A 72,089-nucleotide genomic window follows, 5' to 3' on the forward strand; every position below is an offset into this window, starting at 1 on the left:
GGATTTAGACAGTTGCCATTTCAAATTCCAATGATGGCCTGTCTCCACCAACCTTTTCTTCTCTTGTGATTTGGTCTTAACTAGGAAAGCAGCCCCGGTGCTCAGTCCAAAGAGGTTATGAGGAAACACTGTGGGAAACATAAAGAAAAGGGATGTGCTATTTTTCTTAAAAACTTCTGTTCTTTGTTGAGTTTAGACCCTATTTCTTATCCCATTGGTGACAGTCATTAATAAATAACTAATAGGTAACGTATATGCAGAATATTCACTCTCTATTAGGCACCATGGTGTGCATTGCATGATGCATTTAACCCTTACAATATACTTATACACCTGCAGCTATTATGCAGCCAAGTTGCAGGGGGAGCAGTCATCCCCAGACACTCTCGACTGCCAAGGATCCAGGCAATACCTGGGCTCTTCACCCAGTTTTTCTAACTAGCAATCAGAAAAGCAAGTGTACATCAAGCTGGGATGACCAATGACTAACCAGCAGAAGGGCACCATGAGTATCAATCTTACTATGCTCCAATCATAACTGATCCAAAAAAGTAATAGTGGGCCTCCAGGCATCAGGGACCATGGATGTTTTTGTCATTTCATCATGCTACAAAAATGCCTTAATGTTCGTGGTGCTAGTGCTTGGCATCTCCCAGAAGCCTATAGTCATTCCAGAGTCCATGTGATGCCTGGAGCTCTTGGCTCCAGATTGGAATCAGTAAACATAGTTTTGTTCTTCAAAATACAAAACAGTTTATGTAGAGACCAAGCCAGCCATTCTCTGCCAGACTACCACTGGCCATTAGATTGACAGAAAATTGGGGGCTTTTGCTGGCAAAAGGGCAGCACTAAAAATCTACCTATGTTGTTATCATACACTACTAGGGTAGGACATAGCTATCCCAGCCCCAGAGATTTATGGAGGTGCTGTATTCCATTAAGCCAGGTAACTGGAATTCTAGTGAGATCATGTAAGGAGAGGGTTGTGTCCTTTGGGACAACTTAACCATGCATACAGTATTTTAAAAAAACAACAAAAACAAAAAACAAAAAACACCTGCTCGTACCCCTTTAAGTAACATATACAGAGCACAAGTATCCATATATATTTATGTGGAACTACTGAAGTTCCAAAACAGTATAAGCCTTTGAAAGGATTGGTGCCTGGTAGGGTCGGCATTTTCTATTCCTTATTCCATTTCAGTGCTGGGTCAGATGCCCTATGACCAACTTCCTCCCTTTTCTTCACATAGTTTCCAAAGTACTTTCATGTTCATTATTTCATCAGTCATTCACAGTGACCTTGAAGGGTTATCATTTGTGTTTCCCAGATGTGGAAATCAGGGTCAGACAGGGTAAGTAATTTGCCAAATATCCTACAGCCCACGATGGCAGAGATAGAACCACATGACTGTTCGGGCTCCAGCCAGCCCAGATTTCAACTTGCAGCTTGGTACCAATAGACATTTTGGGTGATGACCTAGGCTCTCTGCTCTAGGTGACTGGAAGAAGCAATGACCCTTTTAGACTTCGCTAGACTCCATATCTTCCCATATGCTGATCCCAACTGGTCTTTAACTCCAATTCATCTTAAATCTCAGCTCAGCCTTCTCTGACACCCTTATTTAAGTTAGGGGTTCCACTGATACATGTTCCCAAGGCATCTTGTTCTTCCTATTTTGTAATATCATAATTATAATAAACTTTTCAATTGTTATTTTCTTTGCTAAGCTTTAAGTTCCAGGAAGCAAGAACCATATTCAGCTAGAATAGTTCCTAGTACCTATTAGGCACTTATTTTTACATGAACAGTATGAAAGAACAAACCACTGCCTCTCATGGAGAAGTCTGGACAGAGCCAGAGTGTCAACCTATCAATCAGAAGAAGACTGACCAGAGGTAGCCAGAGAACAAGTAAAAAACATGTCCAAAAGATCAGCAGCTGGTAGACTGATGTAAGCTACTTATTGGCAGGTCTAAACTGGGGCTGGGAACCAGGAACAGGACCAGAAGCAAGGGGAAGGGGTTTGTTTCCAGCAGGGTGAGTCACTTAAAGCTCCCCTCTAGGGGCCAGAGGACCAGCATCCCAAAAACAGGGCCAGGAAAACAAAGTTCACAGTTCTCTTGAGGACTGTCTAGTTAAAACAGATGGCTCTGTACCTTGACAGAGGCTTTCCTTTTTTTGTATGTCCAGCCATCTCCTATAGTAGGTGACAGGGCGCTACAAAAAGATGCACTGGTGGGATATCATAGACAGGACGCTACAGAAAGATGCACTGGTGGGATATCATAGACAGGGCGCTACAGAAAGATGCACTGGTGGGATATCACAGTAGAAGGTACGTTTAAAAAACTTATCCTAATAGATAGAGAAAAGCCACACAAAAATCAGAAGACCACCTAAAATGCTAACAAACAAGAGGGGAATGAGAGCATAAATGACAACAGGGAATATCCAAGACAGAATTAATGAAAATGAAATGTATTACAAAGATACACTCTGTTGAGCTTGGTAACTAATAGGGCATACAATAGCAGCTCCTTTAGACTGGCTTCCTGTTTACTAAGTACTTTTAAGTCCTTTACCTCATTTGAGCCTCATAAGAAGTGTATGTGTTTGTTGGATAAGGAAACAGGCCTGACAGGTGACCTGCCCAAGTCACACAGCTCAAAGGGGCTAGGCAGGGCCTGGAGACCAGGGATACAGACCACCATTTCCAAGCCCCCTCCAGGCAGCATGGGGCCATTGTGTACCCTAGAGTTTTGGTCATAGGAGTGCGCTCACCTCACTGCCCCCCCAGGATCAGGCAGTCTTGGGCATTGTTTGTGTACTTATGTTTATGTAAATGCACATTTACAGCTGTGCATTTCCCAGCAGCGAGTTCTGAGGACTCCCCTCAGCTCTGAGAGTCTGATAACAGCCCCAGCCCCGCCACACTGAAGACCCCGCTTTCATGGCCGGCTCTGCTCCCTATGAGTCAGTCCTGTTTTCATCTTTACTGTTATTACTGATTACTAAAGAAATTCCAGGGTCCTTGTAAAATATCCAAATAAGAAATGTGAAGAAGGTAAAATTCTATATACTCTGCTATAACTTCACTTTTATTTGATAACATAATGCCAGACACTAACATTTATGGAGCCTCAATTAATTGCCAGACACTGGGTGAGGCACTCTTATGCACTGTATCTCGTGTAGGCCTCATGACAGTCTAGACAAGCACTGGTAGTAGCTCCCTCTTACAGATGAAGAAACTGAGGCTCCCAGACAGTAACTGACCCAAGTTCACAGAGCTGGTGGCACGACAAATTCTGGGCAGGTCCAGGATTCCAAAGCCCACACACCTACCTGAAACATGTATCAAGCATATCTTCCCAAGTCAGACATATTCAATTGTATTTGTTTCTTAAAGACAAGGCTATTGTCTTCTTCTCCCCAAAATGTTTCTTGACTTTAGTTAACTAGAGTGAAAGGGCCAATCCACAACTCATTAAAAAAGAAGTCACATTCTTCAAGTAAGCTTGAATAGGGTCTTTTCTATCTACTTGCTGAGCCAGATATCCTCATAGTTATGCCCCACTGTCTGCTGGGTCAGTAACAGCCTACTCACTTACTGAGTGGTCTTGGGCAAGTACCCTCTCTGTCTGCATCCCAGCTTCCTCATCTTTATGATAAGAAGCCTAGGTGGCCTCTAAGGGCCCTTCCAGTTGTGACCTACCATAACTCATTATCTCTCATGACTTCCTGGAATGTGGATGGGCTATTTTTATAAGATCATTTATTTCAAATGAAATTTAAATGTACATCATAATATTCAAAATGGTAGATTGGCCAAGGAAAGGAGATGGAGGGTATGCCTGCCATAATAAATTATCACAAACGTAGTGGTTTGAAGCAACAGAAATTTATTCTCTCTGTGCTGGAGACCAGACTTTGAAATCTGATGGCTGCTGGCGTTCTTGGCTTATGACTATATTGCTCCAATCTGTTTCCAGTCTCTGTGGTGACATTGCCTTCCCCTCATGCTCCGTGTGAAATTTACCTCTACCTCTTTCTTATAAGGACATCTGTGATTGTATACAGAGCTCACTCAGGTAACCTGGGACATGCTTGCCCATCTGTAGATCCTTAATCACATTCATAACAGCCCTTTTCCAAAAAGGTCATATTCACAGGTTCCAGGGATTAAGATCTGATCGCTTTGGGGTACAATGTTCAATCTACTACAGAGGGGCACTGAAAATTCTATTTCAGCTGCTTCATGATGACACACAAGGTGATCTCATAAGGGCATCATCAAGAGCAACAAGGGCCAAGCACAGGTAAATATTAACACGCTTTGGGTATTTGATAGAGGGAAGAGAGGGAAGCAGAAGGAAGGTCAAGAGAGGCTGATTGTAGTGAGATCATTGTGTAATGGAGAAGCAACACAGCACCGCACTGATGGGCTGAGGTGCTGTACCCCACAAACCAGGGCAAGGCCACCAAAGAGCCCCAGATAAGCCTATAAATGAGTAATTTTATGATGCTAACCATTCATTGTAAAATCAAACCTCTTGGTGTCAAACTCTCCTCTGACCTATCCTATTCCCTGCAATACATTTAACTATTTTCCTTCAGGAAAAAATAAGCCACATTTTTCATTCCCACTGGTCCTATACCTGTACTCCTTAAAGTAGCATGGGACCTCTCACTTCATCTTCTGTCTTAAAAAATCACTAACTTCAGGAAATGTTCTTAAAGTTAAGGTCCAAGTAATAGTTTAGTAAACCTAAAGATGTCTTCTTTCTTGAAAATTTCCTAGGCAATTTGAATTCAAGACCAGATTCTACCAGGTACCAGCTGGGTTCCTTTGGTTAAGTCATGCCCTACTCAACCACAAACCACTCAACCACTCAGAGGTTGGCCGTCCCCCCACCCCCCACTAAAGCCACTTGCTCTCTCCCGATTTAGAATAATTTTGAAAAATGTCTTATCTCCAGTTTTAAACCATGAGCTCCTAGATGGGAGGGGAAATGTCTTAAAGAAAATGATGGCTGATTTATTGAGCCTAGTGTTCCCTCTAGCACTCAGTAAAGTCCTTATAAATCATGGGAATTACTTCTGTTTTACAGATGAAGAAACTGAATGCTTACAGAAATTAGTTGACTATCTCAAAACTATACAACCAGAGAAGGAGAAGTCAGGATTTACACCCTGAGTCCAAACTTCATACTCTTTCCCTAAATTCATGCTTTGTCTCTTATCTCTAGCACCTAGTACTGTAATCTAGAACATGGGAGAGTCTGGAGAAAATAGCTGGTGGATAAGAATAAATTAAGGAGTAGAAAATGAAGAAAAAAACACTTGTTTATACTATGCATGCATTATGCCACCTTCAGAATGCTGGAAATCATGATGTTTGTACATGAGAAAGGGCAAGCAGGGGCAGAACAGGAAAGAGCAGTAATATACAAAATAAAGCTTTACAAACTACAGCTTTGCACTGCCCAAAGCAATTTTCATAGGTACTGTTGCACTTGATTCTCACAAAACACCTGGTATGAAGTATGAGGAAGTAGACTTTCACTGTAAGTAACAGAAATACAATCTGCAATGTTAAGTGACTTTGACTTCCAAGTGGTGGGGCCAGGATTCAAAGCCAAGTCATAGGACTTCTTTCCAGTGCTTTTCCCACTGGGCCTCACTGCTTCCTCTTCCCATGGATTTTCCTTGTATGCCCCAAAGCCCCTACCTATCACTTGCTCAAAGCTCTGAGACCTGCAGCCTTCCAGGAGCCTCCTACCATCACCACGAGTGTGCGCACAGAGACACACACATGCAAGATTGCCTTTTGCTATATTTATAATGCTGTAGGGGTGAAGAAATAAGGATGGGGAGCCTGGGGAAGGGACAGAGAATCTGTAAAGGGCATAGGACTCATGATTTGGTCATCACAGCTTTCCCAGAAGTTCTTGAGAACTTTTTCCAAAGGCTTCTATAAACAAACTGTATATGTGTATGTATTTCTGGGTATGAATAATGCTCATGACATAAGAGAAGTCATAGATCACCCAAAACAGGCATGGTGTCCTAGCAAAATCAGACTTGGGTGAACACCTAACTTCTCCTTCCCCTCACTTCATCTACAAAGGGAAACCATGCAATGGTTTTAAGAATGAAGGTGGTCACCAGCACAAAATATCTCACATAGATTCAAGCAAGTAATTATCATTCAACTTATTTAACTAACCTGCTTCTTAAATAAAATGGATGCACTTGCATACCCATTTTTTGGAAATGTACTGACTCTACTGCGTTCGTTCAGTAGCTCTGGCAAGTCCTAGGTTATGAGCTAATTAGAAGCCAACTGTAAGCTCCTCCAGGTCATAAACCACGAGGACAGGCATGTTTTCCTTATTTAAGACTCTATTCTCAGTGTAAGATACAATGTCTGCTACCTGTTCAACAGTTCTTGAGGAGCTGAGAAGGCTGAAAATAAACAATGCGTGGGACTGAGCAAAAATACCAGTAGAGGCAACTGAACTTTTCCTTATATGTATATAAAGGAGGCTTCAAATGAAGCTCTTTGAATGTGCATTCTGATTTGAAATTCATCTTCTGCTCCAACTGCAGAACACTTAAAAAATGATGTTGTCTTTGCTGGACACAAAGAAATCAAACTTACAGTTTTGTGTAATGAGTTTGTAATTCTTAAATTATCATGTACTGTATGTCAGATATATATAGTGGGCATCTGTTGTTTTGCCTATTCATTCTCTTTTCCCTCATCGTCTGGATGTGTCAGCCCAATTTTCTTTTGAGAACCCATTTGCTGTAGTCTCAGTCCGGGCAATTCAGGGAGGGCTGATTCCCATTCCCTGCTCCAGGCGTGGGCGTGTGACCCACTGACCAAGGAGAGGTCAGCAGAGCCCTGGCCACCATGACTCACCCACAGAGGATCACATGACAGACAGTCCCAAGATCTGAGTTAAACTACAGAATTCTCTCTTCCACCTTAGATTGCCAAAATAGTAAAATCTATGCCTGAAGATCTGAAGATGCCAGTGGCCATCTTGCTGCTCCAAGAGCTTGCTTGAGAATGAAGCCAGTCAGAGGAAAGCCAGCCAAGGCAAGGGGTGAGGCAGATTATTAAAGATAATCTGCATCCTCCCATGGTGGGTAAGTGAGTTAATAAATTTCCTCCTTTGTTTCTTAAGTCAGTTTCAATGAGTTCCTTTCTGAAAACCAAAGACTCCTAGTACAAATTAACACCTCAAAGAAAAATTGATAGGAGGAAAGTATAAAATTGGGATAATTCTATCCATTAATCAATTTCACTCTGTAGGGCAAAAGTACCATCATTCACTTTTCGAGCACTGACACTCCATTGAATACAGTCAATATTTATAACCATCTGCTGTGCTGGGCACTGGGCAAGGTCCTAACATGGACATGGTCTGGGCAACCGACTGCCTTTGAGAGCTGTCACACTGAAAAAATGTCAGTGCAGGAGGGATAGATGGGTTTTCCTTCAAAGAGCCAAGAAGTGGGCTCTCCCTTGCATCTGGCCTGAAGCAAGCAAGTGACTCTAAATGCTTTTATTAACAAGTGAATTAAAGGTCAGAGGTGAATTTCCCTTAGTCCTCAATTTCCTGTCTGTGTGCCAAAAGTAGGTGGGGGAGGGGTGGGGGACATGATTTGTTAAACACCAGATGAGGATCCATGGAGGCTGGGAGAGCAGCACCACAGGACCTGGCCAGCTGGGCATGGAGGCTTTAGCTGTGGAGAAATGATTCTGTATCCCTGTGATAGCAAGTTTAATATTGTCAAGGGCATTGGGTGAAGAAGTGATTAAAAGTGTGGGGTGGGTCAAGGATGGGGGATTCAGGGATTAGCATTTAAGCAGATGGCTGTAAGAGTGAGAAGCAGAAGGTCAGTTTTCATTAAACATAGGCAACTGAGAACAGAGAAGAAAAATGCCAACATTACCTTCTACTTTGCGGTTTTCTTCTACTATGATATGTCTGAAACAATCCCCGTCTGCTGGGCTTTCCTCTAAATGCTAGATGATCTGAAGGGGTCGAACCACCTTGGGATTGAACAAAGGCTCTGCCACTAGCTACCTGTATGCTACATAGTACATTACAAATTCTCTGAGCCACTCCTTCTTCTCCTTAAAATCAACATGGACCTCTAGGATGGGGTGAGGACTGGATGATGAGGTGGGCAGAAGCCTGAAATAAGCCTTATGCGTAGTAGGGACAAACACGTGTTAGTTTTCACTCTCTCTCTTTCCTGTCTCAACATCTTTCAGCAAACATTAAGACACACTATGGAGCCAGAGAGTGGAATGGACAGACATGATTGGAGGCAGGCAGCTGGAATTTGTATTTTACATTTGCTATTTACCATCCATGAGACTTTGACAGTCTTCCTCAAGTTCAGGGGGTTTTCTTACCTTTAAAATGAGCATAATTACTATTGCCTTGTGTATTGCACAGCATTGTTAAAAGAATAAAATGAATCAATAATTTTAAAATGCTCTCTAAATGAAGATGTGTCATATGTCCAGAAATGTAAATATGTGTGCATATATACGTATATATAGTTTTATGTGTATTAAATTGTACATGATATAAAAGACATACTAAAATATTCACAAACATTAAAAATAAAGCAATCTTCACGACATTGAATTTGGCAACGGATTGTCAGATCTGACACAAAAAGCATGAGCAACTAAAGAAACAATAAACTGGGCCTTGTCAAAATGAAAAGCATTTGTGTACAAAAAGCATTCTTTATCAAGAAAGTAAATAGACTGCCTACAGGGCAGAAACTATTTGCAAATCCTATATCTGATAAAAACCTAATATCTAGAATATTTAAAGAACTCAACAACAAAAAGACAAAAATATTTTAAGGGGCAATGGATTTGAATAGACACTTCACCCGAGAAGATACACAGATGGCCAATAAGCACATGAGAAGATGGTCAACATCATGAGTCATGAGGGAAATGGAAGTTCAAACCACAACAAGAGGGGTGCCTGGCTGGCTCAGCTGGTGGAGCTCGCAACTCTTGATCTCAGAGTCATGAGTCCAAGCCCCACTTTGGACATGGAGCATACTTAATTAAAAACAAAATCAAACAAACAAAAAACCACAACAAGGTATCTCTTCATACCCGCTAGGATGGCAATTTAAAAAAATGGAAAGTGACAAGTATTGGTAAGGATGTGGAGAAACTGGACCTCTAGTACATTGCTGTTGGAAACCTAAAATGACTCAGCTTCTGTGAAAAAGTTTAGCATTTGCTCAAAAAGTTAAACATAAAATTACCAGATGCCCCTCTTACACTCTAGACCAAACAGAATTGAAAACAGGTCCACAATTACACTCTTAGATCTATACCCAAAAGAAATGGGAAAGGTACATAGGTAAGTACAGATATGCACATGTTGATAGCAGCATTACGGACAATAACCACAAGGTGGAAACAGTCCAAATGTCCACCAAAGGATGGAAGGAGAAACAAATAGTGGGATATATATATGCAAATGGGATATTACTCAGCTATCAAAAGGAAATACTAATAAATGTTGCAGCATGAACAAGCCTTGAAAACATTATGCTGTAAAAAAGAAAGAAAAGAAAAAAAGAAAGAAAAAGTAAGACACAAAAGTTCACACATTATGTGATTCTATTCATGTAAAATATCCAGAATAAATAAATCCATGGAGAGAGAATGAATAGTGGTGGTTGCCAAAGTACTTTGGAGTAATGGAAATGTTTGGGAAGTAGATAGAGGTGGTGGTTGCTCAATATTGCTCAATTAAATGCCATTGAACTGTTCATTTTAAAATGGTTCCTTTTTGGGGTGCCTGGGTGGCTCCATTAGTTAAGCATCTGACTCTTGATTTCAGTGCAGGTCATGACCTCAGGGTTGTGAACTCTAGCCCTTCATCGGGCTCCTTGCTGAGTGTGGAACCTGCTTTAGATTCTCTCTCTCCCTCTGTCCCACCACCCACCCTGCAGCTCGCGTGCTCTCTCTCTCTCTCTCAATAAATAAATAAATAAATATGAAATGGTTCCTTTTTGTGTGTGAACTTCACCTAAATAAATTATTTTTCAATAGGTCGACAATTTCAATAATGTTAAAAGAAGGTTCATTAAAGAACAGCTATGTATCAAAATATGTTGGCTTTTTAAGAAAATATAGTAGTCATCCCATAACTTTTTAAATAAATTAGTAAATGCATCAATAAATCAATTAATAACATTATCTTAGAAAAACAGTCTATTGGAAGGAGCACAGAGAAGATTCCAAATAAACTCTCAAGCAACATAACAGAATCACTGCCAATGATATCACTGTTTTGTGTCAAACCATTACCAAGTGAAACTGAAAAAAATTAAAACCATCCATAAATTTGCCAAGATAGCATGTAATACTATGACATAATGGCAAGTTTTTCCAAAGTATGTTTTTTGTTTATTTTATTTTTTGTAATTCCTATCCCTGTCTCTACTGAAGAATGTTCTTTCTTCAAATTAAAACTAGCTAAAAACTATTTAAAGAACCTAAGTGACAACATTTGTCTCAGCTCTGAGGCTCAGTCAGCTGAAAAAATAAAGTCGAGAAAGTTATAATTAATTTTGTTGCTGCTAAACCAAAATGCAGACCATTCTAAGTTTGTTTACAATTCTGAAATGTGTTTACATTGACAGGATATTTTCTTTTATGCTATGTGTTTAAAACTTTCAAAGTTTATTTACATAAAAATATTACATTTTTGAAAACTGTTATCTGATCATTAATAAAATTTAGCTGATGTGAGTGTATATATCATTCAGGATCTAACCTGTTAAACAAAAACTAAGTGTCTAAAACAGAAGGAATTTAATAGAAGGAACTGGCCGCGCAGGTGGAGAATGAGAAGCTACATGAGACACCTGAGGTACTCCAGAGGTTAGCAATGGCAGGAAGTTGCTACGCCCCTTGATTGAAAGAACAAAGCAAGGTGCCCAAGAGCCAAGATCACCTGGCTGAAGCTGGAATCATGAACTCTGGGAACCAGGGACTCTGAAAGAGACAAAGCTTCAGCCTGAGATACAAGACACGCAGGGAGAAGAAATACCCACGCTTTTCCCTTCTTCCCACCCTCCAATCTCTCATCAGTACATCCCACTGTAGAAATGCAGCCAGAAACTAGCTGGTTGGACTAGGAACCTAGGAAACAGAGGCTTTCAAGGCCAGCCGTCCTGCAACATAAAGGCAAGCAGGGAGGTATGAGAAAATAATCCGAGGCCAAGAAGGTCAAGGACCAACACAGAAGGCAAAACTGAAACTAATTTGCATGTGATGGGTACAATATTACAGGAACTAGAGACATCCAATCATACACCTTCGGTCTCTGCCTAAGGATTTTACCATCTACTCAGGGGACATGGGCTGTCTGATGATTAACTTCTTAGAATTCACCCCTGTCTGTAATAAAAACCACACAAACAATAAGTAAAACACTTCATTTCACAAATAAGAAAAATGCACTTTGCATAGCACTTTCATATACATTATTTCCATTTTTCAGATGAGGAAATTAAAGCTATAAGAGTTGCCCTGAACCTGAGCGTGCCATGATCCTTGACTTCTCTCTCCATCAAAGCCCTTCACTCACACCATCATGGAATCTTACCAGTTATTCTATTGCTCAAATCCGTCCACTTTGTTCCACCCAATATCCTTTAACGCTGAGCTGATCAGTCTCTCACCTGGATTACTACTAATGCTACAGATAATTTCCCCGTGTTCACCCTGTTCCCTTCCAATCTGATTTTTACACAGTGGCAGTGACCTCTTAGGAAACACAAATATGACAGTGCTACTTTTGTACTCAAACCCCTTCAAAATCTTCCTATTACTCTCGATTTAAGGACCAAATACTTAATGTAACCTAAACCACCAGGCAAAGTCTGGCCTCTCCCAAGCCTTTCATCTCCATCCCATGCCCCCTCTCCCTAAGCTCCAGCCACACTCATGTGCTGGGTCAGTTCTTCCATTGTACATGCTCCCTCTAACTCCAGCAACTTCGCATAGGGTGGTCCTTCTGCCTAGAATATAATCCCCATCTTCCCCAGGGGCTCAATCCTAGTTATTCGGAGACAATAAATAGCTTTTTATTTCTGGGAAAAAATGACCTATTCCTTAGTTTATTCATTCAACAAATATTGATAATTGCCTCACACACATAAATTCTCTGCATACATGGTAATTCATTTCCCTGTCTCTAATACCTGCCCTATTTGGTTTTTCCTATACAAATTGAATGGTTTATTAATAATAGAAATAATAGCAATAATAAAGGACAAATGTAAATGCTACTATTTATTTAGAGTTCTAAAGCCTTTCTGTCAGCCTAGGCCATGGGAAGAACTGAGTCACTGGATTCTCAGATTCAAGTTGGCCACAAACATATTGTTGGTGATGCGGCTTTTGAAATCTTGAACACGGCAACAAGAAAATCTGAAACCCTTTGGCCAATGTTATTATTACAAATCCTCACCCTAATAATGAGCAGCATTTTTCCTACTTTCTCACTAAGGAATTTCAGGAGTCCTCCCTACTTGGGGCCCTAGTTGGCCTTCTTACTATATCAGCAACACTAGTTTTCTGCAAGAATTACTACTGCAACAAAGGGAATTCCACTCAGGCAAAAGCCTTCTGATCTTGAGGGCTTTTACGTGGAAGGATGAGTGTTCCTACTCTCTATTCTAGTTCTGTGAGAGGAGGAGGGATGTGGGCTGACATCCTTCAGACAACCCTCTACCCCCAGGGTTACCTCTTTCCTACTGGCACGGAAGAGGGGAGGGCATCCCTTCTAGCCCCTGAGTGAGAGAATAGATAGTAAAAAAAAAAAAAAAATGAGAGAGCCTTGAGTCATGCCTAATCACAGCCTTGGAAGTCAAACGGACTGGAGCTCAAATTCAGAGTCAGCCACTGACTAGCTGTGTCTTCTCCTACAGCTGTGCTGTCAAATATGGTAGAAACTAGCTACATGGATGATTTAAATTTAAATCAATGAAGACAACATAAAATCAAATCTTAGTTTCTTAGTTGTACAAGCTACATTTCCAGTGACCAAAAGTCTAGTGGCTATGTTACTGAACAGCACAGAAAATCTCCATCATCCAGAAAATTCTATTGGACTGCAATGATCTAGAGAAAGTCACACAGCCCCTCTCTCTGAGCCTCCATTTTCTTACCTGTCAAATGAGCTTATATATATCATCCATGTAAAGTACAGTGCTTGGCTGAGAGTGAGCCCTCAGTGTGTTCTCTCCCTTCCATTCCTCAAGGGGTATATGTCCTACTTGAGGGCAGCGATCTCATTTAATCGTTTTTGTATCACCAATGCCTTTCTAGCACAATATTCCACTCATAGGAGATGCTCGATAAATACTTGTTGAACTATACTACTTAACATTTCAAATCAAGCTCAAACCTAAATTTTCCCTACCATCACCTGAATGCACTAGGGATGGAGAAGAGAAGACATTATATGTAATAAACACACACACACACACACACACAGATACAGCACCCAATATTTAGTAAAAGAAGGAAGGAGGAAACCAAGGAAGTAAAGAAGGAAGACTAGTTAACAGCTGTTAACAGTCAATGCAATGTGAAGCACTTTCTTCACACTGCTTTATTTAAACCTCAGAAAAATCCTATGAAATGTCATTTTTTTTTAATTTTAAGTAGGCTCCACGCCCAATGTGGGGCTCAAACTCATGACCCTGAGATCAAGAATCACATGCTCTACCAACTGAGCCAGCCAGGAGCCTCTGAAATGTCATTTTGATCCCCATTTTACTGGTGAAAATAACTGAGGTTCAGACATTCAATGCCAAAATTCAAACCATATCATTCAAATTCAAAGTTCATGCTCTCAGCTATTATATACTACAACCTCCCAGGGATGAAGCATCCTATCTGTCCCTTGTCTGCTCCAGTAGATTCTTGTGGTGATGAAATGAGATAATGCTTTTTAAACACTCACTGTGAACTCTAAGTATCATGCAAAGTTATTATTTTGTACTAAATATTGTGAAGCTCTCCAACACTCAAGCCACAGTGCTTGCGTTAGAACAGAGGCAAGCCACAAGTCACCTAACCTCTCAATGCCTACCTCAAAATCAGAATAATAATGACAAGATGATAATACCATGAATGCCTCATAGAATTGTTGTGAGGATTACATAGACTAATATATTAAAAGTATTTAGAATCGATTCTGGCATATCTTTAGCTGCATATAAATGTTAACCATTAATATTATTACTATTACTATTACAAGGTGAAGACATAGGAATGGAAATATTTTAGAACTGAAAAATATCCTGAGTCTACATACTCCAACTTCTTTTTTTTTTAAGTCAAAATAAGTAAAAGGGATATTATCTATCATTCAATGAGACCTCCTATGGAGACAACCCAGCTGGAACCCTTCAGCATTTGGGGGTCAAAGTTCTAACCACTCCCCAGCCCTGTGTCTTATCTGCAGCCACCAGATGTATGAGCCAATGAAGAACCCCATGCAGCTCGGTCTGTCAGGTGGAGACCTTATAGGCAAAGAGGTTTTTATGGCCCAGAGAATGGAAACTGAAGGCTGACAACTGGGCCAACTTCTCCCAGCAATCACAAAGCAAGTTTTTATAAAGTGTGGACAATAGGCAGCAGTGACCGTTGGACAAAATTCCCCCTTCTATGGTTTCCTGGAAGCCCCAAAGCTACCTGGTAATAGTAAAAGAATAAGGATCAATATTAGAGTCCATTGTTCATGCTCATGGTGTTTATTACTTACTGGCTTCTATTGTCCCAAAATGACTTACTGCCCCTGGGTGTCAGAGAGCTTGTCTCACAAAATTAATAGTTTACCTAAAGCCCGCTTGGAGGGTGGAGGCAGGGGAACTTGATTCAATTTATTACCCAATGTCTGCCTGATGTCAGGGATGTTGAATCCTGTCCTGAAAAGTTAAGAGCCTCAAATATGAGAGACACTCACACTTAGAATAATGCATTTCAAGTGGGTGCTCTTTTTCTTTCATTTGAGTAAGGACAGAGGAGGACTCCCCAGTAAAATACTGAGAACCTGACACAAGAGGTTAGCAGCACTTGTACTGCAGGTAAGTTGTGGAAAATAAGTAATAGGAATTCCTAGAGTCCTAGGTCACTGAGAATCAACTTCATAAGCAGGAGGGGCTTGAAACGAAAATGGGGCCATTGAAACACACTGGACAGAAATTTTCCATTCCTGACAGAATCCATGGACAATGACTGGCGGTTGGTTACATGAGGAAGACAAGAGTAAGAAATTTTTTTAAAAGAGTTTCTAAGATTTTACTTAGCATTTGAGAAGATGGTGGTGTTATTTCTTGAGACACAGGCCAGCAGGAAGAATGTGTGTAAAGGAGAAGAGAAAAAAAAAACCAGCTTCTGTTGAGCACATCTACATACCAAGCATGAAACTAGACCCTTTCTATGCATTCTTTTATTGAATCGTTACAGAAATATATAAGGTAGGGATTATTATCCCCATTTTACAGATAAGAAACTTCAGAGGGTCCATGATTTGCCAGAACCAAATAGTGTGAGCCCAGCTGCTGGAGGCAGATAAACCTGGATTCAAATCTCAGTTTTATCACGTATCAAGTACATGACGTAGGTTATTTAATTCCTTCGTGTTATGCAGGAATCGCAAGATATGCTCTTTGAGGTTGCCATAAGGATATAGAGAGGGAAGACATGTAAAGTGCCTGCATGGCATGAGTTCTCAATAAATGTAGGTGCTATTTTTGTCATCATCATCCAAATTACACTGCTTTTATTAAATAAAAAATAGTATGGGACACTACATGCTACATAGTAAGCACTCAATAAATGATAGCTATTATCTTATTGTTCCATATTAAAATGGCCTTTGCACTCTCCTCTTCTGACTCAAAAACCCACAAGGGAGGCCCCTGTCCTGTCTCACCAGCAGGATTTCCTCCACAAAAAAACCCCTCTCAGCTCACTCAGGTGCAACATGATCTCCCTTCCCCTTGACTCTGGCAACCACTGGATTACCTCTCTCAACCTCCACCTCCCCCCAGGCTCAGGGCAGAATAATATCCCTGTCCTTCCTCTGAGGGATGTAAGGCGGCTTAAATAATTAACGGTTGTAAGGTGCTTTGAAAAGAGAGGGCAAAACACCATAAATCCCAAGAATTAATTCATAATATCAGTGGTGGGCTTGACAATTATATATGTCATATTTGTTCAGCTGTGAGAATGGTTTAGAACGTCAAAGTTTGGAGTGTGGTCCAAATCTCCCAAGACCAAGGATTTCCTGCAACTTTATATTGTCTATATTCTCTAAGGCTAAGATTGTAAAGTTCCAATCTCCTAAACACAGCACTAGGAATAGCTGCATTTTATTATTATTATTTTTTTTATCTCTCCACTCCTCGGGACTCACTTGCATTGAAGTTGGGGTTTTGGAAGGCAAATGGCAGAGTGAAGAGGACACAAGACTCAGAGTCAGCAGAGTGTCTCCAGAGCGGATCCATCACTCCCTACCTAGAAATGCTTTTGCTCCTTATTTCGAGTCTTCATCTCCTCCTTAGAAAAAGGCTGATGGTGGCATGAGTAACTCAGATTGTGATAATGGACTAATGAGCTAATGCATGCACAGACATTCACCAGGAGTTTATGGAGTATCTTATCTCGTGCCAGACTTCTACTAGACACCAGCAATCACAAAACGAAACTTCCTTGGCCTTAAGAGCCAAAAAAAACCCACGAAGGAACTGATGATTGCAACAGGATGGGCTAAGATCTTGCCCCTCCAGCTGTGGTCCATGGACCAGTGGCAGTAGTGCCATCACGAAGATTGTTTAAAATACAGAATCTAGGCCCCATCTCAGACCTACTAAATCAGAATCTGCATCTTCACAAGGTTCTGGGGCTATTTCTATGCTCCTTAAAGACAGATGCTCTGGGCTCAGGACAATGCTAAAATACGTGCTGGTGTTGTGGGGCTATGAACTGGACAAGATATAATGCAGCTGGTGTCTAGATGGGTGTGAGTACGAGGGCAGTGAAGGGAGGCCGGTGTAGACTGGTAAACCATCAATCCAAAGGGACGGCAAGATGCAAAAGCACAGAAGCCTGAACCAACATGCAGCCTTCAAGATGCCATAAGAAACTCAGTATTTCAGCCCTGGGCTTGGGACTTTCTCTTTTAATCAATAGTGTAATAGTTGTCCTTATTCAAATATGATAACCACCGAAAATCATCTAAGATCCTTTCAAGATGTTAATTTTAGTATGCCTGCTTGTACATAAAACTGCATTTGAACTTCGTCTTTAACTACAAGTGTTTCTGTCCTACAAACTGTGAATGCATTTACTGGCAGCAAGTATCCAACAGTAAGTGAACGGTCACATGAAAATCTATAATTGTGTAATCTATAATTTCAAATGTGTTTGATGTTGTTGAAAAAAAAAAGAGACAGACAGACAGGGACCCAGAGGAGAGAGAGAGGAAGGAAGGAAGAAAAACAGCAAAGGAGGAAAAAAAGGAAAAAAAAAAAAAAAAGAAAAGAAAAGGCACAATTCTTTTCAGATCAGCTTTTCCTACATTTTGTGTAAAAAACAAGTCAGTCAGGCTTAAGTATTCTTTATGACTGGTTTCTGCTCTTCATGGGCACTTCCATCATTTGGACTTAACTCTTTTACTCTCTTGGTCTTTTATTTACTTCAATTTTGTTATTTTCTGTATGTAGTTTTAGGGACGCTTTGCACAGGTTCAATATATTTGAATTTGTCCAAAACTCCTAAGTCTGGCTCACAAGGTCTTCATGATTGGACGCTTGCCTGCCTTGCTGGCCTCGCTCAATTCCCCATTCCCAACCTACAAATAAAAACATATTCCCTTCCTAGAGATTACCCAGCTCTGTCACACAGTCAGTCCTCTTTCCTCTGCCTAGAGGCCTTTATCCTCAGGAAAATCCTCACTCTTTAGTAGGAAGAGTTGCCATGGCTACCATTTACATGGGACTTATTACATGTTCTCAGCAATTTTCATTCACTCTACTTACTGGACAGTGCAACCTATTATCTCCCCACAAGTCCTTGTGTCAGGTTCTGTTTTCTAGAGAACCCCAACTGTACAATTAAAAATCGGCAAAACACTTTCACACGGATGATCTCATTTTAACCTCAAACTATCCAGGGCTGTATATATCAGTTACATTCAACCCTAATTTTAAGCACTGATCATTAAACAGCAAGTATTCCCTGAGCAGCTACTATTATCCCAAGCATTGTTCACTACAATTCATTACTCTACTTTCTGGCACTTTCGGAATACCCGGGCTTTAATCCTTAACTTTTCTATGCTCAGGCTTCTAGATTTGCTTGACCTTTGTAGTCATCTGACCCAGACTTTGGCCCAACACAGAGAGCTCAGCCAGAGCACTCCTGACCGCGAGCAACCTCTGCTCCCGCACTGCTCGTGGGGGAGGAATCCCTTCCTTGCAAGGGCATTCTTCAGAATATCCCTCCTCATGTTCACCTAAAATCTTCCTATGGTATCTCCACCCACCAGCTCTGGTTCTGCTCTCTGTTCCTTCACAGAGAGTCGGCTCTCACTTCCGTGTCCTTTTTACAGAATCAGAGCATGTACGTATTACATGAAACTCAACGCGCATCTTCTACAATTTCCTCAATTTCAGAGGTAAGAGGACGAAGCAACTTGTCGATGACAAACTGCGCGTGAATGAGATGCCCACACTTCAGCCTCCTCCGTTGGGGGCAATGCTCTGGCCTCAACAGCCTGTGGCCTCTCATTCATCCTGACAGACCCAGTCAATGTGAGAGCCACTGGTACACACACAAAGGGTGTGTGTCCTTCCTGTTGTTTCCACTCACAACTCTCAGCTTTGACAAGACTTTTAAATAAACAAAGATTTATGACTTTAATATGCTTTATTAAATACTCAGTTGTTTCTAATCAAAGTTATTAAATTATTAAATGATTTTGCTAGTTTCTATCAAAATCATGGTTCTTTTAATGGAAGACCAATTTATCATTCATTCAACAAATATATGTTCAGCATATAGCATGTGTCAGGCATTGATAGGTGCTGAGAGCCACAAAATTGAAAAACACATGGTTTCTGCTATAGAAAAGCTCACAGGAATCGAGCTGGGAAGATATGCACGCTAACTTAGAGGTTATGAGTATACTCCAGTGTCAGAAAGGCCTGAGAGAGAATTCCAGCTCTCCCACTTACTAATTACATAACTCTGGACAAGTTACTTACTGTCAGATCTCTATTACATCATTAGCAAAATGGGGTTATGTAATATACTATTAACTTCAGTGTATTCTAATAATGATTAATGACTCAATAAATTGTAGCCATCCTTATTTGGTCCATAATTACTGCTTAATAAGTTATAACCATTATTATAGTTACTATAATTAATAAAAATTCTGTTAATTTAGCAAATGTTTATTCTACTTCCTCTGAGAGGCCATCTATTACATTCGGTTAACATGGACATGAGCCATCCAGAAAGGAGAGACTTTCTGACCAGCTGCAGAGGATATGATGAACACACAACCTCCAGCTGCCAGCAACATCAGGGTCTGCATTAGCGGGAAGGAGCTGCTTTGCCTGTGGTCCCAGCCTTCCCCAGGGCAGCCCATGTCCAGAGACCAGGCAACATGGGGATATAAATTCCAGCCATGTCAGTGCAGGCCAAATTAACTCTCATAAGCAATACGCATTCCAGCCTTCTCTAGGCCCACCCAGCTAGACTTCTCCCTCTGACCCATCCTGCCTCCTCACAGGTGTTGATCTCTAAGAGACATTTCACACCCCAAACTCTATCTCTACACCTGCTTTCAGAACACCCAACCCACGACAGTATGATACATTCACCAAGAACATGAGCTCTGGAGCCACACGACCTGGGTCTGCATCCTGACTCCCGCCCTCTGGTCTCTCTTGAAGGATTCACTTAATGGTTATGTTGTCTTGGTTTATTTATCCATAAAATGGAATTTATATTAGCATCTACTTCATAGATGAGGATCAAATGAGTTTAATCCGTGGTACTTGCTTAGAAGAGTGTCTGGCACTGTTAACCACTTAGGAGATGCTACTTGTTACCATTTCCAACATTTCCATAGACGAGGCCCTGCCACAACCTGGGAGCAGAGAGAGAGAGAGATCAGGCATGGTGACCCTTGCCCACAAGATGTCTGTGTCTGCATGAGAAGGACCTGCTGTGGTTGTGGAGAGAACCCCATCCTTGAGACACAAAATCCCCCTGAAGCTGGGGTTAAATGTAAGGACAGCTAGTGGAGGCCTACATAAAGGAAGTGACACCCCTGTGACAATACAAAGAACAAGGGGGAAGTGTGAAATGAGATTCAGGTCTGGCCCTGATAACCAGCCTACCTTACCTCTGACCTAAACAGTGGTAAACACTAATAACGACACCCATTGCCATCTGACAGTACATAAAAGATTTTCGCTTCAATTCTCTTTCCATCATCCTCTTCACTTCCACTAAAAGGCAGAACTCTAAAACCCCAACCACTGCCTTCACTCCCAGGTCAGGTGAATCCCTGCCACCAAGCTTGCCCCACTAAAAGCAAAACAAGAAAGTGTTAAGTCAATTGGATTTCTGAGAGTTTTACTCAGGAAATACAAGAGTTATTTCACCTGAAGTAATCACAAGACTATGCACATCATGAATACTACAGTCAGGAATTCTCCCATTCACAATCTTTACCAGGAGGGACAGCTAAAAATGAATATATACAGTATTGGTCCCTCTGAGCTATTTTTTTTTCTCATAAATTTTATTTATAACACAAATAAAAAGACAAGGTTTGTTACTTGTGTTTATAACCTATTCAAATATGGAACAGGGTGATTTTTACATTTGATTACCATTTCGTTGGCTTATGTATTTTAATAAAACCAGCAGTGTGTGCATACTCTCTCAATATTCATGGGAAGTCATGGGAACTGTAAATTACATTAAACATTAACTTGCTTAGGACTGACGCTGTTACATAAAAACAAATGACATATTCAACTTTTTTTAGTAAGCCTCCATTTAAAGAACGAAGTGGGAAAGAAAAGCATAAGGAAGAAAATATGTTCATTTTATCCCCCCAATAACTTCCATGAAATAAAAGTGTCACTCGCATTTTACATATGAGAAATAATGAGGCTCACAGCTGCTGTCTGTAGGACAGATAAAAAATGACCGACAAAATCATGACCAACACAAAAACAAAACAAAACAAACAAACAAACAAAAAAATCAGGTGCTCTGGTATGATAGCCATGTTGCACAGAAAGAATTAAACCACGGGGCCCCAAAGACCCAATTTCAAATTTTAGGTCTGCCACCTACTGTTTGTGTGACCTTGGGCATGTTTCTGAACCTCTGTGTGCCTTAGTCACCTTAGCTGTAAAATGGTAGGTAAAGCAACAGCTGTCTCTCAGACTTACAGTGAGATACAGTGAGGTGCAGGAAGCAAGGGCCGTTCAATAGCTATTACTCTCCTTTCCCACTTCCTTCCCACATTCCTAGGTTCTCTCACTCTTCCTGTAGATGAAGCGTTTCTAGGGTCAAAATTTCAAATCCTGATTCCCACTCCCCGGTGAATGGATCACTACAGAAAAGAAGAGCTGAGTCGGGTCCCCCATCCAACCAGCCCAGTGTCCTAATGCTGCCTCCCCAACCCCTCTGATATCACCCAGAAACCCTCAAGTCCTTCACTACTAACAGCTTCCTTTAGAAAGAGATTCTAAGTCTGAATCAAAACCTGGGGTTCCTAGAACCATGGCAGTGGAGAGACTTCTTTATACATCCAGCATAGAACTTTCCCAAAATGAGTTCTACGGATGACTTGTTCCATAGTATACTGACTAGAGCAATATGTCTGGTTCCTTAGTATGTCTGTCTTGGGTGTCCCAGGGCCCATTTTCATATCAAGTGAACCAAAAAGACACGCAGTAAAGTCATGTCCTTAACTTCTTTTCCCCACTCTATTCAACTGCTGACTGTAACTCCCTTTTTGCAGATCTAATAACATTTTGTAGAACCAGAACTCTACAAACTACAGTTTCAGAGATGTGGCCTCAACAGTAATTACATGGGTGAGGTGATGGATTCAAATCTACAGTGACCCTTGCTAAAACCTTAAGTTCCAGAACACAGGGGGTGAGAGGGTATTGAGCATTATTTAGCCCAACACTTTCATGGCGATAACCCATGGGGACTGAGGAGCTCAGAGATGGCAAGTGACTTCCCCAAAATCAGCCAAGAAGCTGGTGGCAAATGTGAGACCTGAACTCAGTTCTCTGAGTCTCATGCCAATATCCCCACTGTAACCACAAGGCCTTTCTGGTTTTAGCCTAGGCCATAAGGTTGAAGTAAGAGGGTTTGTCTAGTGCATCCAGTCATTGATTCATTTGTCCATTCCTTTACAAATCCTCCAGCATGCAAGAAAATACACAAAGTACTAAAGACATAAAACTCCCTTCAAGGAGTTTACGGTCTAGTGTAAATTAAGATCTATAAATGAACAAATAGAGAGCACAATGTGGGTCTGCTCTCAGGTAGGTATGTACAACAAAACAGGAAAATATAGAGGTAAGAGATTCTAGAAGGAAAAGAAGCTTGTGCCATGTGATAAAGATCTGGGGAGGAGGATTAGAGAGAGCATCTTCAACAGAGAACAAGGCTGTATGAAGGCATGGAGACTTGGCACTGCATGGGGAGCTCGGAGGATTGCTAAGAGGCCTCACTTGGAGACAGCACACAGAGCAGGAGCTTATGGTGTTCCTGAAGCTTGGGATCTGTCGCTTCCCTTCCCACCCTGCTTATTCATTAGTTCATTCACTCTTCCGTTCATTTATTAATGCATTCACTGTGTGTTCTGGACATGCGCAGTACATCAGCAGATCCTTTCCAGCCACCGTGCCTCTGAACCTCTACTCGTCCCTCTTCAGACACACATACACACACACACACACACACACACACACATACACTCTCTCAGTAATTTTCTTGCTCTTGGTTTAATAAGCACAGTAAAGGACAGTAACTGTCCTGCATGTAAGAGAGACTCCATCAATTAAAGCTCCCCCTGGCCTGATAAAACTCTCCACTGGCTTTTAAAAGGACATGCCCTACTGACTTGGGGCAGTTCTCACACTTCATAACTCTCCACAGTGGTCACGGTGGTCTGTTCTTTTTTAGGACCTTCCCAGGGTAAGAGCTGCCTTTCAGAAGGTCGCTGCTTTTCTGCTCCATGAATATAAGTTCAATCTCCAACCAGAGTGCCCACTGGATAACTCCAGTATTCCATTCCTTTTCAGAATTGCAGAAATGCTTCTTATAGCTCAAGCCCAATTTTTCACAGATTACCTGCCTCTGAGATTTAGAGAAGTGCCATCTACCTTGAGACAATACAGTTTCACTTTCCTCACAAGAATTTCCTCTGGGGAGACACAGCATGAAGTGCCGGCGAAGGACAAAGCTTGGTAATCAGAGAGAACTGAATTTGGTTTGTGAACACACTATTTTACCTTTCTGACACTCTTTGCTGTATCAGTAAAATGGAGATCAGTAGAATCCACCTCATAGGTTATTACTAGCGTAAAATAAGAGAGCATGGCTAAAGCCTCTGATATACAAGGGGTATTTAGTGACTACTCTAGAACCAAAGAAAGTTTCAACCGAGCAGTCTGTGTTTCTTGACAAACTGTGAGGTCTCAAGTCTCCAACAGCAACCAAGGACAAAGTTCCCCCAAAAAGAGTTTAATGATTGGCTCCTTTGGCTATTTCCTTGAATTAGTGACTCATCAATACACCTGCAAGCTAGACATTACACTTCTTTGTGGATCAAATTACAAATGCTGTTAACCTGTGGGAAATTCCATATTTAATTCATAATTTATTAATGAAACCAGAATGGGTTGGGTTTTGTTTTGTTTTTGTGGTTATCCACTTGAAAGTTCCACTTCTCACAAACAGCCATGTGTCCCTGCACAGGTAACTCAATCTTCCTAACATAATAATTACATATACCATAGAAATAGCACAAAGAACAAATGAGATAAATGTACATATAACACTATATTTTTCAATATTATTTCCAGTAACTAAAATTGAAAGAAAATTAAAACTCTCCCTGCATCCCATCAGCTAGTGTTCGAGAAAAAATTAAAGACAAACAAAAGAAAAGAAAAAAACAAAAAACACAAAAAGTTAGCTGTAAAATAAAGACACATTCATTATGAATTTTATTCCTCCAACTACTGTAAACCGTGTAGGAATCGGAGCTGCAAAGCTACCCATTAAACTGTCTGCTCTTTCCTGTTTAAACAAGGCCCCTCTTGGGTCGCGGCTGCCTGAGCCTTCATGGGTCTGCATCCAGGAAGGAAGACGTTTCTACGGTAACCGCTGAGGCCTTCTCTGGAGGTTCTCTGGGAGAGGCCAGGGTCTGGTGCAAGTGACAAACCCCAGTTCCCTTGATAATGTACAGAAAGGTAGCAGCCATGATGTCCAGGCGTGAGCAGAATGAGAGCATTCAGGTGTGAAATCCCTTTCAATCGGTCTTTTGTCTCCCCAGGTTGGAGAATTCACTTTGTGTAGCTCTTTTGAGAAATGGCCGACCTAGGCTCAGTGGTGTATAAACAAGAAATATTCCAGAAGGAAAGATATTCTGGGGTTTGTGGGAAGGAGGATAGTTGGCATCCCATCATGATTTGGTTCAAGTTTTTAGAAGGCCTGAAAGTGTACGAGATCACAGAGAATAGCCCAGTCGGCTCATTTTATAAATGGGGAAGTAACTCCCAGGAAGGGGCTAGCGGGGTGAGCGGGGGTGCGCGGCAGGGAAGATGGGTCAAAATCATAGAATGAGGTGGTTGGTGTCAAAATATATCCTAAGCTCCTGGTAAATGAGGCCTGCATTGTATAACTGGGACCATCACAATCCAGTGTGGTAAGCAGCCACAAGGGGAGTTGGGCAAGAAGCAGTGGGGGTATGAAACAAAGAAGAAAGAGAGCTTGAGCTGAGGAAGAATAAGTAAAAGGTAGAAGATGCTATCACGTATTTAGCATTACAATGTCCATTATCTCCTTTAATCTTCACAAAATCCCTCTTATGTGGGTATCCTTACTGGTCTATTTTTTAAAAAGGAAGGGGGCGCCTGGGTGGCACAGCGGTTAAGCGTCTGCCTTCGGCTCAGGGCGTGATCCCGGCGTTATGGGATCGAGCCCCACATCAGGCTCCTCCGCTATGAGCCTGTCTTCCTCTCCCACTCCCCCTGCTTGTGTTCCCTCTCTCGCTGGCTGTCTCTATCTCTGTCAAATAAATAAATCTTTTAAAAATAATAATAAAATAAAATAAAAAGGAAGAACAGGTTTAGGTTAGTCACTTGCCCACACAGCTGGCAGATGGCAGAGTCAGAATTCAAACCCAGGTCAGTCTAATTCCTACACCCATGCTCTTTATTGACCATTGATATCCTGCCTGCTACAAATAAGTTCAAGAGTCTAGCATGACGATGAGTTGGGGATAGTGTTCTGGGAAGGGAAACAAACAGCACATGTGAAGGGGCAGAGGTCCCATGTAGAACGTCTCCAACCCCACTTTAAGCGGCACTGACAATCTCCCCTAGCCTTGTCTAGGTATAAGGAAGCTGCGGTATTGCTTCTGAATGCTCAGAACCTGTTCTTGGCCATAGTGGGACAATCAGAGACTTACCCAGTAATAAAATCCTGCACACAGCTGGTGGCCTGGATGCAGCCCCTGCATCTTCCATGGAAGTCGTAGTAGTAAAATCCAGAATGAACCATTCTCTCTTTTACAACTTACTTTTACAGCTCGTGGGTTTCTGGAGGCTTTAATCATTTGGATCCCCCTTCATTCCAGATACTCAGAGTATAAAGAATTTCCAGCTCAGCTTCTTTCCATGGGGACACATTAACCCTTGGTGCCTACAGCCAAAGTGGTTCCAGTTCAGTAAGAAGTTTTTCATGGAAAATCCAGGGTTGAGCTTGATGGAAAAACTGCCTGCTCATTAGGGACCTACCCAGTCCACACAGGAGGCTACACCAGTTCATGCCAAATAGAGTGAAAAATAAGGAAGGTTATCCAGATGTCAAGGCCAAACTGGCCACATTTAGGTAGGAACTATCCAGGTTATAATAGCCACAATTGACTGCCTCTCTGCAAGAAGCACTCGATATACAGAGTCTCATCTTCTTCATAATCCTCTTTGCCATTGTACAGATGAAGAAACTGAATCTCAGAAAAGTTCAGCTGCTTGCCTAAGGTCATATACAGAGTAAGTAGTCAAGGCAGGGCTCCTACTCAGAACTCTGATCCCCAAACTGCCCTTTCCACATCACCCCCAAATCATCAATCCAGCAATCAGTTGGAGTTATCAAAATTTTTGCCACCATTTTGTCCTAGGCTCCACAGAAGCCCACTGGTTAAAACAAAATGACCATGCTTCAGCAGGCAAGAACCTTTTATGCCACAGGTGCAATGCTAGGTTCAGAGAATTTAGAGATTGCTTCATTCTATAGGTTAGTCAGTCAGTGAAGACATTCGAGTGCCAACAATGTGAGAGATGCTGATGCTAAAGCGGTGAGCAAAAAGCAGAGATGACAGACGCTCACACTGCCATGGGTGCCATGAAGAAGCGGTACATGGAGCCATGAGCGGGTAAAATGGGGGTGTGGAGGGGACTGTCACTGTCATTAAAGTCAGAGAAAGAGTCCCTGAAGAAGTGATAACTAGGGAAGACTGGAGTCATAGCTGGGGAAGGGAGAGAGAAACTGGGGGAAACTGGTGCAAAAAAGAAGAGAAAGGGACAAGTAAGCAGGGAACAGACTCTAAGAGAATGGGATTCGGTGTTACAGTCAGGAAAGACACCATGCTTATGGAACTGGAAAGAAAGGGTAGCTCATCTGCCTGAGGGTGGGAGTAGTTGGAGAGCACTTTCAGGAGGCAGTGATGTCTAGGCTGAGAACTGAGGCACATGCCAGAATCCAACAGACGAAGGATTGTTTGACTAGTGCACATACAGGAGCCAGCACACAAAAAGATCCAGAGACAAGAGAACATGTGACATGCTTGGGGAATGGCAACTGCTTGTGTGTGTCATGAGACTAAGGGAACAAAGGAAGGGCCAGGATGGGGGTGGGGATGTGATAGGGATGGAACAATAGCGAATAACGATACTACTGAGGAACATCATTCTGATGGCAAACTCATGGGTCACAGCCAATTTGTTCCCGCGTGGATATCAACAAGGCAGACGCCAGCATCATGAAAAGAAAAATTGGAAAGAGAAAAAAGGAGTTGGAAAAGGAGCTAATGTTTATTGAGCACCTACTAGGTGCCAGACACTTTCAGGCAGAATTCCATTCTGTGGATAAAGCAACTGAGGCACCAGAAGATGAAGCAATCTGGCCAAGGTCACACACAAAAAAGGCAGTGAGCCAGCATTCATACTCCATTCTTTGGTGTTGACTTCTAGATCTGTCTTGTGACTCTATTTCCAAGGGCTTTCTAATCCTACCAGAATGTTGATGAAGTGGGTGATTAAGATTGGCAAACAATAATGGCATTAGTCAGGATTCTTATCTGTAAATGACAAGAATCTTAATTCAACTGGCTTAGGTAATTGATGGGTAGTAGGTATGTCAGAATTGAGGAAATGATTAAGGAAATGGTTAGCACTGGGGCATAAGAGGTGTAGGGAGGCCACGGCAGCCTCAGGAACAAGTAGACTCCCTAGGGCCCTCTGTCCCTCTTGTTTAGCTTTCTACCCACAGGCTTTATTCTCTCTTACCACCCACCCCTGTTCTTCCTCCATGCAGCAGGGGTTTGGTTATCCATAGTCATGGGGCCTCCACCACTACAGAGGGACCTGCACTCTGTTTCCATTTTTAAATCCAAGGAAAGATCTGTGATTGGCCCAGAGTGCGTAATTGTCCACGCATGAATCAACCAGCTACATCTAGGGTCACAAACATGGCTATTCAAGTTCATCCCTGTGCATTGAGAGGTTATTCTCCAAAACTCTTTGGGCTTTTTTGGTTTTTTGTTTTGTTTTTAAGATTTTATGTATTTATTTATTTGAGAGAGAGAGAGGGAGGGAGAGAAAGAGCAGGGGGAGAGGGAGAAGCAAGTTCCCCACTGAGCAAGGAGCCCGATGCGAGACTCAATCCCAGAACCCCAGGATCATGACCTGAGCTGAAGGTAGACGCTTAACCGACTGAGCCCCCCAGGCATCCCCCTCGAAAACTCTTTGTGAGTCAGGAAGCCACTCCAAAGTGTACCTACTAAATTAATAACAACATTTATCATTTATGGGAGACTTAAGACATGGCAGGCTCTGAGATGAGAAGGTACATTGTTCTATCTTGACCTCATTTGATTCCCACAACAACCAGGGGAAGTATTGACCTCTGATGGACATATAAGGAAACTGAGGCTAAGAGAGGCCCATTTATTTGCCCAAAGTCCCATAGCTAGTACGTGGTAGGGATAGGATTCAAATCCTGGAATGACTCCAAAGTCCTACACTTAACTCCCACACTTAACTACCCTCTACTGCCTGTGACTAGCACCTTGTGCTTTGGCCTCCTTGGAACTGAAGTGAGGTTGTCCTACCCCAGAAGGGCTGGGATCCACCTCTGCCACCGTCAGGTGATGTGGCCTTGGACAAGACCCCTCCCTAATCTCTGTGCCTCCGTTTTATTGTGTGCAAGATGAGAGTAATAATTTGTGCTTGCCTGCTTCTAGGATCACAAGATTAAGTGGGCCTGAAAGTAAAGTGCTTAGGAAAGACTTCCATTTTTTTTAAGGTTTTATTTATTTATTTGACAGAGATAGAGACAGCCAGCGAGAGAGGGAACACAAGCAGGGGGAGTGGGAGAGGAAGAAGCAGGCTCCTAGCAGAGGAGCCTGATGTGGGGCTCGATCCCATAACGCCGGGATCACACCCTGAGCCAAACGCAGACGCTTAACCGCTGTGCCACCCAGGTGCCCCAGGAAAGACTTCCATTTTAACAAAAGCAAGCTATTATTACCATTTTAAATCTCATCATTCCAGTATGCCATGATTTTGTAAGTTTTGCGTCATGGAAAGTAAAACCCACCCTTTGAAATAAGAGTATGTTTGTGAAGAGCCAATAGGCAGACCCAAACCTTTGGGGCTATATATTTTTTAGAACTCCAGATAGCCAGAATTTAACTCAGGAGACAGAAATAGAGTTAATTTATCCTGGATCCAAATGTTGGGCTCCCCTTGGTTTTTTCAAAACAGACATAAACAGTGCTCCTCTGGATTCATTCTGCACTGACACCACCTGGTTTATGCTTATTTTTTCATTTCACTGCTTCAGGGATATTGAATTATAATTGGTTTCTGCTGACCTTTCTCATGCTGGGAAGTACTGATTAACGAAGAAAATGAAAGTGTTCTGCCCTGCTGCAGTGTCTCAGATGGCAGTCCTTTAAGGAATCGTGGAATAATCTCCATCCTTAGGAAACAACAGCAAGGCTCTAACGGGAAGCCTCCAGAAGCCAACATTCTGCTGATGGCCCACCAGCTACAAATTTGCCTAAATGAGGAACTGTGGCATAATCCTTCTGCTCCTAAACCCACACATGTCCTCAGACACTAGACCAGGTGATGGTCTCCAGTCTGTGTCCTCTTCTCTACTCTTGTCATACCTCAGCACAGAGCTTGCCACCTCCGCTCCAGGACTGTTTAAACAGCCTCCTAACCAGTCGCTCACTGCCACACCAGTGCCAGAATGAGCCTCTTAAAGCACAGATCTGACCATGTCTACCCTGCTGAGCACCTTCCCGTGACTCCCTGTGAGCTAGATAACAAAGCCCAGATTACTGGTGTTCCCCATAATGTGACTTCTGTATATCCTTCTAGAATCCTCACATCACCACTCCGACACACCACACCATCAGAATCCATCCTACTCTGTCATCAGGCCAATGATACTACATTGCTATCTTTTATGGAGGGTCTATGGCATGTCTGATTCTGTCTGTATAACACTTTTTCACAAGTTCTCAGAAACCTGTAGATATTTTTATACCTTTATTATACCAAGATTCAGAAAGCTAAGGAAACTGCCCAGGATCACCCACCTGACAGAACAGAGACCCAAACCCAGGTTCACCTGACTCCCGAAAGCTTCCCACTCTGCCCTGTGGACATTCTAAAATATTGGCAGTTGTCTGATTGGACCATGCTCTTTCTACACCACCAGCATCCTTGCAATATCTCTTCCCTCTGCCTTCACTACCCTCCCCCTTTCTTTGCCAGCTGGCTGACTGCGACCTGTCCCCTAAGATTTGGCTCAAATATCACCCTGGGTGAGACTCTGAGATACCACAGAGAAAGACAGAGAACCAGACTGGGAGGCAGGAAACTAGCGAGTCCTCACTCTCTCACCTAAGCCTCCTTGTCTATAAAACAGGGGTAACAACCCACACCCTGCCTAACACCTGGAGTTTCGGGGAGGATCAAATGGGACTCTATATTTGAAACCACTTTGCAAACTATCAAGCCCCATATAAATACAAGTTATTATTAATTGTTTTATAAATTAAATAATTAAATCTGAGCTGTAATAATGAATCTAAGAAATTGCTGTTAATGACTATTAATCAAAATGCATGTTGATAGTAATTATGCTAAGTAAAATTCTCAATAATAATGATAATTAGCCCTGATACCAAGAAGTGGCCTGTGGGGTGTGGACTAGCATGAAACTGGAGAGTAAACATCACAAATGAGAGTTGGCAAAAGGACCCAGACACAGGTAAATGAACCAGACAAGCAGATTAGCCTTGTGCTCCCTGGCCAGGTTCTATGGTGCTGAGGTCAAAGGGACTGATAAACACCCAAACCATCTACTGTGCTATAAGCATTTGAGTTGCAAATGTATATCTATCTCCCTGTGGGAATACTTTCATATTAAGCTTCACCGTATCAAATTGCCCTTCGGTCCACAGCCATGCCATTCCCTAACACCGCTGACCCATCACATTGCCCATGCCTCCTGACAGACCCAAGACCCTTCATGTCCTGGTTCATGTAAATTATCTTCAGTGAAGTCTCCCTGAATTTTTCCTGGAAGACAGGGATCTCTCTCCTTTGTGCTGCTCTTCACCTTCTGTAGACCTCCACTCTGAAACTTAGGGTCCCAGTTCTACCACTTGCAAGCTGTGCTCCTTTAAGAAGTTGCTCAAAAGATGGGTGCTTGGGTGCTCAGTCGGTTAAGTGTCCAACTCTTGACTTCAGCTCAGGTCATGATCTCAGGGTCCTGGGATCAAGCACTGAGTTGGGCTCTGCTCTCGGTGTGGAGCCTGGTTGGGATTCTCACTCCCCCTCTGCCTCTCCCACTCATGCTCTCTCTCTCCATTGCTCTCTAAAATAAATAAATAAATAAAATCCTTTAAAAAAAAGAAGAAGTATCAGCAGTCATTTAAAACATGATTATGCAGGGCACCTGGGTGGCTCAGTCAGTTAAGTATCTAACTCTTGATTTCAGCTCTGGGCATGATCTCAGGGTTGTGAGACTGAGCCTTGTATCAGGCTCCATGCTGGACATGGGGCCTGCTTGGGATACTCTCTCCCTCCCTCTTCTTCTGTCCTTCCCCATCTTAAAAAAACAAAAAAATAAAAAAATAAAACCATGATTATGGTTCAATTACCTCATCTATTAAATGAGGACAACAGCAGCATGGACCATACAGAATTGTTTTCAGAATTAATTAAGACACTTAAAACTTTTAGAACAGAATTAGACATGTATCACTTGATTAACATTTTTTATTATTTTTATTATTATTATTATTATTTATCATTATTGTATTTGTCTCTGTATCTATTGCTCTGCCAGAGCTGAGCTCTGTAAGCTCCTTCTTTTTGGGTCCCTATCTCCTATACTTGCCACATCAGAGCTGCTCTTTTCATTGTTGTTAATGAAAATGGAAACAGATGGATCCTAAAGAAACTCTGTGGACAAGAGTCAAGGGAGTGGGGTAGAAAAATCAATGACCATGAAATCAGATTTGGTTTAAATCTTGGCTCTGCTGCTTGCTTAGACATGGGCTTTGTGCAAGTCACTTCCCCTTCCTAGGACTCCGTTTCCTCATCTAGAAAATGGAATCAATAACTCCTGGCCTACTTCCTCACAAGCTCCATGGTGGGGTTAGAATAAGGACACAGATGTGAAACTGCTTTGTAACTGAAAGACACTCATCAAATATAAGATACTTTTCCTATTATTGGAAACATCTGGAAGTTGTTTGGACTTACAAATTGATAGAATCAGTCAAGACCTACTTGGCTTACACAAAAAGTGGTTTATAGGCTTGGGTACTCTTTTTTTTTAAGATTTTATTTATTTATTTATTTATTTATTTATTTATTTATTTATTATTTATTTGACAGAGAGAGAGACAGCCAGCAAGAAAGGCAACACAAGCAGGGGGAGTGGGAGAGGAAGAAGCAGGCTCCCAGCAGGGAGCCTGATGTGGGGCTTGATCCCAGGGTCCTGGGATCACGCCCTGAGCCGAAGGCAGACGCTTAACAACTGAGCCACCCAGGCACCCCAAGGCTTGGGTACTTTTAAAAGCCCTTAACCCTATGCATATTGCAGGTCTTCTCCATATCCACTCCAATTTAAGAATTTTCAAGTTTCTTTCCCCAAAGTCTGAGTAACAATAGGAATTAAAAATATAGCTAAAGCGGAAACTTCACTGAAGATTTTCAGTTTCTATTTCCCTTAAGGGAGTTTCTAGAGCTCTGGCTAATAGCTAAGTTATTAAACACAGCTCAATTTACAGGGTTTCTTGAGGTATCAGGAAGCTCAACCTCAGGGGTTACTTTAGGATAACAGGGAGGTTAGATTAAGATAGCCAGTAAATTTGGGAAAGAGAGAGAACCACAGAGACGGCAAGAACACCGGACTAGAAGTCAGAAATCCTAAATTCTAATCTAGTTCTATAGCCTTCTTAGTTAGGACATCTTCCCTATCTGGGCTTTGGTTTTCTCAGTAAAATGTGGATAAATCTACCCCCTCCCCCGACATTTCATTACCCTTTACCATACAACAAATCACCTTAAACTTAGTGACTTAAAACATCAGGAGTTTGTTTCTCACAATTGTGTGCACTGGTTAGGCAGATGCGCCCAAGGTGCAAGGGCCCACTCATGGAGCAGCTGGTGGGTCGTTGGGACCTGGGCCCAGAGGACACAGCTAGGTCTCTGAGTCTCTCTCTTTGTACAGGGTCTTTCATATGAAAGGAGCTAGAAAGGTGGGCCTCTTCTCCTGGCATGGTGATGCACGACAGTGGAAGTGGAAATTGTATGGACTGTTAAGGCACAGCCTCATAGAGCGTCACTTCCTCCATATTATACTGGTCAAAGCAAGTTATACAGTCAGCCAAGAATCATGGGTTCAGAAAACAGATTCCACTATTTGAGGGGAGGAAGGCAAAGTCAAATTACAAAAAGTGACATGGCCACAGTGAGGCTTGATGTATTGGAGGCCATTTTTGTATCAGTCGAACACACATCTGTCCTGCCTCTGGGGTTATTTACAAGCAGATAAGCTGACATAATGACACACTTTATAAAGAGTGAAGTGTTATGTCATACAGATGGAGGAGAAGATAATTTTTGTCCTAATATTTGTATTTGTATTACTTAACTGGTCTCAAGATGATCTGGGTTAAGTTTTCAGATTTTGATTCTCTATTAGTTAAGAAAAGTGTGTAAGAGTATAAAGGAAAGAATCCCAGACAGGTGATAGAATGTCATCATTTTCCAACCTATAATGAATTAATGGGTACAGGTTTTAAGCATCAGTAGCTACTAACATTCCAAAAACCAAGACAACTAGATATTATGTGACCACTGAGGAGGAGTAACTCCATCACCTGTGAAGTTCTCTTGCTAAAATAAAAAAAAAATGGACTCTAAATCTGATCAAGCCTCTAGGTACAACTCTCTATTTTCAGGAATGACAAAAGAAAAAGGAATATGTTAAACCATAGCACACATATGCAATCAGCAAAATCCAGACTGGGAAACATTATAGGAAAATAATCTCCTTTTTCAATAAATAAATTACAAGGGGGGAAAAAAAAGAGGTTGAGAAGAAGCATACACATTAAGAGAAACCAGTAACAATGTGCAGGACTTATTCAGATTCAAATAAACTAAAAAATTACAATATTATGAGATAACTGGAAATTTGTAAACTGGATAATTGAGGAAATGAAGGGATTAAAGCTAATTTTAGGTATGAGCTGGTATTATGATTACATCTTTTTGGAAGACTCCTTAGCTTTTAGAGTACCTGTTAAACTATTTACCTGGGAAATGATATTATACTGAGATTTACCCTACAGAGTAGAGAAAAGTGGATAGGGGTACAAATGAAACAAGAATACCCATAAGTTTGTAACTGTTAAAGCTAAGTAATGAGTACATAGGCATCATTATACAACTCTGGCTACTTTAGTATATCTTTGAAATTCTCCATAATAAATATAGTTTTTTAGGAATTGCACAAGTAGTCAGACGGCACTGGGTTCAAGTAGCAGCTCCCAAGTCTCCGCTCCTGAACTGTACGTTCTTGAAAAATTCATTTCACTTCTCTGAGCTTCCATTTCCTTATCAATAAATAGGGATAATCTCCCCTCATTAGTTTCACATACGACATGAGAACCAAATGAGTTCACAAATGTGAGAGCATTTGATAAACCAGGAAGGGCTACCCACATGCAAGGACTGTTTTTGCCACCATCCCTATTGACCTTGAAAATAATTTGGATCTATTGGCCTCTGCTACCCCCCTTAGTAACAGTATCTTTTCACAGTCGGTCTACTTCCATGGGAAATTAAGTGCAATAGGTACAAGGAGCTCTACCGGCAGAGGCAATAAACTTGACAAAGGGTCTGAAGATTATTTTTTAAATCTCATCTTTTGCCTTTATCTTTAATCTAAGTGGGAAAAATTCTGCTTCTGGTCAGCGTGGAGCAAGAGAGAGTGGATTTACTCTCAAGCATATGACACATATATTTTTCATATGTAGTATATGTTTCATATATACATATATGAAATGCTGGTTTTCAAGAGATATAGGAAATAAACAAGCTGAGTTCCACAACTGCCCAGTTGACTGCCTTGAAAGAGATTTCAGACAAAACCAAAAGAATAAAAGACATCAAGACCGGAAAGGAAGAAGTAAAAATGACTTTATTCATTATTATTTATGACACCATCGTCTATATAGAAAATCCTATAGACTTTACAAAAAAAAAAAAAGGCTACTAGAAATGAGTGAGTTTAGCAAAGATGTAGGGTATAAGATCAGTAACACAAAGATCAATTGTATTTCTATATACTAGCAATGAAATATCAGAAATTAAAATTATAAAAATATATCACTTCCAAAAGCATCAAAAATATAAAATATTTAGAGATGAATCTGAAATAACTGTGAAATACTTACATACTGAAAACTGCAAAACACTGCTGAGAGATGTTAAAGAAGACCCAAATAAACAGAGATTACTGCCATCATTATGGTAAACAACTCAGTATGAAGATGTCAATTCTCCCCAAATGGATGGATAGACTCAGTGCTATCCAAATCAAAACCCCAGCAGAATTTTTTAAGTAAATTGACAAACTGATTTTAAAATTCATATGAAAATGTAAAGGGTCTCGATTAACCAAAACAAGTTTTAAAAAGCTGAACAAAGTTGGATGACATCCACTGTCTGATTTCAAGACTAATTATAAATTTACATTAATCAAAACAGTGGTATTGGCACAAAGACAGACACATAGATCAGTGGTACAAAATAGAATCCAAAGATATATGGACATAAACAATTATATGATTTTCAATAAAGGTGCAAAGGGTATTTGGCCAAGGAGGCTAGTCTTTTCAACAAATAGTGCTAGAATTAAATATGCATGTGCACACAAAACAAAACATTCTTGAACCCACTTTGTGCCATAAACAAGGATTAACTCTAAATGGACCACAGACTTAAATGTAAAATGTGAAACTATAAAATTTCTAGAAGGACGCATAGAAGACCTTTGTGACCTCGGGTCAGGGAAAGATTCCTTAGACCCAACACCGCAAACACATGATAAAAGAACAAAGCAGACTGCTAACCGTAGGGGTCGCTCTACCGGCCAAATAATCACCAGGTGGTCTTGGAGAAAATGCAGACTTTCAAGAAAATTCCTATGTAAAATCTTTATAGCTCTCTGAAGAAAACTAGATTCCTGTGAGTTTTCTGTTACTCTTCAGAAGCAGAAAGGCCATATCTGAAAAAACAGTTCCTTTATTTAGACCTTAATCCAGAACTTGGGTTTGTTGTTGTTGTTGTTGATTTGGTTAGTCTGGATTGGTTTGTTTTTGTTTGTTTGCTCTTAGCATTTACCACCAACAACCCTCCTCCTCCTTCCCCCTTAGAATTCTCTCTCTGCCTTTTGAGATCTGAGAAACTATTATTCAGACTTTGACAACTTCCTCTTACTTTCAATACCCCTGTTTCACCATTTTTATATAATCAGCTATGCAACCACAGACAAGGTACTGAGTCCCTTTACATCTTGGAAGAAAACAAAGTGATGGGGGACCTGATCCCGAAAGCCTTTTTCAGCTCTGATCCCCTTTTTCTCTGATTTCCAGGAAGAATGAGTCAGCAATAAAAGAGCATGAATTAGAACTAATGTTATAATCAACCAAGTATCTCTAGAATTCTGTCACACACGCACATACAAGATGCTTTTCCCTTTACTCCCAGATTGCAACGATGAAGAGGAGCGACCTCTGGTTATTGCCCAGATCAATAATTCACTTAAATACAAGGCACACTGGAGTGAAGCCACATCGAACTCTGACAGATCTGGGGCGTCTGTTAAATAGCCAATCACATGTGCACTTGGCTCATGCCTTTTGTCATTCATTAAACTAATATTTCATACGCACTTATTATGTCCCGGTGGTCTGCTGGGTAGGAAAGATGCAGTGTTCCCATTCTGACAAGGGAGACCCACAGAATGCTTCTCCCTGTAGTGCATTTATAGATGCGTCCCTTCTGCCTGGGATAGTCCTCCTCTTCTCCCCTCCCCTGGGCCACTCCTAGACTTCAGAATCGCAATGTGACCTCCTCAGAGAGGAGCTGCCCACCACGAAGTGAATTAAGTCCCCCTGTTAGTTATTTCCTTGCATCCCTCTATTCTTTTCCTTCCTCACCCTTAACATCATGAATGTCCTCTTTATCCGTCACTGTGTTCTTAGCACACTTGGCAGAGTCTTAAAAAAGAGCAGATACTTATTCAACATGTACAAACTAACCAGATCAAGGGGGCATAAATGGATGGGGAGAAGGGGCGTAGAAGGGCCTCCTAGAAGTATTGAATTTAGGAAAGGACTAGGTGAAGGACGGTGACAATGGGCAAGCTGGTGTCTCTTCTTCAGCCCATGATCTTGTATCTGGGAAACAGTCGCCTAACTGGTCTTAAAACTTCCAGTCTCTTCAACTTGACAGGCTGAGTTATTATGCCATAAAGTTGGCTACATCATATCCCTTAACATCTCCAAAATACAACGGACTCCCCACTGAAAAACAGCGCCAAATTCTCCAACATGGCATCAGCCCCTCCCTCAAAATGACCTGGCTTTCCACCACGTGTCTGTGTCTGTATCCCCTCTAAATCTTCCATTTACTTCACAAAGCAGTCACAATGGTCTCCTCCCCACTGACCAGACACATCCTGCTCTTTCCTACTTCCATGTTGTATCATTTCCTCCATACCTCCTCTACTGAAGTTCTCATCTGATTCAAATGTAACTCAAATGCCTTCTTCTCTGTGGAAGCTTCCCTAGTAAACCACCCTTCCTCCTCTGAATGAATCTCTCCTCCTTTCTGCTTCCCCTCCATATGCTTACATTTCCTTCTTGTGCATAGCATACTATCACAGTTTATATCGACATATCTTTCAGCAGCCTGTGAGCTCTACTATGTCAAAAGCAGCCCAGAAACTGCTCCTGACATGGGGTAAGTGCTCATAAATGTCTGCAGGACTACATGTCCCAATACATCCACACAGGACATCTATTTCTACTGTCTTCCGGTTCCTTTGGTGGGCCAATGGGAAAGCATTCCTATTGTCCTCTCAAAAACCAGATTGTAGCCTTCCCTCCAACTCTGATAATTTACTTATTCGGTGACTATTTATTGAACACTAATCACATTTTAGCCACTTTTCTAGGCACTGGGAATCCAAAGAAATCCATTGCCCTAATGGTGCTTATATTTAAGTAGATAGGAGACCAACAATAAGTTAGTATAATATGAAATACATCAAGTAGTGAAAATACTATGGAGAAATATAAAGCACAAAGAGGGATAAAGAATACATTGTGTGCTGGAGGGCAGGGGTTCCTGCAAAGCCTCTAATAAAAGGTGACTTTGGAGCAAAGACTCAAAGGAAATAAAAGAGTGAGTAGGCAGATACCAGAGTGTGGGGCATTCCAGGCAGAGGGAACATTAGCACCAAGACCCAAAGGCAGCAGCAACACCAACAATTCAGGTTAGAGAAAATGATCATCTGCCCCAGAGTGGCTAAAGCCAATGTGGCTACAACACTGTGTACGTTACAGGGTACAGTGGTAGCAGACAATGTAGGAGGTGGGTGTGACAGTGTGTAGAGCCTGGAAGTTTCCTGGAAGGACTCATACTTTCCCTGTGTTAGAAAGGAAGTCACTGGAAGGTTCTGAACAACAAAATGAGATCAACTGACAGGTACTTTAAAAATGTAATTTAGCCAAATGTCCACTGAGTAATGAATGGATAAAGAAGATGTGGTACACACACACACACACACACACACACACACACACACACACTGGAGTATTACTCAGTCATCAAAAAGAATGAAATCTTTCCATTTGCAATGACGTAGGATGGAGCTACAGTGTATTATGCTACGTGAAACAAGTCAGTCAGAGAAAGACAAATACCATATGATTTCACTAGTATGTGGAATTTAAGAAACAAAACAGATGAACATGGGGGAAGGAGAAAAAGAAAGAGAGAGGGAAACAAACCATAAGAGACTCTTAATGATAGAGAAGAACAAACTGAGGGTTGATGGAGAGAGGTGGGTGGGGATGGGCTAGATAGGTCATGGGCATTAAAGAGGGCACTTGTTATGATGAGCACTGGGTGTTGTATGTAAGTGATGAACCACCGAATTCTACTCCTGAAACAATATTGCACTGTATGCTAACTAACCAGAATTTAAATAAAAATTTGAAAATAAGACACAGGGATAAAGAATACAGCATAAGGAATATAGTCAATAATATTATAATAACATACGGTGACAGATGGGGACTACACTTACCATAGTGAGCACTGAGTAACATACAGAATCGTCGAATCACTTTGTTGTACACCTGAAACTAAAGTAACATTGTCAACTATACTTCAATAAAACAAACAAAAACCTTTAAAAAAATTTAAAAAATAAAAAATAAAAATGGAGTTTAGTTGCCGTGTTGGGATGAAGCAGGAGGGGAGCAAAAACAGAAGCTGAGAGCCATTGGTGCAATAATCTAGGCAAGAAATAATGGAGTCTAAGGATGGAGTGCCTGCTCTTGTGGGTAAGAGGTGGACAAATTCTGGATATCCTTCGAAAGCACTTGTGGACAAGCTAAATGTGGAAGTAAGAGAAAGAGGACACACAGAAAAGGCAGTGAGATTTTTGGTCTGAGCAACTAGATGGAAGGGGTTGATGGGTTTTTTTTTCCAGCTTCATTGAAATATAATTGTCATATAACATCATGTAAATGTAAGATGATGATTTGGTACACATTATCTATTGAGAATCATTACCACAAGAGGATCACTTAATAGTCCATTACCTCACATAATTACTTTTTGTGTACGTGGTGAGAGCATTTAAGACCTACTCTCTCAGCAACTTTCAAGTATATAATACAGTATTGTTAACTATAGTCCCCATAATGTATATTGGACCCCCAGAACTTACTCATCTTATATAAATGAAACTTTGTATGCTGTCACAAACATCTCCCCTTTCCCCTGTCCCCAGCTCCTGGCAGCCACTTAGCATAATGCCCTCAAAGTCTACCCATGTTGTCATAAATGGCAGAATTTCTTTCTTTCTCATGGTTGAATACTATTCCACTTCATGTATTTAATACATATGTTACATCTTCTTTATCTATTCATCTGTAGTTGGATACTTAGGTTGCTTCTATATCTTGGCTATTGTGAATAATGCTGCAATGAACATGGGAGTGCAGATACCTCTTCAAGAATCTGATTTCATTTCCTTTGGATATATGTCCAGAAGAGAAATTGCTGGGTTATATGGTAATTCTATGTATAATTTTTTGAGGAACTTTCACACTGTTTTCCATAGTGGCTATGCCAATTTACATTCCCAGCGGCAATGTAAAAGTGTCCCTTTTTCTCCACATCCTTGTCAGCACTTGCTGTTCTCCGGTTTTTGTTTTGTTTTGTTTTTCAAAAAACAAAACAGTTTTTTGATAGTACTAACCATTCTAATGGGTATGCGGTGGTACCTTCCATGGAAGACAATGAAAGAAATGGATCTTATGGAGAATGGGGGGATCCAGGAGTTCAGCTGTGGGAAACTCAAGTCTGACATTTTTATCATCCAGGTGAGATGTCAGATTGACAGGAAGAACACTCTAGATTTCACTGAAGTAATCAGAGCTAGAAATATAAATTCTGGACATGTCGACACAATGACAACATTTCAATTGTTGGGCTAAATAATATGTGGACAGACAACTGATCATCAGTTTTAACAATGTAGAAACTGGTGATCTGGACAAGAAAAGTTTTTGTGAATAATGGGGTGAAAGCTTGATTGGAGGAAGGTCCTAGAGAGAAGGGGAGGAGTGGAACTTGTGACAGAATGTAGACGGAGCTGCTAATTGTCTTTGTTTGCCTGTGGCAATCCCAGTCTGTACCTGCAGACTAGGGTTATGCCCAGTTAAAAATGTCCCATTCTGGATGATAAATCACATAACAATGCGAAGTACAGACAACTCTATGTATCTATTAACGTACTCAACCCACCTGTCCACCTAACACTGCCCTTCTCTCTGCCTTTTGGGATGTCACAGTGCTCCCAGTCTGAAGAGCAGAGGCCTGGAGGACTCTCCCTAGGATGATCATTCTCAGTGGTGGCTACACAGTAGAATCACCCGGAAACCAGAGCCCTGCCTCAATAAATTTAATTCATTTCACCTGAGATAAAGCCTGGGCCTGTATTTCCTCCAAGAGAGTCTAACATGTAGCCAAGGATGGGAACCACTCCCTGACTTATGAAGAAGCAAGCAGCGACTGAGTCCCGATGAGGTTATTATACACCACTCTTGAGCAATGTCTCCAGAATCCTCTTTTCTGTTCATCCTCTGCTCAATGATCTGGTTCATATGGTCGTTTCTCTACCTTGGACTATTGATGTTGCTCTCCAGATAGTTTCTCTGCCTCTAAGCTAACCATCTCAAGTCCATTTCCTCTCCTATTAATAACTTATTCCTCTCAACTGACTCTGTCCTTCCTTTAAAAACTTCTGATGTAGCTTTACTGATTTCACGCTGAAGTTCACATTTCTTAAAATGCTATTTGAAGTCATATTAGTACTCAGGAGTTGCACTGTGAATGAGGAAAGAATAAATGGGCTCAGACCACTGGGGTAAAGAGAGGCATAAACAGAGAATGAGTGACAGAACCAAGCAACATGGGCTTGGATGGGTGGCTTTTAATGTCCCACCAGAGATTTAGGAATTTATGAATCTATGATTGTAGGGAATTTCCCCCTCGACACAAATTCTTGAGCACATTTTGCTCAGGCAAATCCTACCTGGATAGGAGTCGGAGTACAGGGAAAAGTAGGGCGTGGCATTCCTCATTTCTTATTCATCCTCACCCTGTCGTTACCTATACCAGTCTCACTGAGAAATTACACTTGTTCCTCAAACAGGGTACGCTCTCTCACATCCAGTCTTTAGCACATATTACATTCTCCTTCTGGACTGCTGTTTATCTCCCTTCTTCGAGTAGCTAATTTCCATTCAACCGCTGACCTTGGCTTTGACCTTGGCTATAGGATGAATTCTGCTGACAAGGTTTCCCTGACATCTGTCACCCCCTTCTCCAACCATCCCCACCAAGCCAGGATCGAGGGCCTTTTATGTAGCATCCCCCAGCACCCTGTACTTCCCTCACCCCAGCAACGGTCACTTTATATGTCCATCTTCCCTACTAGACTGCCAGGACCACACCTATGAGTTCAAGGCTCAATAATTCTCTGTTGAATGAACACTAATATGAATTCAACCTAAAGGGTCAGTGGAAATACCTAAAATAAGGCCCAAAAATCACAGGTGCAGAACTTTCTTCTGACAGGTGACAGCCCCAAGGACGTCACACCTAACCTGGGACTGGCTTTGCCTGACCCCCCCCCCTTGGTGGACATGTGCTTCACTTTGGCCTGAGTGCCTGCGACATATGATTCATGCTGAAAGCACATCTGAAACTCTCATCTTTATAGCTCTTTTCTGAGAAAATTACCCAATCTGGCAGTTCTTCTGGCCCCACTTGACAGATCACAATGAGCCAAGCCAGATGGGAGGGGGGGAATTAACTCCACCATCACATTGTCCAACGCCTGAAAAATGTTGGCTTCGGAATGATGCAGGCCCTCTCTTGTGCATTGACTAGAATTGGAGGAAGGTGAGCTCTGCCAGGCCAAGGCAATGAGGTCTCTGTGTTCCTGGCGGAGACCCCCAAGCCAGCTCTCTCTCCACAGCAGAGCTCCCTGCCAGGTGGGGCGTCACAGCTGTGGAATCAGAGAAGTTGTGCAAGAAGAGAAAGAAGTTTCCAACTCAGCAAAAGAACAGCTCTTAGAGAGCGAGCTTGGGGAGAGTGGGAGTCCGAAGCAAGGCCAAGAATCATGAAATAAAGTCCACGTGGCAAGAAGTAAGGATCTTAGCAACTACAAGATCTAGAGGGAAGTGAATGAGCAAAAGTTAGGGGGAAGAATGAGTGTGGTCAGGAACACATAAGGAATGCCAGTGTTTCCTTACAGCCTGCCGTTTGTTGCACAGCTTTCTACAGAGTCAAGTTCTGGATCAATTGATTCACTGAGCATTTCTGGAGCCTTTGTAACTCTCTTGACGTGTACAACTACCCTAGCTTCTATTATTATCATCACTGTAGAAATGAGGAAATCAAATTTCAATGAGGCTCACAAGTGATCAAAGTGGGCTTGATGCCCAGGATGTGTCTGATCCATAGCCCCTGTTCTGGATTGGAGCCCACCCCAAACCCTCTCCTGGGCTGAGTGACACTGGGCAAAGTCACTCTCTTGCCTCATCTATAAAATGAGGATGCTGTAACCACCGACATAATCTTTATGAAATGATTTTGTCAACAATAAAGCATTATGCAAATTTGAGTTGCATGTATTTGTTTATTTGCCTGCCTGTTCCTTTATATATATTTTTTTTTCCATTCTGCAATGAAGCCTACATGAGACTACAGGCAGGAAAATAACACTGTTCAGTAATCTGAATACCAGTTCAGATCTACAAGAGATTAATTTCTCTGCCTGATAAATCTTCATGGAGAAAGACTTTGCAGGCACAAATAACACCAGGGTTTCCAATCTCACATTCATAAAATCATTCATTCAGCAAACCCTTATGAAGTCCCTGCACTGGGCCAAACCGGAGTGCAGTATATAAATGATGAATAAAACACAGTCCCTGCCCCCAAGGATCTCAGAGCCTAGAAAACAGAGGAATAACGGGCTGCTTTACCAGAGTGCTCAGCACTACAGGAAAGAAAAACACAGCAAGCTGCAAGTTTGGGGAGGGACAGAAGGGCCCCAAACACAAGAAAGCACTCCTGGACGCAGGAACTTCTGAGCTTTCTCTTGAAGAAAAGACTGGCTTCTGGTGGTGAAAGGAGCAGGATAGTCACAGCCAGGGAGGAGTGGGTTCTGTGGAACGGCAAATAACTGGCCCGGCTTAGTGGCAGGGGGACAGGGAGATGGATGATGAAGCTCTTAGAGCTAAAATAGCTCCCCTGGTTCTGCTTGTCAATGTTCCCAATCCAAAGCCCAGGGAAATATCAGGGAGTCTTCCGGAGCCTTCAAGGCTTTGCGCCTCACTCAGACCCACCGGCTTTTCAAGTTGCTCCTGCTGGTACGCCTCTTACCTACACCACATCTCACTTCCCTTGTAAGCAGACACAAGCTGCCCAAAGCTGGAATAGAGTATGCCCATTTCCCTTAGCTGAATGGTTCAAGCCTTAAGTTAGACCGTCTCACCTTCAAAGCCTGCCACGGCCACTTACTCACTGCACAAACTGGGCAAATAATTTATCTTCTTGCACCTGTTTCCTCATCTGTACAAAGCGGTAACATCTCCCACATTAGGTTTGTGTGAGCATTAAATGAGATAATATATACAAAGAACTGAGAGGAGCGTCTCACACACAGCAATGATGCAACGTTACTTACTATCATTATGCTAATTACCTCAAGTGTCAACTTCTACAGTTTCAGCCACTTTATTTTTAACTTCAGTGATTTCCAGTGACTGGGGAAATACACATAAAGAGTGAGAACGAAGGAAAAATACCCCCAAGAATCATCGATTAACGTAGGGGAAAGAACACAAAAACCCAGGCCATAAAGTCTCACATGGCTGCGATGGTAGGGTTTCAAGTTTGACGTCCAGTTTCCTGGCAGCCAAAGCAAAAAGGAGAACCAATTCATAATTACTTTCCCAGAACAGAGTTTCTGAAAGAATTCCTTCCACCGGCTCCACACAGGAGCCACTACGTGATGTAGTGAACGATACTGGCAGTGGTGTGTGCACTGGTCTAACAAAGCACACAGAGTGGGGGCTTTCCACAACACAAATGTATTTTCTCATAGCTCTGGAGGCTGGAAGTCAGAGATCAAGGTGTCAACAGGGTTGTTTTTTCTGAGCCCCATCCCCTTGGCTTATAGATGGCCTTCTCTCTGTGTCTTCACGTGGTCTTTCCTCTGTGTGTATCAGTGTCCTAATCTCCTCTTCTTATCAGGACACCAGTCCTACTGGATTGCAGCCTACCTCTATGATCTCATTTTACCCTAATTACCTCCTTAAAGGCCCTATCTCCAAATACAGTCACATTCTAAGGTACTGGGTGTTAGGACTTCAATATATGAATTGAAGGGGGACACAATTCACCCCATGACGGCGTCCCTGCATCAAAGGCCATGAGGACATAACCCAGCTTGATTCTGCATGGCAGCCTGTGGAGGCTCTCACATCCAGAGAGGTGAATAAACTACATTCCACAAACCTTTGATGAAGATCACCTCCCTCAGTCAGTGCTGGAAGGTGGAGGTAGGGCAGGAAAAATGGAGACCCTGCTTCTCACTGTGAGCTTGGAGTGCATTCAGTCTTGGATACTTGTAAAGGCGCTTAAAGGTAGTGTTATTTTTAGGCACGTTGCTCTAGCAGTGCTGTATAGCTGAGACAAAACAGGGAAAGCAGGTAAGAAAAGGCTGTAACTACCCAGGTCGAAGATGCAAATCTATAAATAGCTTCACAGAAGTCACGGTTAAGAGCAGGGGATCTGCAGCCCAACTGTGTCAATTCAGAGCCCAGCTCTACCATTTACTGTTTGTGGGAACTTGAGCAAATTATTAAGTTTCTTGGTTCCCTGGTTTCCCCATTTGTAACATGGGAATAATAACAGTACCCAATCCCATAGAATTGGTCTAAGGACCAAATGAGAATAGTGTGATTAACCCGCATGATATACTTGCAGTGGGTGGGTAGGTAGGGGTCCAGGAAGGCTGGCTAGTAAAGGTTACATTTGAAGAAGCAGGAGTTGGCCAAAAGTATGAGAAAAGAGAGGGCTGTCCAGCCCAGAGGAACGGCCTGACTGACAAAGGCACCTGTGTCCTGTTCAGAAAGCCACTGAGAGCTCCATGCAGTGACTAAGGACAGCCAGGAGTATACCTCCCTCCTCTCCTTTCAAGCACAGTTCAGGACAGCATTGCCCCACCTCTTTGAAGTTAGGTAGGACTTGTGACTGGCTTTGGCTGATGAAATGTGAGTACAAGGGTCTGCTCTCATTTCTACAAGCCACATATGTAACTTTAAATTTTCTAGTAGCCACATTTTTTTTAAAAGGCAAGAAGGGAGGGATGAAATTAACTGTAATAATATATTAGATATTCCAACTTCAAATATTCAAAATAGGACTTTACCATGTAATCAAAATAAAAATTATTAATGAGACATATCATCTGCTTCCTCATGCTAAGTGTGCTGTGCTCTAGGAGTACATTGTGCACTTGCAGAACATCTCAGTTTGGATTAGCCCCATTTCAAGTGCTCAGCAGCCTTGTCTGGCTGGTAGCTACTGGTTGGACAATGCTGGTGTAACCAGTAGAGGCTCCATGACCCTCAGCTAGTGAGCGAGAGGCACAGAGCAGGGGCCCAGCCAACACTCAGCGAACACGTGGCATAATCAAGACATAAGTCATGGTTTCCGTAAGTCATGGAGATTTTGTTATGTGTTTCAGCATGACCTCTCCTAACCAGCATATGCTTCTTATTGCTAGAATATAAAGGAAACCAAAGGAGACTGGAAAGAAGCAGAAATCAGTTAAGGAGAGGTCTTTTATGAGATACTCAGGCATTTGGATTTGATCCTGAAGGAAAGCTAAGGGATCTCATGACACCATTCAGGTTTGACAGGCCATCCCGGAGGCAGGGGAAGCCAACAGAGAGCTGGTACAATATCCAGCCAGTGCGGCCTGGTACAGGGACCGAGGAAAGCCCGAACAGAAAGAAGGCAGACATGCTGCTCTCCATCGACCTGCATACGGAGTGATCTGTTTGACTCCGTGTACAAGGGGAGTTTTGTGGTCCAGCCAGGGAGGGAACCATCAGCCTGGCTTTGCGCAATCCGCTGTGGCTTCAGCTTCATCTTGTAGCTGTTGGCTGTGAGGAATTATTCCACAGATCCATCATGGTAGAAGGCTTTGCCCCAATGAAGTATTTTGGATCCGTTTCAAGGCCATTTTCACATTTCAAGGAAATTTTCCTCTTGTTTTTCTTCCAGCCCACGCCAGACTTCAAAACCTCCAGCTTTTCAAAGTGCTCCCGCTGGGGTGGGGATTTTTCCATCCTATATTTTTTCCTCCACAAATGATATGGCATAAAGAAGAGACAAAGAGGAAAAACCAGTGATTGGATAATTCCGCACCATCCACAGAGAGATCAGGAACTGGGGTGGCTAGGGAAAGCCATGCAAATAGATAGGTGATGATTTCAATTCACCACATCAAAATCCATTCCATGGATCTGAACTACTGTATTTTACAAATTCCAGTTATTTATCTTTTTTTTTTAAGATTTATTTATTTTAGAGAGTACGCACAAGAGGGGGAAGGGAGGAGTGGCAGGGAGAGAACCTCAAGCAGACTCCCTGCTGAGCATGGAGCCTGATGCAGGGTTCAATCCCAGGATCCTGAGAGCATGACCTGAGTCGAAATCTAGAGTCGGCCTCTTAGTCAACTGAGCCACCCAGGCACCCCCAGTTGTTTATCTTTTTAAGCATGGGAGGAGGAGACACCTGCATTACCATAAAAGGGCTTCATAGAAAACATCTTGGCAAAATGACAGTGACAGTCAGGAGAGAGGTTTGTTTAAAAATTACTTTGGAGATTAAGAGGTATGAACTTCCAGTTATATTGTAATAACATCCAATTATATTACTTCCAGTAATATTGTAATAACTTTGTACCATGACAGGTGATAACTACACTTATCATGGTGAGCATTTTACAATGTATATAATTGTTGAGTCACTATGTTGCACACCTGAAATTAATATAATATTGTATGTCAACCATACTTCAACTAAAATATAAAGAAAAAAATTAAAAAATTTAAAAAAAACTTCTTTGAGCCTTTCCTCTAAGATTTTTGTGCAGAATAATTTCTATCATAGTGAGTTTTCCTATTATTTAATCAGCTGTGGCCGAGAGCAAGTCACAGTGATGTGGAGGCAGAGCTCTTACACAGGCACACGGACAGCAGGAATTATTTAACTGCTGTGTAATGAAGCAGAACTCAGACCGGGTTGGAGTTCTACCACTTACTTGCTGTGTGATCTCAGACAGATCCAACAACTTTCTGAGCCTTAGTTTCCTCATCTGTGGATCGAGAGCAATGATCCTTACCACCCAGGCTGGTTGTGACGACTCAGGGGGAAAACTGACATGCTAACTGATGTGCTATTAGTCTCAGATACTTATCTGAATAAAGAAATACATGGATTTGGAGCCAATAAACAGAGGATAAAGATCCAGGTCTGGCATTTCCCAATCATGTGGCTTTGGACAACTCACACACATCATTTGTCTCTATTCTATAAAATAGGATGACAGTACTTTCCCAGATTAAGCACCGTGACGTATTTGACATTCAGATTAGTCTTTACCCTCTAGAAAGCAGTCTGAGGCAAGGCCTAAAGTGCTGCTTCGTGTTGGAGGTGCAAGCGAAAGGAGGCCAGCGGGAGGAAGCAAAGCAGAAGTGAGTGGAAGGAATATGTAAACTAATGTGATATGTGCATTGCTATGGTACCTCTCTTAGTGAGAAGTGGCAAAGAGATGTTCATCCTGCAAAGGCACGTTCATTCTGCAAGTAGATAAGACTTTCTGGAAGGTTTTCAAGCAGACACTGCCACTTGGCACTCCATAGGACAAGAAGAAAGGTGTCTGCCTTGTTCCTCCTGGGCTTCCTGCCCCACTGGTCAAAGTAGACCCCATGGGCAGCTAGCCTTCCACACCTGAGTGGAACCATTTGGCCCCTGAATAGCTGATCAAGAAGCATGTCATCTGTCTCAGTGGAAAGGTGCCTCTGTGTGGTCTGCCTTGGCCTATGGCCCATGTGCTCCAGGCAAACCTGGGCCTTGTGACCCCAGATAGTTCATGGAGCTCTGTCACAATGGTGGCTGCAGAACACCTCAGTCCTTCCATGCTGTGCTCTACCCTTGTGCAGAGGAGGAGGGCACACCAAATGTGCAGACCAGGAGTGCGATTCCAATTTTTAAAAGATACATTAAAAGTTTAAGTGTGACCTGTCCCTTTTAGAAATAAGGAACTAGAGGCCTAGCAAAGGGAAAGAGACCTCCCTAAGTCACACAGCTGTCACTGGCAAAGTCCCTCAGACCCGTGCTCCTCCAACTCCAACATGGTCCTCAATCTACCTGTCAATCTTGTTAAAAAAAGAAATTCTGATCCAGTCCATCTGAGCTGAGACAGAGATAGGGGTCTGTGGACCACTTTTTGAATAGCAACGCTTTCAACGGCCATGGTCTCCTCGGAAATCCATATTACGCACCACATAAATGAGACTTGGCATCTTTTCTTCTTTCATCCACTGCCTGAATTCAGATTTGTTTTCTTTAACCATCACTTGCACCTGATTCTGTCCTGCTTCTGAATTTCTGCTGACTTTGCCTCTTATTTTCTTAATACTGTCCTTGCTGTCTTGGCCTTCACAAGATGACCTAATGCTCCTCTCCTCTTCCTTGGCTAAGATTTTGGCTACCCCGGACAGTCCCACTTGAGCATATATCACTTCAGCTACGCTCCCTCAAGCTGTTTTGAATAAATGCTCTCCCTCTACAACTTGGACCCTCCAGCCCCAAAGCACTTCTTGTGGTCAGTGCCTCTAATGGGCTCCACCTGCTTCTTTTGTGTGACAACCACATTGCAGAGATCCCAGGTCTCTCATGAACTTTCCACTATACCACCCAGCCTTCATTCTAAGATGTAATAAGGCTGAAGGGGATCGGTAGGACACGAAAATATTTTTGTGCTGGAATGTGTGCTTGTTTCCAAAAAAACAAAGCTTATGGTCAAACAGGAATACTCTGGTTTCCTAAAACTCACAACCAAAATAGACTTTCTTTCCTGTTTACCCTATGTATGAATCAGATTATGCTCCAGAGTTACTGATTTGCTGAATGAATGACTAGAAGCATATCTGAAATATTTATTAAAGCTTACTATCTTCAACAGCATAGCATACAGAACAAAATGGTCTAGAGTTAGTCAGTAAAGGAGAAACTGAGTCCTCACAGGTCAGCGTAAGGATTAAATGAGTTCATTTAACCATAAGCCATTTAAATTTTTCCCACCACATAATAAGCACCCAGCAAATGTCTGCCAGCATTTTATCAGCTGAAACTCCACCCCTCTCGCTCCCACTCAATAAATTATATTGGAATGCAAGTGAGTGAGAGTAAAAAGAGAAAACAAATCTTAATAAATTTAAAAAGATTAAAGTCATAACAAGCATGTTTTCCAACCACATCAGCATATATTACAGATACAGCAGGTCAGCACTTATGCTAATTTTATCAGGAACGGAGATTTTTCGTGTGTAAGAAAAAAGATACAAATAACAATCCAATAAAGTTGAATGAAACTCTATATTACTACATTTGGATTGGAAATGATTAACTCGAACTTGCGACTTTTTAAAAGCAATCTTTTCTAGTTAGGTCCACTGAAAGGGCCTAGAAGCAATCACAACCTCACAGCAGGAGGGATCACTGGCACCCAAATTATGGCTTATCAATAGCGCTCCCCTCCAAAGTGAACAGGGATTCCTCTGAGCAATGGATGACGGCTAAGATCTGGAGCAAAAGATTTCCAGGGGCTTCCTGTACCAGAAGTAGGAAAGCTATCAAGGACTAATGATGGTTTGATAAAAGGACTCATGGTCAAAACAATGACAGCTGCAATGTATTGAAACATTGCATTGAAAGCCCCATGTGTTCATCATGATACTCAACAGGAAAATAAATAAATAGTCCTCAACATTCTCAGTGTTCACATTAGTGGTAACTAGACACCAACTTCTAACTGAATATCAGCAATTAAAAAAAAAAGTATTTATCCCACCTTTCCTCAAAGAAATAGGTTTCAGAATAATCACATATTGACAATTTGTGAGCATAATGAGTCCTAACACAGTAATTCCAGCCCATACATGTGAAAGGATGACGGAATTTTAAGAATTGCCACTTTTCAACCCCTAATGAAATAATTCATTCAAGCAAAGATTATCTGTAGATGAAACCATTAGACGAAAGGTCAAAGGGACATTTTAGAATGGAGATATCAGGATATCACCATCTGAAACCCCAGATCAAATCAGCATCAACACTGTTCAGACTTCACATGGCTTCTAATGCGACACAACATGAAGGACAAGGCGTCAATAACAGAATATTCTTGAAAAAGAAGTTGGACTTGATTCCCATCAAGACTTTAGAATGAACTTCTAGTTTTACTGTAAAGAGGAGTAGAGAAATAATTAAATGACACCACAATGAAGCAAATATAGACAAATTCAGAATGTGTGACTTTCCGTAAGACCTGGTTTCTTCAATAAGAAAATGTTATAAAAAGGGAGAGGTCAAGGAAGGACGGGGAGGAGAGGCTATTCTAGATTTAAGACAAGGGGTTTAAAAAGCACAACCAACAAATGAAATGTGTCAATCTTATTTAGACCCTGATTTAAATAACAATAGTGACATCACATTTTTGAGATAATTGGAGAAATTTTGAATGTGAAACCAAGGCATTTTTTTAGGTATGATGATAACCGTATAGTTAGCTAAGAAAATGTCTATATTCCTAAAAGGTGTATCCTGAACTATTCATGTGCGAAATGACATGAGACCTGGAAGTTGAAAAAATAACAGTTGAGTAGAGTTTGAGCAGAGGGTGGAGACAATGAAGCAAGAGAGGCAAAATCCTGGTATATATAGGGTATTGGAGTTTATAAAACTGTATTATGTTATAATAGTAGTAGTAAGTAGTGTAATCTCGCCATGTTTGTGTATGTTTGAAAGTTTTTATAACAAAAATATTTTTAGGGGCACCTGGGTGGCTCAGTCAGTTAAGCGTCTGCCTTTGGCTCAGGTCATGATCCCAGGCTCCCCTCTCAGTGGGGAGCCTGCTTCTCACTCTCCATCTGCCGCTCTCCCCGGCTTGTTTTCCCTCTTTTTCTCTCTTTCTCTAATAAGTAAATAAAATCTTTAAAAAAAAATAAAAATAAAAATATTTTTAAATAACATAGGAAAACCTTGAATCAGAGTTAATACACATTTTGTTAGTATCATTTACAAACACTGATTTTTCTTTTTATTAATAGCAAAAACTACCCTGTTCCACCACCCACCACCATGCCAAGCAAGGCATCATGTTTGCTAACCACTAATGCTGTGTGTGCTCCATCCCCACACAAACTGGTTTGAATTAAATGAGTGTGCTCATTTGTCACCCACCAGACTGTGGCTTGGGAGCGGGAACTGTGTCTTATTCAAGTTTGAACCCTGGCACTGCTACATAAACAGCGCTCAGAGGAGATGCACAGAATATGTGAATACTCATAAGAATCAACCAGAGATTATTCAAAACGCTGATACCTGGGCATTAACCCCAGAACGTCTGATGCAGAGAATCGGGGCGGGGGGGTGACTAGGGAATCTTCACTTTTACTAAATTTTCCAGTGATTCCTATGCACGCCATTTGGAGCCCACACCTTGAGAAACACTTATCTGGGCCTTATTAAACGGTCATGTAGGACGGTTTCGTAGGGGAGCTCAGGAATAAGTAAAGCCAATCAACAAATGGATGGCATGTGTGCAGTTAAACACATCAGTTTCAGAGGCTCTGATTTCTGAGGTTTAAATAATGAGAGGGACTGATTGCTAAATGCAAAGGAAGCAGAGCGGCTTCAAATGCAGCATTTGATTTCAATTTTATCTTTACTTAAATGGAAACTTCTGCAGGAGTCAAAAGCTAAGCTTCTTGATTACAGACAGTACAGCCATGGATAAATGTAAATCCTAGCTTTCTAGACAGCTTTGTGAGAGGGATAAGGAGCACACCGCACTAACTCACGTGATTATACAAGGCATGCGCTTATAATAAGACTTCAATGAATATGGGCTTCCTCAGAGTCTAATTATAAAATTTCTCATTCTCTCCCATCAGCCCCATAGGAATCTGCTTGAATCTGCCCGCTCATTGGTTGGAGTGATATTGTTTTCATACAATTCCTTATTCCATGCCAACATACTCTTAGTGGTGGGTAGTTCGTCGCCTCATGAGCCTAGAATTGCCCGCCGCTAGAGTTCAAGTAGAGGACAGACAGATAGATGGTCAGTGAACGATCATGCTGCCAAAGAGATCTCACTCAGCGTCTTAGGGAGAAAGGCCCGGGATTCCCACAAACTCTGTTCCTATTGTCCCTTGTTCCTCCTCATGTCCATGCTCGGCAAATGCTCTGCTTCTAAATTTTGGCTCTTCTCCCACGTCTCTGTCTGACCAGGTCCCACTCATCCACTGAGCTATAGCCCCAGGATCGGCTGTGCGGGGAAGGGTCCTCTGATGCCAGGCTGAAGTAGAAAGCCCTTTCCCTGTTCTCTTCTCAGCAGCCTGAGCTCACCTCCATCATAACAGAATCAACCATTACATTTTGTTATCGCTGCCTCAACTGTGAGAACCGTATCTCACTGCCTGCTGTATCCCAGGTATCTTGCACAAACCTGACTCATTGTAGATACTCAACAAAGGCAGTACAACTGACTGAATGAATTAAGGAATGACTATGGAACCCACAGGTCTGAGTTACTCAACTCAGCCAATTCAAGTGAAGTATGTCTCCGAGTTGAAATATTAGAAACATTTTCAGGAATTTCGAAAATATTAGAGAATTAGAGAAAAGCCACAAGACAGGAAATGGATACGAGTGTTAGTTTCTCAAAAAGCAACTGGAGGTGAATTTAAAAAACCACAGACAGATTAATGTGTAACTGATTACTACCAAATTTAGGAGGATTTTAAAAATGAAGAGGTGATCATTGGGATATACGTAGCTTTTCAAATCATAAATCCTAACAAATCCTCTCCCATTTGAGCATTTAACAAATCTTGTATAATGTCCATGTGAAAAGAGAAAAACATTAGCAGGAAGATCATGTCATTTGGACAAATCTGTACCTGGTCAAAATCATGTAGTAATTAATGAATCAAGATTTGTCTAGAGGGAAGTGCTGTCCTCACTTGTTGGCCTTTCCTGTTTAACAACTGTACAAATGACTTGGTAGAGATTTATAAGAGAAGCTTATTCAATACATTCATCCATTCAACAGACAACTGTTGAGCGCTTACTTCGTACTTTCCCTTGAGAAGGTCACTGCCTAGTAAATGGCCAGTTACACAACAGTGTGATGGACCTCATCACAGCTTCTGAAGCAGAAGGTCAAGAAGCTGACCTAGAAATCACTGCTGTTAATAAGAGCCCCGGGGAATCCTTGTTGTTTCCAGGCAAGATTTGGGAAACCATGGTAGACAACACGATCAAGTGTAAAATAGCTCCATCCAAAAATGAATAAATGTAATTAAGGGGAAAAAATAAGAGCAAAACTTTCAAATACCTCCACTGGCAAGAACAATGAGTTGAAAGCTAGGAGAAATGTAATGATAGGCAAAAATTGGTCATAACCAATTATATAACAAAATAATGTATGTGATCTGGTGTGACAGGTCTGTTAAAAGGTAGGTATATCCACACACTCTCTAACTTACTATCTTTACTACAGTAGGAGATAAAAATAGAGTATGATCATAGCAATACAATTTCTTTTTTGAGGCTCAGTGGCCTCATCTATCTAATGGCATAATAATAGGATCTGCCATGAAGAGTTGTGTAGGGTCTCCAGGTGTGGCTATACAGGAGAAAACTAAAGATTATTTGCTCATCAAATATTTATCGACTCGCTACCATATTCTCATGATAGGCTCTAGATGCTCATAAAGCACTCTGCACCGTGCTTATCAGCACACAGTAGATGTACCCCCCAAATGACAGGTATTCGCATTGTTACAGGCCCAGTTGTACCAATCCTGGTTATCCATCCTGCATCTAGAAAGAGAAATTGCACCTGCTTTTTAGGGCTCAACAATGTGAGGGTCTGTGCTGGGCTACTGTAGTTAGCACGTCGTAAATCTCTTCAGAGCTCTTCCCTTATCGAGCGTCACTGAGAGTTCCAGCCTCTCAGGATGATGTTGCTGCTGCTCGACTTCTTAGGAGAATCAAGTGTTTTGAAATCCAGTCATGATTAGTTCCCTGCCTACACCAGCTTTCACTGAAATTCCTCACATCTGAACTTCGAAGCATTGTTAGCCTGTCACACACAATCTAGCACTTAATTTCATCATCTTGGAGTATAAAGAATGATCAAGATTCTTTTTAAAAGATATAGAGCTTGGGCTTTTTGGAGTCAGACAGTTCTACATTCAAACTCCTACTTGTCTGACCTTGGGAAAGTTATTTTGATTCCTAGAGTCAATGCAGTACTGTGCTGACCTAATGAGATGTGGACCCAGCAGGAACTCATGAAATGGCAGTGCTCAACAGCATCCTCAAAAAGAGGTTGCTCTACTCAGCCATCAAAAAGAATGAAATCTTGCCATTTGTAATGGAACTAGAGGGTATTATGCTAAGCAAAAGAAGTCAGAGAAATACAAATACCATATGATTTCACTCATGTGAAACTGAAGAAACAAAACAGAAGAACACAGGGGAAGGGAAGGAAAAGTAAGACAAAAACAGAGAGGGAGATAAACCATAAGAGACTCTTAACTCTAGGAAACAAACTGAGGGTTGCTGGAGGGGAGGTGAGTGGGGGGGTGGGGTAACTGGGTGATGGGCATTAAGGAGGGCACTTGATGTAATGAGCACCAGGTGTTTTTTTTTTTTTTTTAGGACTGTATTTATTTATTTGAGAGAGAGAGAGAGCACACACAAACTGGGGGCAGGGGCAGAGGGAGAGTGAGAAGCAGACTCCCTGCTGAGCAGAGAACCTGATGTGGGACTCTATCCTAGGACCCTAGGATCACAACCTGAGCCAAAGGCAGAATGAGCCTTTAACCAACTGAGCCACCGAGGTGCCCCTGAGCACTGGGTGTTACATGCAACTAGTGAATCACTAAATTCTACCTCTGAAACAAATAATATACTATATGTTATATAAATTGAATTTAAATAAATTTTTTTTTAAAAAATAGGCTGCTCATTGGTTCACAGTCCTCCAGGTACTGAGCCCAAATTCTCCTTCCTCTAACTTTGTTCTTTCCAGTGGTCTAAAATCACCCTCTGACAGTGGATAAAGTCAGTTTACTTCCTATCTTTCTCTGGGAAAGCTCTTTAGACAGTCAAAGATAAAACGGATGTCTCCCTAGGGTGATCAACTATACTGGTTTGCCCAGGACTCAGGGGTTCCCTAGGATACAGGACTTTCGGTGCTAACATTGGGAAAGTTCCAGGCAAACCAAGATGGTTGGTCCCCCTACCTACCCCCTCTTCTTCTCCAGGCTGAATATTCCCATGGTCTTCAATCATTGCTTTTGTGACACATTGTGTGGTCCCCTCATCATCCTATTATCCCTCCCCATAGGCATTCATTTTTTTGTAATGTCCCTCTAGAATTTGCCACAAACCAAGAATGGGACTCATGAGTCATGGACATATGTGCGTTTAATTTGCCCAAGTAGTGCCAGATTTTTCTTCAGAATGACTATGCAAGTCTACACTCTCATCAGCAGCTCATGAGTGTTTCTGACCCCCTTCTCCCTGACAACACTTGATATTACATAGCTAACAATTTTTGCCAACCTAGTTATGATGCCAAAGTAAAAAGCACATTTTTAGTGTCCCACTACCCTGCAGGAGCTGACTGAACTTGATCTCTGACCATTTTTTCTGGTATTTCTGACATGGAGTGCTGCTAGACTAACTCTCCTCAAGCCAGTACTTCCATTCGACATATAAACTTAAATTCTGGACTTGACATTTATTTTTGTAAAATGTTACTTTAATAGTATTAACCCAGTGCTCTGGTTTACCAAGATTATTTTAAAGTCTTTATTCTGTTGTCTATTTTTTAATTGCCCCTTTCAACTTTGGGAGAGTAAAAGGAAAGGAAAAGGGTGTTAATCTTCTATTTTACACACAGGAAACTGAAGCTCAAAGAAGCTAAATGACTTGCTCAAAGCCTTGCAGTGATAAGTGGGAGAGGCATGATTTGCACCAAGTATGTCTGAAGCCAAAGCCTCTCACATACGGGATTATACCATGCTTTGCAAAATCACTTGTCGGGGTATCTGAGGACTAATCCAGACTCCTTTCAGTTTAGCAATTTAAAACACTATTTTCAGAATCACAGTACCTTTTCTGACCCTTGTAGATAAGGTTTTTCATTAGAAAAACACCAAATGCAGCTTACTAGAAAAATTTTCAAGACCTCAAAAGATATCACTGCAAAAAATGAGTTTCTCACTAGAAAAGTATTCAAGATAGGAAAAGTGTGGCTTTTTTATGATCTGCACACTTTTGCAACCTGTCGCCCACCTGAAAATCTTCTTCATCCATCTAGACAATTCGTGTTCATCTCCCAACACCGAAATCAATTCAATCTCTTCTGTTTTGTCTGCTCTGACCGCCCCCCCCCAGAGAATTTTAAATCTAGGTACTTTGATTCTAGAAACCACTCTCCTGACCCTTATACACATAAACAAGCAAGAAACATGAAAGCAAACATATAACATGGTATGATTTACCTTACGATAAATGTATGACAAAGGCACAAAAGGAACATGGAGAAAGAAGCACCCCATTCAGCTGGAAGAGTCATGGAAGGTTTTCAGAGGATGTGACTGTCGAACTGACTCTTGAAGAAGGAGCAGAGTTCGCCAGGTGGACCAAGTTTAGGAGAGAATTTCAGCAGAGAAGAAAGCAACAGCTAAAGCTGGGGAGGAAGGAAAGGGCATCTTTCTCCTAAAAAAAAGCACAAAGGGGCGCCTGGGTGGTGCAGTCATTAAGCGTCTGCCTTCGGCTCAGGGCATGATCCCAGCGTTCTGGGATCGAGCCCCACATCAGGCTCCTTCCTAGGAGCCTGCTTCTTCCTGTCCCACTCCCCCTGCTTGTGTTCCCTCTCTCGCTGGCTGTCTCTGTCAAATAAATAAATAAAATCTTAAAAAATAAAATTAAATTAAAAAATTTTAAAAAGAAAAATGATTCACTCTTCCTCCAAATATCAGTCAACCAAAGGATGCCTTTTGGAAAAATAAGTCTGGATCTTAGACATCATTTTGCAGTAAATTTTTATTTTACCCTTAAAGGTCAAAAAACCAGCTGGTGGGGCGCCTGGGTGGCACAGCGGTTAAGCGTCTGCCTTCAGCTCAGGGCGTGATCCCGGCGTTATGGGATCGAGCCCCATGTCAGGCTCCTCCGCTAGGAGGCTGCTTCTTCCTCTCCCACTCCCCCTGCTTGTGTTCCCTCTCTCGCTGGCTGTCTCTATCTCTGTCGAATAAATAAAATCNTTAAAAAAAAAAAAAAAAAAAAAGACCAGCTGGTTATCACCAATCAATCAGTGGTACAGCTAGGATTAATGGTGTTTCCCAAAATTCTCTGGTAAGAATTGTCTGGGGCTCTTATAACAAAACATAGCTTCCCAGGCCTTCTGGAGCTTCTTACTTAATGGGTTTGAGAAGAAACCAGGAACTAGCAATAGTTAACAAGTACCCCCAGGAGATTCTCATTATCAGAGAAGTTTGGCCGACACTGGGCTAGCCTGGGTGCTAAAGTTCAGGGCCTCTCCCGCCAACCTCTGCCAAGGAGGCAGACTTCAGCATGAAAGTCAACCTTCTGGTCAGTTAACAATTAAACATATGGACCACTGCCCACAATAACTTCAAGATACATTTCATTAAAGGATATGACTTGTGGGGTCAGCAACCTTATACCACACTTCTCTTTACAGACCCACTGACTGACAGTTTTCCTACACTGCCCCATCTAATCCCCTCCACAGTTTTAAAAGATAGATATGTTCTATATTGTACTGATTGAGAAACAAAAACTCAAGAAGTTTAGAGACATGTAAAAGGTCCTGCAGCTTATAGTAAGTAGCCAATGTGGAATTTAAAATCAAATCCACCTGAGTCCATGCTCTTCCCATTATCCTGACTTCTGGAAGGATCTATGGTATAATCTGTTCTCAGAGAGTCAATCTACACAGATGTTTAGCCAGAGTTGAAATCTGCAAGCCTTGACTCAGGATCTTGCAATTTTAGGTTGACCCTTCACTGACCTCTACTCCCCCATCCCACCTGCTTCATACCAAAAAGCTATCCTGTTTGCTCTTTGCCACTCTGCTACAATTTTCCACCCTGGATTATTTGTGGCTATAACAAGCAAGGCCACGCCAATGCCTGGCATTTAAAAAAAAAAAAAAAAAAAAAGCATGAGCCTTCATTCCTGAGGTAATGAGAGCTTTTTTCCCCGAGATCCTTCCTCCAAAGTTCATGAACTTAATAAAAAATAAAATAAGACTGGCTCTATTACAGCCCAGACCTCTGCTGCAGGAAGCCAGGGCCAATTGGGTAAAGGCAGTGCCTGAATGAAAAAGAAAACACATTCACAGATCAGCTCTGTCTTTACTAACCAAATCTGTAGAAAACCACAGTGGGAAGCACCAAGGCCCACCTCTGAGCTTCCTGACAACACACTGCAGGTAACACTCATGGCTCAAGGGCAAAGTGGACCTGGGGATAAAGATGTTTACAGCATTTTCTTCCCCTTGGAAGTAGAGCTTTAGAGAAGACTGACACTCAACCCTTCCAAGTGATCGGTGATTTGCATCCATCCAACCCCTCCATACCACAACCTCCAGAATAGTGTGAAATACCCAGGAGATGAGTAAGACTTGGTCCACACTCTGACCTCACTGGCCTCTTGTTCCTCAATGCCAGTGGCCATTGCCACATGCTTGTGCAGCTGCCCAATAATGGCCCACAGTGGCCCCTGTCATTCCCATGGCTCCTCCTATGAGACTCTTCAAGTCCACTTACTCCCCTCTCAGATCCCCAGTCCAGCAGCTCACTCACACAACACCTGCTCTATGGCCCCACTGGACCCTCCAGGAACTTGACTTGCCCGGCTGGCATTCACACACCTATTCAGTAGACACCTTTTGAATGCCAATCATGATCCTGGCATGAGAGATTCACTTTGAATAAGTCCCCATCCCTGCTTTCACAGACTAGCCTCAGCCCCTTCCTGGCCAACCTAGACCATCCTCTCACCAGCCTAGACACCCTTCATCTGCTCCACCGGGTCATGCACCCTCACTACCTAGTAGCCAAACTGCTGGAGAAGTTTGCCTAAGGAGACTGAATTGCACTGGGAAAGAATCTGCAAGCTCCGTCTTCCTTTCAGCTTCTACATTTTGAGGATGCAAGGAGGTATGTGGAAGAAAAAGAATGTAAAACCCCTGATCGGCTGGGTAAACACTGCTAGGTATTTGACAGATCCCACCACCACCCACCTGAGGTTTGAAGTCAGACAGGCCTTTCAGTTGAACTTCAATTACGGCAGTGCCTTTAATCGCTGTGCTCTCTGAGCCACAGCCCCCTTATCTGTAAAATGGAAGCAGTAAAATAATGACCTCGTGAGGCTGTAGCGAAGATTGGGGAACAAATATGTCCACAGCGCATTAGTTCCACTGGGCCTTCCCTAAATGAAAGTGGTCTGTCTGGGCGGAGATCCTGCACTGTTGCCAAAGTTCTAGGTGGTTTTTCTGATCAGCAGCTTCACCCTGTTGGATCCGAGGAGCTCAGCTGATGACAGGTTTAAGACCTGCTAGGCTCCTAGAACCCGGGCCACTGCCTCCTAATTCCCAGCTACGACCACGGAGAAGACTGTGAAGAGATTCAGAAAACAACTGTCAGGAGCCCCTGAAGCCTGAGAGTTTTTATGCAAGGGAAATGTAACATTTCAGTGCCCAGAGCTCAGCGCTCCCAGGCACCAGGACCTCCATCCCAGATGTGGTGGGCAGTGATGAGGAGGAGTGTGTTGCATTTCCTATGAATTAAGCCATCAGGCCCAGAGAACAATGTCGTCATTGACAGGGAAAGGTCGCTGAAATTCCAAGGACACTTGAGGCCTTTCACTGGGCTGAGACAGAGATGCCTAATATTAATCCTACGTAATATGAGTCTCTGACAACCCACTTTCTGAGGGGCCTGCTGGCAGCTCAATTGGCCATTCACTGTGATTCAGTGCATCCTCAAGGAAGTGGTTTGGAAGGGGGAGACTCTCATTTTTTTTATCTATGATCCAAAGCTCCCCCAAAAATATATTAGCACAGGCCATTCTGATTCTTGGGGGAAAATGCTTCGCTGTATTGAAGGCTTTTACTTAATTTCGGGTGGGAGAGACCAACCTCTGAGCACAGTGAAATCAATGTTCTTTCATTTATTAAGCACACCCCAATGTGGTGCCGAATGTAATATGGAGACTATTTCTGCTGCCCTCCCAACGGTGACCTTGGATCTAGGGCCATCTCTTTGCATTCCTACTTTACACTGGTGCATTAGGGGTCCCTCATTTATGTGACAAACACTTAATGAGGACATCCCCTAAGCTAGGCACTAGAGTGGGATAAAATGGCAAACAAGACAGAGCCATTCTCTCCCCGTACGCAGTTTATCAACTAACTAAAAAGTCAAACCATGACTTGTATTACAATGAAGCAGGATGGGTGTTAAGCTAGGGGACCTCTGCGAGTACATACAACAGGCAGTCCAGCCTGAAAGGGCAATCTGAAGAGCATCTTTGGAGAAACTGACATTTCAGCTCAGAGGGAGCAGAAGGCTGAGTTAGCCCAGGGAAGGGGAAGCAGGAAACAAGGGACCCAAAAGGAGAGCACTATAACTGGGCTGCAGGGAATGAGGTGTGAAAGAGGTCAGCCCTGGCTGATGCAGAGCCGGCTGACGGAGGGAAGGGCTGCCCTTAGCACACTCCCTTCCAGCTTGCCAGGTACACACAATTTTCAGACCTTCTTTGGTCGACAAACTCAACAGAGTAAACTTCAGTGGTGACTTTGACACTGACACCAAGCCATGATGGAGATGAGGTGATCAAGAGGGACGATCACTCACCTGGCTGCCTTTTTGTGGACAGTTTAGTGAAAGTCCACAGTTTCTCTGCGATTCGACCAAGACACAGGTCAAACCCTTGTTTGGCAATTACTTAATAGATACTCAGCAAACATATTGCTAAAGATGGTGTGTCTGCAGAGTGAAGGCCAGAGTGCTATGAGAGCACAAAAGAGAGTCACCTACCCCAGCCCGTGGCAGGTCTAGAAGGCTTCCTGGAGGAGGGATACCTGAGCAGATATAGCACACATCCCGTATATGATACAGAAGTATGTAGTATGGTACAGCATGGTGTGAACTCTGGAGCCAGACTGCTTGGGGTCAAAGTGGGCCCTGCCAATCACCAGCTATGTGACCCTGGGCAAGTTCCCCTAACCTTGCTGTGCCTCAGTTCCCTCACCCATAAAATAAGAATAATAGTACTTCGCTCAAAGCTTGATGTGAGAATCTTCATGAAGAGTTAACATATGTAAAGTATACAGAACACCTAACATGTGGTAAGTGCTACATAAATGTTAGCTATTATTAAGGAGATACGTGGTTAATTTTTTTTTTAATTAATAGACTTCTCTAAGCAGTTCTAGGTTTATGGAAAAATTGAGCAGAAAGTACAGAGTTCCCCCACAGGCGTCCCCTCCACACACAATTTCCCCTATTATTAGCATCTTGCATTAGTGTGGTACATTTGGTACAATATTGGCATGATATTAACTGAAGTCCACAGTCTACACTAGAGTTCATGCTCTGTGTTGTACATTCTATAGGTTTTGATAAATGCACCTCATATACCAGCCATTAACTATATCATACAGAATAGTTTCACTGCCTAAAAATTGTCTGTGCTCTGCCTGTTTGTTCCTCCCTTGATTTCCTATCCTCTGGCAACCACTGATCTTCCTACTGTCTCCACAATCTTACCTTTTCCAGAATGTCATACACTTGCCATATGGCATGGAGCCTTTTCAGACTGGCCTCTTTCACTTAGCAAGGTACATTTAAGTTCCCTCCATATCTTTTCCTTGGCTATGTTTTAATAAACGGTAGGTATATTCACACCAAGTTGAATGACGATACTCGAAGGACGCTGAATAAAGTCTTTATCTCATCACTCCATAGAAAGTTCTGAAAATCCTGGCCTTTGGAACTCTGCTATTTACAATCCTCCAGTGAAGGCTTTCCCACCACTAAGGCTTCTTGCCTCTAGTGAAGTGACCCCTTTAAAATCAACTTCCTAGGAGGTCACATTTTAAATATGACCCAGACCATAGCGTTTTTCAGCGAGGAGCCTCAGCATCAGCGGTTACCATACCCTTATTTTAGGGGAGAATCAGAAGGACAGAAGTCTTGCTGAAGAGTACACAATCAAAACCAAGTGATATGCCCCTCACAGCATGTTACTTGTCATCTGAATGCATGTTTGGATAGGGGCAGTAACCACACACCCTGATCAAAAAACTAAAATGCAGGGTTCAACAAAAGATCTTTTGAATTTCATACATGAACATATACATCATTTAATTATTTCATGTATAACCCTTCTCAGTAATAACGTTTAAGTAAATCAGGACTATTCCTTTACCAATATATGTAAGACAATTTGTCAGGTGTGCAGATATACAGGTGAAAATAATGCAAGCTTGCAGAACGTAGGTATAAGCCACTGCCCAAGGCAATCAAGGAAGATTTCCCAAAAGAGGTGACATTTGATCAGGCCCTGAAGGGTAAGCATGTATAGGTAGGAAAGGACTATAGACAATCGAGAGAACCTGGGATGAGGGAAGTATATGATGTTTATCCAGGGAAGAGTGAGCAGTTCTGCCTAGCTGAGAAGAGGGCACACCAGGGTATAGTGTCAGGGTGACTGCAGGCTACAAAGAGCTTGGGCTGGGAAGCATCATCTCCAGGCTGACTCTCCACCTCACCACTGTTCCCAGGGCTGGGGCAGCTCCGCTAGGTTAAGTGTAGAGCACCACTCCCTGAACACTTGCCAGCAGGTTCTAGAGAATTCAAGGACTCCTTGCTTCCTCCCTGTGTCCTTGGTTGCTAGGTGTCCTCATTGTGCCCCCTAAGGAACAAGTTTCCTTATTCCTGAAGGGCAGACAATAGAATTCTTCAGAGACTTCTCAAGAATGGGACGTCCTGAGGCAGCCTTAATTCAGCCAGGCGGTAGAGGGTGGGCTTTCCTTCCAGGAAATCCAGCTTGCTAACAAATTGCCTCCCCACCCTCCTTCTACCCCTCCATGGCCCAGAGCTTCTAGCTGCTGCTTCCTCTGTAATGTAGCAAGCTCCCAGCCAGCCTTCACAATAGAGAAGGGCCTGAAGCGACTTTGCATATTCAAATCCAGACTGCTGGGTGAGGCAGCCCTCTTTCAACCAACCTCCCCAAGCCTGTCAGAGCAAGGAAGGGTCAGGATCTGCAGAATCCCATTCAAATAAACACCAAGTCAACAAGCAAATGCCTTGTCAAAGAGGAATCAGGAGAGCAATTGACCAGGTAGGGCTCTTGAGAGGGCTGTTGGGGCTGATTTCCCACCAGGCTTTCCAATACCTGTCTCCCTCCTGACCGCCTCCCCATGCCTGTGGATGAGCAAGCATTTGGGAACACACACAACACACACATCACATACACACAACACACATCACATACACACAACACACATCACACAAACACACATCCCACAGGCGGCCTTCTCGTTCCCTGCCCTCACACCCAATCCCCCTCCCCACTGCCAATGATCCCTGACCCCCCACAGCTCCATTCATTCTTATACCATCAAGCACCTCAACACCACAGCACCACCAAGGGCATGGAGTGTGGAGAAGGGCTCTCCAACCGGATGGACTGGGGTTCTATGACAGCTATATTCCGCATCTATGTACTATGCTGTAAACCTCTCTCAACCCCACTTCCTCACCCACAACCTGGAGAGAAAGAAAAAAAAAGGACTCAAGGATATAAGATATATAAATAACAAAGAACAGTAGCTGGCAGTAGTATGATCCCAGGTTGTTTCCCTCTTGCTGCCTCCCTTAACAACTTATATCCAATGCCTTCAAACAAGCATGGTGCTGGAATGCTCCCTAAAGGTCAACTAGAGGCAGTAGCATGGGGAGAGCAAAGGCTCAGAGGCAAATCCTATCTTATTTAGGCAAATTCTTATTGCAAAGAACAGAAACCCCACTCCAATTGCCTTGAGAGAGGGGGAAAAAATTATTGCTTTGGCAAATCTGATCAATACTCCTAATATCTCTCCTACCATTCTTCTCTTCTGTCCTAGAGCTCCTGTCTCCTAGTGATGCACAGGCTATGGCTATCTCTTCCACAAACACTCCAGAGACCACATTTCCTAGCCTATCTAGCATCTGTGAGCAAGCAGTGAAATGTAAATGAAGGAGATGAGTACCATCCTCAGGTCACTTCCATTTCGTTAGAAGAGAAACTAAGTGCTCTCCATATCTTCTTTCGCTCTTCCCCCTTGGCTGAGAATTAGGTCATGTGGAGCAGTCCGTCTAGACCTGGAGAGACAGAAGGCACATGCTGAGAGTGGTGAGCTAGCTACTCTGGCAGCCCTGGACCTCTTACCTCTCGACTGTGATATGAGACAGGAATAAACTTCTATCTTCTCTAAGTCCTTTTGCTGGAGAGTCTTTGCTGTAGCAGCACAGACTTTCTCACTTACTAACACAATCTGCTTCATGTGAGGCTTGATCCAGCAGTTTCTAACCATCTTACCAAAGATCTGGTTCCTATCATTGTCTCTGATCTGCTTCCAATGGGGTCTGTCTTAGACTCCACATGTCCCCTCCCATAACTGGTCCCTATGCCCTCACCCCACCCTAACCCCAGCCCTAAAACAGCTTCAGGGGCTCCCCTGACGCTAACAAAAATTGCTTCAACAAATACAGACTTTAAATTCTCACACAACACACTCTAGAGAAGAGTGATATTTTCTTCTATTAGCACTGAAAAGGGTAAGAGGGATACCAAAGACAGAAAGATAAGCTAGCAAACTTGTATGACCTGGGTCACTTGGTTTTCTTCTTTGAACATCTTGCTAAACTGTTTATCTAGAGCCATTAGATCAGGATTTATGCAGAGTACTATGGTCTCTAAAATTCACAGGCTGTGATTCCAGGGCCCTCTCAGGTTTCTGTTGTGGGAGGCAAGCACCTATTTCCCACAGCATCCAATCAAGACACACAATGGAGGAAACAAAATCCCCCAAATGAAATTAAGTGCTGTTAGGAAGTAGAAATCAATACTGGGAAGCTAAACAATGGCAAAAGTCCACTCCATCACCTATACGCTGATATTATCCAAAATTGTAACTCTAGCCTGCACCCTCTCCTGAGGCTCAGCCAGGATCAGTGCTAGAGTGAGGCAGGCAGGGAGCCTAGGGTGCAAAATTTAAGGAAACACTCATTCTCAAGTGTTGACCCTGCATTTGCTGAGCCTTGAGAGTGAGTGCCTCCTTAAATTTTGCTCTCTATGGGCCACTTTTCCCTTACTTTAAGTCTTGACCCTTTCTTTACCTTCAGGCCTGTGTACCTGTCATCAGTTCACCAAAATTTTCCATAGGCTTCTCAAAGTTTGGCATGATTAAGATAGATCCCATCACCTTCCATTCCCCAATCTTCCCTCACCACCCCCCCTACTCCCTCTCTCAAGGAATAACACTACCACGTACCACTGTCTGGCTGCTCAATCCAGAATCCTGGAACTAATCTTTGATGTCACCCTCTCTTCACTTTCCTTCAGTGAATCAACACATCCTAACCACTCAACTTCAGACATGTCTCCAGAATCCATCCATTTCTCAATCATACCACCTTATGATACTAAGCTATGCTACCATCATGTTTCCACTGGGCATCACCCAATACCCCCCTACTTGGGCCTTCCCATTTCCCATCTTGCTTTCCTCTGATCCTTTTTGTTTTGTTTTGTTTTTTGTTTTTACCATAATCAGAATGGTCTTTCCTAACTTGGCTTACAACACTCCTCCATAATCTGGCCCCACCAACTTCTCCAACCTTGGTTATTACAACCAGCCATCTCCATACTCCCACCACCCAATAGCTATATTGTCTGCTCTTAGTTCTTCAACTACTCAGTGCTTCCAGCCCTTCTCAACATGCTTTCCCTCTACCCACTTACCTCCCCCAAAACTTATTCTTTGCGTACTAGGGTAAACTTCATTTCCTCCAAAAGGCCTTCCTGACCAATGACTTAGGTGAGCCTCCTTCTCTGTTTCCACAACACAGTGTTCTACTTTCATAACACTCATCAGATCTTTTTTTTTAAATACTTGTTTACTGTCTGCCTTCCCTTCTTGCCTATAGGCTCCTTGAGTTGCATATTGTAAGCTGGATAAATGTTTGAAGTAAGAATCCACCCTGCAAATCCCCAAATTACCACTCTGCAATGCCTCTGTTTATTCAGGTATCACCTTCTAAGTCCCCATAAGGTGCCAAGTCTTTACTAGGCCTTGAAGCTGCAGAGACTAAAGAGGCATGATCCACACCTTCAGGGCACTCAGAGTCTAGTATCCTCATGGAGAGCTTTAAAGGCGAGGTCTCAGCTCCCTCACCTGTAAAATGGGGCTATCAGCTAAAGCAGATGTCTCTGGGACCTTCATCACACCCTGTTGACACAGCCCTAATCTCAGCTGCAACTGTGATGAGCATTTCCATGCAAACTCAGAGTCATTTTGTACTGCCAGCTTTCCACCTCAAGCAAGCATCTCCCATCATTCAGGATTCTGCCCCAAGGCTTCCTCCAATATTGCCATACTCTACCTGATCTGTGTAGGTAAGCTCAGCCCAGAAATGCAGAAGCATCAGTGACCCCCAGATCCCAGGACAGCACCTGATCAACATGGCATGGTAAACTGCTGGGTAAATTCTCCAGCTGCTCACTTTTCTAGGAGACAAAAATGAACCACCCTTGCCTACCACAGTGACCTCAAAAACACAAACTTGTTTTGTCTTTTCCTCTTTCCCTGTCTCCCTCTCTCCGTACCCTCACTTCTTCTTCTTGGGAACTCCTGTACTGGTACCCAAGTCCTCGTATCAGGCTTTGCTTTGAATGAAACCTAAATATGGGCACCATATTCACAAGGTTATTCCAAAGATTCACTACAGCAACATGAGTAAAATTCTACACACATTTCCTAGTACACTGTCTGTGCTTAATAAATTGTAGATATTAATGTTAGCTATTATATTCTTGGTGGGGGAGATGGACAAGTGTAATCAAATAAGATGAAAGCTATAATGGAAGCATAAAGTGGTTGAAAGTGCACAATGCGAAAAGGTGAAGCAGCCCTGAACTTTGGAGGAATGAAGGATGCTTCACAAAAGAAGTCTCTCTTAAACTGAGCTTTCTTAAACGCCCACACACATCAGGAGGGAGAATTTCCAACAAAGGACATAGAAAGAATGAAAAAGTGGCATATGAAAGAAAGAACATGGCATGTTGGGGCAAGTATACACACTTCCGTATCACAGGAGATGGTTTTCAGGGGTAGAAATGGAGGGCACAGAGAGCGGCCAGGTCCCAAGGAGCCCCCACCAAGGGGAGAGGTAAAGCCTGAGATACCCCCCAAGATGGGCTGCCAGAGCTTTACTGCAGAGAGTGATACATAACACTCACTATCCATCTACACACATGCTTTCCATGCTTCTGTTTATTTACACTCTGCTTGGCTGGATGGAATCAAGGCATAATTCATGACCTACCCCTTCAGCACCCTGCAGAGAGGGGAAAGCAGGGAACATCCCTGTCAAGTGCCAGATGTTTGGCAGGGGCCTAAGGGCTGCTGATGGCTTTGGAGGTAAAACAGGAAACTCTTCTGGGGCAGGAAGCCTGGAAGTGCAGAAGTTTGCTGAATGAAAGACAAGTGGCTTCAGAAAAATAGAGGATGACGAGATGGAGCAGTCACACACTTCTGGGCCCCAGCCCCAGCTTTGCTCCCCGCCTGGCTGTGTGGTCCCCGGCAAGTCACCTCCTCAGCCTGAGCCTCAATTTCTCCAACTGATGTCCCTTCCAGCCCTGACATTCCAAGATTCCATGAGGCAGGACATACATCGAACTTCACTTTGGAGCTTGAAAACAATGTGTGATCCCAAAGCTCCTCTTGGCTCTGAATGAGTAGACAGAAAGAGGGGCCTTTGGACCAAAGGAGTTAAAAAAAAAAAAAAAAAAAAGCTCTGAAGCCTAACCACCTGGCTTTGGGGTAAACAAGGACTTTTAGCTGCTGGGACATAAAAAACGATAGATCGATTGATTTGGTGTGGGGGTGGGCAGGGAAAGAGTCAAACTGGCTATTTAGAAATGCTGGTTGGCTAACTCACTTTCATCTGGTTATGTTAGTTCAAAATTGGTAGCTAAGAACTAATAAATTTTTGCTCAACGTTTTTCCAGTCTCATATCCCTCTCTGCATCCTCCTCTAGCCATGGTAGATGAACTACTCTGTGTTCCCCTAAAATGCCCTTATCTCCTGCTTCTTTGTCTTTGCTCATGTTGTTCATTAATTCAACCAGAAAAGAAAGACATGGTCCCTGCTCTCATACGTATGTAATCTAACAGGAGCTAGATTAACTAGAAAAATGTGAACACAAAAATGGTACAAAGAAACGGAACCATCAGCGGTTGCACGTGTGATGCTGGGTCAGAATACTGTTGGTGAGAGTAACGGTAGAAGAAATTGATTCAGTTATGGAAGTCAGGAAGGCTTCTTGGAGTACTATTGCCTTTATGTCCTTCCTTTTAAGGACAAAATCCTACTCAGCTATATGAGGTGACTCAAATACCACATCTGTGAAGCTGTCTGCATCTTCCCGAGCAAGATCGTCATTCTTCCCTCTGGCATCTGTAGGGTTTTTGTTGTGGACACTAGCGTTGCTTTGGGGGCACCGTGTTACCATCTTCAGCTGTGTTCTAGTTTGTCTCCCCACAAACTGGGAGCTCCTTCATAGCACAACACCTACCACCCACCGTTCTCATTTCTGCAGCTCCAAGACAAGAAACTGCAGTGCATTGAAATGCTGATCAGCTGCAAATTAGAGATTTGTTTTTGAGTAACTTATTTTACAATTAGCAATCCAAATCAGGGTCTCTTACATGCTATTTTTTTCTTAATTAAACAAATACTTTTCTAATATATGTGCATAGATGTTCTATATAATTAGTAAAAATAAGCCACGTATGAAAATTCTAGACCTGTCATTCAAGTAACGGATCATAAAAGTCCTTCACTGGATTTTAAAGACATTCATCTGTAATTTCTCCCCAAGCCCGAAGTCTGGCTGTCAAAGTGACGGAAGTCAGGAGGTTTCTTATTTCAAATATGAATTTTTTATGATGTGGTCTACCTATGTGGGCAGGAACACTTAGGAAAAGGCAGGTGGGTTTCTCAGCATTGAAAGAGAAATTAAGTCCATCTCTCGGAAGTAAACACGCTGGTTGACTTTTCTACTCACAGCATAAAGGTGTTACAAAAACAGGGACAGAGTTATTTGGTTTCCTATCACGCTGGGTAGGAAAGTGCCTTGTACTATGGTGCCCATTCAATTATCTCCACCTGAAACCCCTCTGCTCCTCCTCACGCATCCTTCAACCCCCACCTCAAACATATCCTTGTTTATTTTACCAATGGTTGGATAGCTGGAATGGGCACACCGTCATAAAGCACATGAGAGGCAAACTAAGAGAAGCACAGGCTCCTAGCTGCCCTGTCCTGTATTCTTACCTCCACACCAGGGCTGCCTAAAGGGCACGGGGTCCTGAGTGTTTATCTGTTATGTCTTCCTCTTCCTTTTGCTAGAAAAGTCTTAATCCCAGTTAATACCAAAGGCTATAGAAAATCCTGTAGTTCACCTAAAGTTTAGAAACCATTATTTCGTAAATTTAACACAGCATTTTCCATGCCATTTGAGCCTCCCCTCCCTCCACCCTGCAACATCCATTTATGACTTGTAGAATTATTTTTCCGGGAAACACTGCTCTCTATTACAATTGCTCTCATGTACTTCCTCCCCACCTTCTAGATGGGGAGCCAAGAAAGACCTTTGTTATATACGTGAGATGCTAAGATATTTGGTTAATCACCTCTTTTTGTAGCTATAGGGGGAGCTCTATTTTACATTTAAATAAGAATCAAATCCAAAGAAAGCGGACAAAGGAATGAAAAGGCAATTTAGGAAAGAAGAAAGAAATTTTCAGCTAATATATGTTCTATAAAAACATGTATTTGTTTTTAATTTTAAAAATACTTTAAAATTACGAGAATTCTGTTACAAGGCAGAACAGATCTTACTAAAGATTTGCAGGTTTAAAACTGGGAAAATATGACTTTTGCATTTTTAAGACTGGTAACTATTACTTTACAATATTTACCAGATTCCAGGTCGATTCACTACCTTAAATTAGCCACTGGTTCACCCCCAGGGACGTGGTCTACATTCCCTTGCCTCACTTACTGGGAGCCAGATGCCTAAGTCCACCCTGGTTCCTGAATTGGTGGAAGGGTCCAGCCAGTGGACTAAGCCCTGGGCCATCCCAGTACCTGGAGATTCAGCTTCCCCACCACTGAAGCTATACAGAGGCTCTCTCACAAAGGGTCAACAAAGAAGAAAAAATCAATTCAGGTGAAAGCGTGAGGAGTCTTGGTAAGTTCACAGGCCTTGAAATCAGACCAGTCTGGCTTCAAATCCTGGGTCTCCCTCTTATTGTCACAGACCTGGAAGTTTC

Source organism: Ailuropoda melanoleuca, chromosome 2, assembly GCF_002007445.2.
Source record: "Ailuropoda melanoleuca isolate Jingjing chromosome 2, ASM200744v2, whole genome shotgun sequence".
Lineage (NCBI taxonomy): Eukaryota > Metazoa > Chordata > Mammalia > Carnivora > Ursidae > Ailuropoda > Ailuropoda melanoleuca.